Below are 59,658 nucleotides of genomic sequence, written 5' to 3' on the forward strand. Positions count from 1 at the left end.
CTTTAATATTTGTTACATGACATCATAAGTATGTCATGCGTGTATATATCTTCCTTGCAATTACAAAGGAAAACAGCAGGCCTAGTTAACCCTATCCTTAGAATATAATCTAATAGAATAGTTAGCATAGTAAGAAAAATATCAAAATCCTATATCTTTTGTATCTTTTGGTTATTTTTTTTCAAAGTTGACATCAATTTGATAGCCCCTATACCTTTGACATCATCCACTTGCTGTCAGTTTTATGAAATAGAGATTAACATACTTTTGAAATTAGTCTTGAAAAATCAAAGTCTTCACTATGGTTTAGGATTTATTGTCAAACTTGTCAAAATCTTATCGGGGGCGGATCTAGGATTTTAAGAAAGGGGGCACATTTTCCCGATGAAAATTTGACAAGCACAAAAAAGAAAGGTTTTCACCTTAAATTTAAGGTCATTTCGTCCGCGGAAAATCCCCCCCCCCCCCAGATCTGCAACTAAATCTTATGTACACGAATTAATATATGTCCTTATACTTTCAAAGTTCTGAAGACATTTCAAATTTCTTAACATTGGTCGGATTTATTATTTTATCAATTCATGCATGTTCACAATGTCACAATATGAATACACTGTATGAGATTACATGACTTTTGTAAAAGTAAAGCGCGCTAAGTCATTTTTTGCGGGAAGCAGACGATATAAAATATGAAAAGTATACCAGAATGAACATAATGTGCGACAACATAAGCCTGGAGATTGATTGATTATTGATTGATTGGTTGATTGATTTATTGATTGATTGATTGATTTTAATCTTCATAACCAACACAGTCATGGTTAAAATTCACTGACCCTAAATAAACTTTGACCTTGATTATGTGACCTGAAACCAATGCAAGATGATCAGTGATACCTGATTACCCTTATAGAGCGGCGATCCGGGGGGGCCAGGGGCACAGTGCCCCCCCCCCCCACTTTTTGAAGCACTTAAAATCGATCGCCTTTTTACGCAAGAAAATGCCCCCTCACGAATGTGCACTGTGCCCCTTTCATCGGAAGAGGACCCGTTTTAGGTGTTACCAATAATATTGTGCCCTTTCACGTATAGGCCTATAATTCCAATTCTCCCCCTAAAAATGCCCCTCACGGAAGTGTTCTGTGCCCTTTTCACCTGAGGACTTGAGAAGGACCTGTTTTATGTGTTAACGAGTGCCCCTTTGCCTTTTCATATAGGTGCCTGTTCTTCATATTAGATAAGTTGTCCTGAAAAACCACTCTTTTTGTGCCCGAGGAGCGTCCGGTTTCTATTTAGCACAAAAGTTCTGCTTCCTTCTGCAAGTGCACTAAATGAAAAAAACTTGTGAAAATAATCATACGTGCCTTAGATTATCATGAGTCATGACTGTGAGTGGGGTAGGGTCAATTTTTCTTTGTTTAAAGGTCACGGTCGAATTTCAGACGGGGGGGGGGAGCACCGTCCCAATTAAGATTTCCTTGGGGCCGGGTGCTGCGTACGTGTCTTATTCTACATATATAGGCATAGGCCCAATTACTCTGGAAGTTGTGTAAAAATGGAATGTAACAAAAATACCTTGTTGTGAAACCTCTTTTTTTTCGCATGCCTTACACTAAAAATATCTTGGGAACAACTTGACCTCGATCCACTTTGTGTTGAAAATCTTTTTTTTTACTTATAGTTTATTAGGTTTTTTTTTTTTTTTTTGCTTTTCAAATTTCTCGGGAACAATATGACATCCGTTCCCATATTTCTGGAAATTACCTGCCCCCAAAAAATCCAATAAATCTGGATTTTTTTTTTTTTTGGGGGGGGGGGTTATTGTTGATGTGGATCTAACATATAGATCTAACTTGGGGCGGATCCAGGATTTTCCAAAGGGAGGGGCTCATTTTCCCGAGGAAAGTTTTAAAAAAATAAAAAAAATTTCGTCCACGAAAAAAATGTCCTCACTTTCAAAATGGGGCACACTTGTGTTTTAACGACATACATGTATTTACATTACAAATGTTAATTGTGCCTCTCAAAAGGGGGGCATGGGCCGGCTGTGCCCCCCCCCCCCCCTCCCCCTGGATCCGCCAGTAAACATCTAACATTTCTATAAAAGTCCGGGATGTGTGCCGAAATCTCATTTTAAAAAATGAAAGAACAAGTTGGTGAACGGGAACATTTTGTTGGCGCAGACTCGAATTTGGCCAGGGGGGTGAAACTCCGCTTCTGCATCCGGTCAGAATTGAAGAAAATTTTGGAGGGTCAAAAGTGCACACTGCTCCCATTTTTCGTATACAAGCCTATGGACACCGCCACTGTTTTGGTACACCAGCGAAATGAAGGCGTGGTCACGGAACGTCCTTCGCGCATAGCGTAAAAATATGTAAATTAGTATTTTGTCCCTAATTAGCATAATGCGCGACCTGATTAATATCGTTTATGGTGTCTTTTAGTGATTACATCATGTCAGATCATTCGTTTTTTTCCTCCTCAGAGTTTTATTATTCATCTATTTTAATGATCTATTTGTTATTGCTTGTTACGATTATTACTGCATCTTTGCTTTGTTTTAGCTGCAAATGGCCAGGATCTTTGCTAAAAAATATTACAGAGGAGGTTCCCAAAGAAAATGTTACCATATACGATGACATCTCTTTAGGTTTCTGGAGCCCTTTTTTCTTTTTATTGCAGAAAACGAAATGAACCTCTTTTCATAATATAAACAAAGATAATAACAAATCAAATTCTTTTCCATAATTGTAGTCTCCAATATAAGTCCTATTATGAATAGCATTCATCGGAGCACTTAATTTTAAATGGCGACTTCTATGAGTCAAACATCAATAATCATGACCTAGGTATATACCATATTTTAGGGGGGAGGGGGTTCTCAAAATTAAATAGGCAAGAGAGCAAACCGATCGTAGGCTATTTCTTTTTAATTTTCAACTGAAAATGAATCTGGTGTAATTTTCATTTGGAAAGAAAAAATACATTTTATATGTAGGTTTAAAAAATTTGGAGAAATAATTAGCCCAATCATGACCTAGGTATATACCATATTTTAGGGGGGGGAGGGGGTTCTCAAAATTAAATAGGCAAGAGTGTAATTTTCATTTGGAAAGAAAAAATACATTTTATATGTAGGTTTAAAAAATTTGGAGAAATAATTAGCCCAATCATGACCTAGGTATATACCATATTTTAGGGGGGGGAGGGGGTTCTCAAAATTAAATAGACAAGAGAGCAAACCGATCGTAGGCTATTTCTTTTTTATTTTCAACTGAAAATGAATCTGGTGTAATTTTCATTTGGAAAGAAAAAATACATTTTATATGTAGGTTTCAAAAATTTGGAGAAATAATTAGCCCCCCCCCCCCCCCCCGTTACCCGTCATGAACAGTAAGGTGTTATAATTGCTTCTTTCAAAACAAACTGAACTTTCACCCCCATCTCTCTCTCTTTCTGTCTGTCTGTCTCTCTCTCAGAAACTGACATAACTATATGCATACAAGCAAATAATTCTCCTGTCATTTTACTTTCTTTCCCACTCTTATCCTTATTTTTCTTGAATAATATTTTAATTGACTGCTGTTTGATCTCATGTAACAGTGGCATCATCACATTTCAGTACAGTGCAACATCTTGTGCCATTTGTGCATAACAGCTCAGAAGCAATATATCATCACAATTAATTGATAAATGAAAATTACCAAGATCAAAAAATTCAATTAAAAATTAACATGTTTATTAAGGAATCCATTTTCTAAAACATTGACATTAACATAAAAATAATAATTAGCATCTACCAAGCATTAAATTGTATTTTTAAAAATGAAGGCTATGCATAGCTAAAGAGGGCTGTTACTGGGTAGGGGTAGTATGGGGTGGGTATATAAAACAAAAATAGGATTAAGTACATTTTTCTACATTGTACAATGTTTGTTAAAATTTCATTCAAAGGATCTCGATGAGCCTTTAGTTAATATTCCATAAAAGAGCATAAAAACCTTTGATATTCGTTTATTTTCTTCCACAAAAGTTTGTCACTCAAAAAAATTGGTAAATTCCTTTCAAATTTTATTATTTGCTGACAAGAAATAGTCTACTGATGTGAGAGCACTCCTCATAGGGGGGGGGGGGGGTGGGACACAATGCCAGAATCCTAAAGAGTGCCTTCCCCAATCAATACATTAGCGAATCATTAACAAAATTTGATTTGTCTACTGTCACTGTGGTTAGAATTAAATCTATTTTTGAAATATAGTCTATTTATATATTATTGCAGTGGTAGCCCATTTCACATTTGTTTTAAATGAAGATAACAATAAATGCAACTTAATAACCCTACATAATTTATGAAGACTTGCAGTGGCGTACCGTGGGTCACGGCATCGGGGGGGCACCAGCAAAAATTTTGAGACCGTTTCATATCTCTTCTTGGCACTTATGTTGTGATACCAGTACTTAAACAGCTTAGGAAGTGGGAAACCTGCATGGTAAAAAAGAGAAAAGAACAAAATAAGCTGTAAATTATTTTTACTCATCTAGTCCAGTTTAGTAAAAAAAAGATGTAAACCCTATTTTATATCTTCAGTGATAAAACAAGTTTAGCACATGCAGTCACTTTCGTCCCACATCCAGATAAATTCATATATCAATATAACTATCTACAGTATGTTTTGAAAATAAAGAGTGCAAATTAATTCAAATATTTATCAGAATTTTGTGATAACTGTTAATATCTTGGGTTTTTTATGCAAATGCATGTATAGACAGGAGATATGGATAATTAGTATGCATTGTTAAAAATGGAAATACTGGTGAATCTGAATTCAAACAAATATTAACTCACAATGGAACTTTAACATTACATATCGCATCATGTTTCAGCACAATTGGCCATAGCCCACCCCCTCCCAAAAAAGGGGAAATATTTATTTATTTATTTCATTTTTTTTTTGGGGGGGAGGGGTGATGAGCTTAGATACAGCCTGTATATTATCAAAACAGTAAGCATACCTTGCAATTTTTCCATTCAGATATCCTGTTCCTCATTAGATTGTAACTAACACTTGCTGATCGGCATGGTCCTCAATTTTGTACTTCTGACTAGGTGTGAACTGCTGAGAACTTGGTCCCATTGGATCTGCAATTGACAATTTAAATTTGAGAGTTTTAGAGATAATAAAATTACTCTTCTTAAACAATATTTTTGAAATTTCCAGCTGCCCATATCCCAGGACAGGTCTATGTATGAATATTCCAAACTAGAACAAAAAAAGTTATCTGGACCCGAAACTTCATTCTCTATCGATCACATAGAGGCATAGGCCTACCTCACTCTGTTTATAAAAGTAAAATGATTCCAACCACATATTTCTACAGCTGTATATAGCTGGATCTGGTCTATGCTGGGCCTGTATAACTTAATAATCACATCACATTTGAATGAAGTAAACACTAAAAACGTTTTCAAATTACCACCCCAGCCCAGGCCGTGCCCAGGGTATCCTGTTCAAATAGACTTGATTTAGGTATAGGGTAGGCTACGCCATTTCATTCAAATCTAAGACTAAGACAAGTATTAACACTTAACTAATATAACAGACATTAATGCTAAGTCAATCGTATTTCAACACTGATTATTCTGAAGTAAAACGTTCCTGAATAAAAGAAACTGCTGAGAATTATACTTATTCATATGAAGATGAAATAGCGGGGACATCCTAGGCCTAAACTTCAACTTTCGAGCTTGAAGTTTGGGCCTAGTCCGTCCCCGCTATTTTCATACCCCATGACTACATCGACAATCTCGCTAGCCGGCTAGCACCGGCGATATCAAAGGCCGGATCCCGCTCTGACCATATCCCTACATTGACCTAAATTTGAATAGGCCTAAAATCGACAGTTTGTCGTTACTAAAAAACAGGAGGTCGGAAACAAGTCCACATCTACCCCTGATAATTGTCTAATCACAATAAAACTGAAATAAAGGTTTACTTTGGACCTACATGAAGCTTTCCGATGAATGTCTAGATCTACGACAAACTATAGACCCCTAGTCCTAGATATAGGCCCTAGTATTTTTGAGAAACTCAATGATCACACTTATTTGGAAGTCAGGCAAAAGAAATATTGAAATTGAGGTTTACATAGTAGTACGGTACGTAATACAGGATGAGCCCCGAACCCCGGCAAACACATTACAATTTGCAAGTGAGATCAAAACATGAAAATGAGCGTAACTTACTTTTATTCCTATGGAATGTCATTAGAATAGTATTGATGTTCCCTCCAAGATTTTCCGCTCCAATGAAGTTCACTCAGAAACCATGATTTCGAACATCAATTCTATAAACAGATAATTAGTCTAGCTATTTCGTTTCAGAAACTTGAAATTCGCAGATTCCAAAAGAACGACACTTCGCACAGATATCGTAGGGAATTGTGGGACGGAAAAAAATGTTTAATGCATGAGTACATGAATAAAACATTAGCGTTTAATCCAATCATACAAGTGCATTATGCGTATTTTGACGTCATTCTCATGAATAAAACATTGACCCTCCAAAATCATCCTTCAAATTGTCCGCCGGCAGCCATGTTGGCTATGTACAAAACCTATGGGAAATAAAAACGCGCGGAAAGAGTTCCCTCTCTAGCTCCCTTCGGGAGCTTATACGTAAGATCGTATCTCTGTGAATTTGGCCACAGAGATACGATCTTACGTATAAGCTCCCGAAGGGAGCTAGAGAGGGAACTCTTTCCGCGCGTTTTTATTTCCCATAGGTTTTGTACATAGCCAACATGGCTGCCGGCGGACAATTTGAAGGATGATTTTGGAGGGTCAATGTTTTATTCATGAGAATGACGTCAAAATACGCATAATGCACTTGTATGATTGGATTAAACGCTAATGTTTTATTCATGTACTCATGCATTAAACATTTTTTTCCGTCCCACAATTCCCTACGATATCTGTGCGAAGTGTCGTTCTTTTGGACTCTGCGAATTTCAAGTTTCTGAAACGAAATAGCTAGACTAATTATCTGTTTATAGAATTGATGTTCGAAATCATGGTTTCTGAGTGAACTTCATTGGAGCGGAAAATCTTGGAGGGAACATCAATACTATTCTAATGACATTCCATAGGAATAAAAGTAAGTTACGCTCATTTTCATGTTTTGATCTCACTTGCAAATTGTAATGTGTTTGCCGGGGTTCGGGGCTCATCCTGTATTACGCACTATGTAAACCTCAATTTCAATATTTCTTTTGCCTGACTTCCAAATAAGTGTACGTGTGATCATTGAGTTTCTCAAAAATACTATATCTAGGACTAGGGGTCTATAGACTATAGTTTGTCGTAGATCTAGACATTCATCGGAATGCTTCATGTAGGTCCAAAGTAAACCATTATTTCAGTTTTATTGTGATTAGACAATTATCAGGGGTAGATGTGGACTTGTTTCCGACCTCCTGTTTTTTAGTAACGACAAACTGTCGATTTTAGGCCTATTCAAATTTAGGTCAATGTAGGGATATGGTCAGAGCGGGATCCGGCCTTTGATATCGCCGGTGCTAGCCGGCTAGCGAGATTGTCGATGTAGTCATGGGGTATGAAAATAGCGGGGACGGACTAGGCCCAAACTTCAAGCTTGAAAGTTGAAGTTTAGGCCTAGTCCGTCCCCTCTATTTCATCTTCATATGAATAAGTATAATTCTCAGCAGTTTCTTTTATTCAGGAACGCTTTACTTCAGAATAATCAGTGTTGAAATACGATTGACTTAGCATTAATGTCTGTTATGTTAAGTGTTACTTGTCTTAGTCTTAGATTTGAATGAAATGGCATAGCCTACCCTAGACCTAAATCAAGTCTATTTGAACAGGATACCCTGGGCCCGGCCTGGGGTGGTAATTTGAAAACGTTCTTAGTGTTTACTTCATTCAAATGTGATGTGATTCTTTAGTTATACAGGCCCAGCATAGACCAGATTCAGCTATATACAGCTGTAGAAATATGTGGTTGGAATCATTTTACTTTTATAAACAGAGTGAGGTAAGCCTATGCCTCTATGTGATAGAGAATGAAGTTTCGGGTCCAGATAACTTTTTTGTTCTAGTTTGGAATATTCATTCATAGACCTGGGATATGGGCAGCTAGAAATTTTTAAAAATATTGTTTAAGAAGAGTAATTTTATTTATCTCTAAAACTCTCAAATCTAAATTGTCAATTGCAGATCCAATGGGACCAAGTTCTTAGCAGCTCACACCTAGTCAGAAGTACAAAATTGAGAACCATGCCGATCAGCAAGTGTTAGTTACAATCTAATGAGGAACAGGATATCTGAATGGAAAAATTGCAAGGTATGCTTACTGTTTTGATAATATACAGGCTGTATCTAAGCTCATCACCCCCCCCCCAAAAAAAAAAAAATAAATAAATAAAACCAAATAAATGAATATTTCCCCTTTTTTGGGAGGGGGTGGGCTATGGCCAATTGTGCTGAAACATGATGCGATATCATGTAATGTTAAAGTTCCATTGTGAGTTAATATTTGTTTGAATTCAGATTCACCAGTATTTCCATTTCTAACACTGCATACTAATTATCCATATCTCCTGTCTATACATGCATTTGCATAAAAAACCCAAGATATTAACAGTTATCACAAAATTCTGATAAATATTTGAATTAATTTGCACTCTTTATTTTCAAAACATACTGTAGATAGTTATATTGATATATGAATTTATCTGGATGTGGGACGAAAGTGACTGCATGTGCTAAACTTGTTTTATCACTGAAGATATAAAATAGAGTTTACATCTTTTTTTTTACTAAACTGGACTAGATGAGTAAAAATAATTTACAGCTTATTATGTTCTTTTCTCTTTTTTACCATGCAGGTTTCCCACTTCCTAAGCTGTTTAAGTACTGGTATCACAACATAAGTGCCAAGAAGAGATATGAAACGGTCTCAAAATTTTTGCTGGTGCCCCCCTCGATGCCGTGACCCATGGTACGCCACTGCAAGTCTTCATAAATTATGTAGGGTTATTAAGTTGCATTTATTGTTATCTTCATTTTAAAAAAATGTGAAATGGGTTACCACTGCAATAATATATAAATAGACTATATTTCAAAAATAGATTGAATTCTAACCACAGTGACAGTAGACAAATCAAATTTTGTTAATGATTCGCTAATGTATTGATTGGGGAAGGCACTCTTTAGGATTCTGGCATTGTGTCCCACCCCCCCCCCCCCCCCCTTATGAGGAGTGCTCTCACATCAGTAGACTATTTCTTGTCAGCAAATTTGAAAGGAATTTACCAATTTTTTTGAGTGGCAAACTTTTGTGGAAGAAAATAAACGAATATCAAAGGTTTTTATGCTCTTTTATGGAATATTAACTATAGGCTCATCGAGATCCTTTGAATGAAATTTTAACAAACATTGTGCACTGTAGAAAAATGTACTTAATCCTATTTTTGTACATTTATATACCCACCCCATACTACCCTTACCCAGTAACAGCCATTTTTAGCTATGCATTGCCTTCACTTTTTAAAATACAATTTAATGCTTGGTAGATGCTAATTATTATTTTTATGTTAATGTCAATGTTTTAGAAAATGGATTCCTTAATAAACATGTTAATTTTGAATTGAATTTTTTTATCTTGGTAATTTTCATTTATCAATTAATTGTGATGATGTATTGCTTCTGAGCTGTTATGCACAAATGGCACAAGATGTTGCACTGTACTGAAATGTGATGATGCCACTGTTACATGAGATCAAACAGCAGTCAATTAAAATATTATTCAAGAAAAATAAGGATAAGAGTGGGAAAGAAAGTAAATGACAGGAGAATTATTTGCTTGTATGCATATAGTTATGTCAGTTTCTGAGAGAGAGAGAGACAGACAGAAAGAGAGAGAGATGGGGGGGGGGGGGTGAAAGTTCAGTTTGTTTTGAAAGAAGCAATTATAAGACCTTACTGTTCATAACGGGGGGGGGGGGCTAATTATTTCTCCAAATTTTTTAAACCTGCATATAAAATTCATTTTTTCTTTCCAAATGAAAATTACACCAGATTCATTTTCAGTTGAAAATAAAAAAAGAAATAGCCTACGATCGGTTTGCTCTCTTGCCTATTTAATTTTGAGAACCCCCTCCCCCATAAAATATGGTATATACCTAGGTCATGATTATTGATGTTTGACATAGAAGTCGCCATTTAAAATTAAGTGCTCCGAGGACTGCTATTCATAATAGGACTTATATTGGAGACTACAATTATGGAAAAGAATTTGATTTGTTATTATCTTTCTTTATATTATGAAAAGAGGTTCATTTCGTTTTCTGCAATAAAAAGAAAAAAGGGTTCCAGAAACTTAAAGAGATGTCATCGTAAATGGCAACATTTTCTTTGGGAACCTCCTCTGTAATATTTTTTAGCAAAGATCCTGGCCATTTGCAGCTAAAACAAAGCAAAGATACAGTAATAATCGTAACAAGCAATAACAAATAGATCATTAAAATAGATGAATAATAAAACTCTGAGGAGGAAAAAAACGAATGATCTGACATGATGTAATCACTGACAAACACCATAAACGATATTAATCAGGTCGCGCATTATGCTAATTAGTGACAAAATACTAATTTACATATTTTTACGCTATGCGCGAAGGACGTTCCGTGACCACGCCTTCATTTCGCTGGTGTACCAAAACAGTGGCGGTGTCCATAGGCTTGTATACGAAAAATGGGAGCAGTGTGCACTTTTGACCCTCCGAAATTTTCTTCAATTCTGACCGGATGCAGAAGCGGAGTTTCACCCCCCTGAATTTGGCTTGCTGCTGCGCCATCTAGTGACAAATTTATGCACACAATCGTAATGGATTTTAAGTCACGTGATCATGGTTTGGCCAATCAATTTTTGTAGCGGGCCGTTCGAAAAGGTGATTTTGTGCATTTAACTTTGGGATCGTCGGATGTATTGAACGTGGACTAGAAGATTCTAAAGTTAGCAGAATTATTCCCTTAAATATACATTTCTTTGTCTTATCTTCCATCTTTCGATCAGCTTTACAACCATGGGTACCAAGAACATTTACTACTCTGACAAATACTTCGCTGGAGATTATGAATATAGGTGAGAAATTTATAGTAACATTTAATTAGACGTGTTCTGTTGACGTGCGAGTACCCGGTAGAGTCGGAGTGCAATGGCAATGCAATTGCAACAGTGCATGCATGAATAGAAAAAGTTGAGAGCCGTGCCGTGAGTGACTGAGTGAGAGTAGCCAGGCCCAGGAGGCTCCTAGAGTAGAGAGTAAAAACCATTTTTATAGTCATGTATTGTATTACCGACACTATCATGATTCCGGACGCGCATGTTATGATGGGGTGAGTCGGGTGACCATAATTTGCGCACATTTTATTTAAAACTTATCTTGAACTTGAAGTTGATTGATTTTCATTTTAATCAATCAAATTTCAAAAATTTCTCACATAAAGTCACAAGTCACAGTTCACAAAAAATTAATAAAAATCATAAATACCAGACGGAAGGCAAGATCCTAAAGTAAACTAAAGTCAAATTCGCTTGACGGAATTATAAAGTTGGTCAAGGGTTTCGCTCGTATCGCGATCTCAAAATTCCATGGCGAACGACTAGTGCGCGCTTAGGCTTAGCTGAAAAAGTGTCATAAAAGAGTGTGACCTTAAAAGGCTTAATTTGCGCACGATCGTTTTGCAAAGCTTTAGAACAGATATCAAGCAGACAAAGGTAAAATAATTATATCAGATGGAGGTTAATAAAATGCCATAAATTCGGTTGGTATCACTTATTACGTACTTAATAATAATACTTATTTTGAGACCGCTGGCTCTGCTTGCAAACTGGCGATTTCTTGATGCTTGTTGAGAAGATCGGATTTTCTGCATTCTGGGAGCGGACGCAAAAGGTAACAAAATTTGCCGATGTTTTGCCAATATTCTCACCATTTGAGACCTTACCTTCAAGAAAATTACCATACTGAGTAATTTTGGGTCCCTTTTTCTGTTGGTGATATCAGATTTTCTAGATATTAATTAGATAAAGAGATATTCGACTGCTCAAAATTTGGTAACACGCGAATTAAGGTCACACCACCATATATGATGGGGTGTCCAAACTTCGCAGACTTTTCAAAATTATTCTTCAGGCTTTAATTTGCTCACAAAATATTCACAATTTATACAAAATCAATTCAAGAAATAGTTACCACCTTGACGGCAAGATCGTAAACTATGAAATCATTGATGAAAATGTGAAGTAGGTCAAGTGGTTTCGCCGGTAAAGCGATCTCAAAATTCTATTCCGATCGACGAATGCGTGCTGTGCTGGAAAAACGTTCTGAAAAAGTGTGACCTAACTTCGCTGACCAAAGTTTTTGAGGAACTTTAAACAAAAAATTCAAGCTCAAAAGGTGAGATATTTATATCAAATTGACGGCAAAATGCTATAGAATCAGTCAGTACCACATTGAACTCACATTTTTGATGATATCTGCTTGCAAAATGATGATATCGTGATGCTTGTTGAGAATAACAAATTTATTCGGAATTGGCGCTAACGGTGACAAATTTGCTGATCTTTTGTCAATATTTTCATGAATACTGAACTCATCCTGAAGAAACTTACGCCAAAGGGTAATTTTAGGTCGCTCTTCACGTTGATGATGTCAGATTTAAAGGATATTGGCCAGTATTTGAGATAATGACCGTCCGCGAAGTATGGACACACGCGAAGTTTGGACTCACGCCCATACTGCATACGAAAACAATTTTGTATCGTAAAACTTCCGCAGTTCAATTTCACAGAGCAATACATAGAACAAGATTGTAAAATCAAGGCGAAAAAATCTACTTTTTTTTTGGTGTATTCAGATTGTTCATATTATTGCTCAGATTCGATATGAAAAAAGCAAGCGAAAATTTAGAATTTACTCATGATATGATATATGAAGACAAAACCACCCCAATTCTTAATTACATCATTAATAATAAAAAATATCTTCACCCGTCCGGCACGCATCCGGAATCATGATGTAATTTGTCACACACGAAAATAATGGTTTTTCGCGGAGGGGTATGCGGCAAGCGCGATGCAAAGAAAACGGTTGGTTAATAGAAAATAATTTTACCATATTCATAATTTTCATAATATTTGGAATAGCAGTTTTTCTTGATTGTATTTCCTCTAATTGTCATTTTTAAAGCAATGAAATAAAGGCGTCCAGCAATAGGATACACTGCCATACTAACTAAGCTAATACTAACGTGTGCTTACTCTCCACGGAGCAAGGAACTGTGTCCCATTCATGTGCGTGACTGCGTGTAGATCTACAGCAAAAAACTGAAACTTTCGCCCTCAAGATTTCTACTTCTAAAACTAAGGCTAGACTAAATCATGTAAATGGGATACAACTTAATTTCTGATATAACTACGAATCACGATATTGATTTCATTATTTAAACAAGAATTCATTAAAAAAACTAGAAAAATATGAAGAGACGGCGTTACAGACAGACGCATACATGTATCCTCGATATGCGTCTAACTTTGGCGAAGAACAAAAACAGAAAATGTGATGTCTACTTTGTAGTCCTGAATGATACATGGTTTTGTCACAGATTTTTAAAGGTAAATGCTAGTTTTGGTAACGATATCAAAATGAGTTCGTACAGAATCAAATGAAATGACCACCAAAGTGTCTGTTTGTATAAATAAAACGCATGTGCCAAAGGATTCTGGAAGAAATTGTGTAATTGCTGAGAAATCAACAAATAAGCACAGGATTCGGGTAGCGTCGGGCCCGACGCTCAAAGCAATAATTATACACAGTCCCACGTGCGTTTATCTGTGTTGGAGAAGTTCAGTCTGAACATTTTTCAGCGTAGATTTCAAGATTTCACAAAGTTCAGTTTATGTAACTGTACCAGATCTAGATCCTCGATGATATACTGACAATTAAGCCTGGTTTTACAGACTTTCTCATGAAATCAGTATTTACTGCAACTACTGGAATTTCTCTTTAAGGTAAAATGACATACATGTACATGTAGATCTAGATCTACACACATGTACATGTACATGTGACGACATTCAGACCAATAGTATGTGAAGAATCTTAAATAAAAGCATTATTTTAAACTTTAATGCTAATCATTTCTTTTAAATTATTTTATACCTTTTATCAGATGAACACAGCAGACACCCACTAAGTATATAAGGTAGTCTAATTCTGGCAAAAATAACAATACTAGTAAATATAGATCTATTCATTTTTTCGAAAAAAAGAATTTGCATAAGTTCGAGTTAATTTCTTTACCATTATTATTTAACCCAATAAAAAAAAAAAATTTTGTCATAGGGGGACTATACAAATTATTATGATCACAAATAGATTAAATTTTTTTTTAATTCAACACAGCATTACAGTTATGCCTTACACTTGGGACTTAGTGAGATACTTGTAAAGACTTCCTAAAGTTAAAATTTTGAGGCAAAAATTTAATGTAATGCAAAACTAGTAGGCAACCTCGTGATACATGACCACAGTCATTGTCTGTGTGTATGTGTACATGTGTGTGATTCTACTATACTATGTCACTCAATAGCCACAAACAGTACATAGGCATATATATATATTAACTGAGTCAAAAATCAAAATGGTGAAATAAGGTGTAAATTGTAATATTGAATTTCACTACACTTGTTTCATGTAAGTGATGTAATATTAATAATAACTGGATTTATATAGCGATTTTGCCTGAGGATACAAAGCGCATGTTATTATTACCGGCGCTCAGTGCATGCATGGAGCTATATATAACTCTATGGTACATGCAAGGAACCAACTAATGGCCTTGAAAGTGCAGCCATTCTCTTAAAGGACAAGTCCACCCCAACAAAAAGTTGATTTGAATAAAAAGAGAAAAATTCAACAAACATAACACTGAAAATTTCATCAAAATCGGATGTAAAATAAGAAAGTTATGATATTTTAAAGTTTCGCTTAATTTCACAAAACAGTTATATGCACATCCTGGTCGGTATGCAAATGAGGAGACTGATGACGTCATCCACTCACTATTTCTTTTGTATTTTATTATGTGAAATATGAAATATTATAATTTTCTCCCCATTGTCAAGTGAAAAAACGATTAATTCCGCCCTGAACATGTGGAATTAACAGTGTTTAATACTATATGGCTCATTCAAGTTGGTCCTTATTGTTGAATCTGTAAAAAATGAATATTGTATAATTCAAACAATAAAAAACAAAAGAAATAGTGAGTGAGGGACATCATCGACTGCCTAATTTGCATGCAACTGAGTTGTGCATATCACTGTTTTGTGAAAAATAAGTGGAACTTAAAAATGTCATAACTTTCTTATTTTACATCCAATTTTGATGAAATTTTCACCGTTATGCTAGTTTGATTTTTCTCTTTTTATTCAAATCAACCTTTTTCTGGGGTGGACTTGACAAATCCCTGAATTGTTTGGAAAGTGAATGGGTGTGCAGAGTGCAGACATGAAGCAACAAATTTTTTTTAATCTTTTAAATCTAATCTGGCAGCAATATTTTTGCTCGCCCATAAAAATATATTTTACTCAATGAATCGATTTTTGACAAACTTATGTTCTTAGAAGTTAAAATTTCGTGGAAATTTAATGAAATTCATGTTCAGACCTAATCAATTTCACTTTTAGATAAAAACTTACCATTGCTGATGATACCACAACAGATCTTGTATAGATTCTACATTTATCTACAATACAACAATTTTTTTTTTAAATTTGAATAAACAATGTTGAAATTCTAGCCAGCCATGATTCAGAAGTATGCATTACATGTGACACTTTATGGACTGGTAATTTTTTTTATTTCATTTTTTTGCCATTCACCTGATAATTGTTTTCTGGAAATAACAGCCATTTTACACACAAATGTAAATATTTTATTTGATCATATTGTAATAATAAATTCTCTTGTATTGCACATGCACTGGTCCTGTACTGGCTGTACATACTGCCTGCTGTACTCTATTTGATTAATCTTGTGAATTTTTACTTTCCTATTTATTTTACGTGTAGGCATGTGATGCTGCCCAAAGACATTGCAAAACAAGTACCAAATCATTTAATGACCGAAAAGGAATGGAGGGGGATCGGTGTTCAGCAGAGCCAAGGATGGGTACACTATATGGTTCATGCACCAGGTAACCAATAACACATCATTAACGTACATGTACAAGGGTCCAGATATAGCTTTAAAGTTAGCTATCTTGCTCGCTGTAAACTGGAATTGATTGACCGTTAGATGATAAAGGGATATTCTTGCCAGATAATTTGAAAAGGCCTAGTAAAATTATGCAGAAAATGTTTTTTTTTTTTAATTGACACATTAAAAGTAAGATAAAATTTAAAACAAGACAAGTTTACTTTTTTGGTCTTATTCATCATGATAAATTTATGTTAAATTGTAAATTAAAAAAACAAACAAAACAACCAGTAATCAATTGGTCATTTTATTGGGGGTGGGGATCAACCTCATTAATTGTCATTTATATTTAACAATGAAGTTTAGTATATGAATTTGGGTTGCAGGGTCTTGATGCAATTAAATATTTCACATCTAGATACATTGTAGAGTAATGTACTTGACTAGTTTTATGAAGGAGTTTATGTTATAAACATTTTATATCAATCATTTGATAAATTTTGAACATAAAACTTTTGTTTAAAAAATTGCATATATGAGAAGAATCAGAAGATGATTAACATTTTAAAATTGACCATTTCATCTGTCCATTTTGTTTTCTGAATAAATGTCTACAGATAGAAAATACTAAAAGTCTAAAGGGTGTAATGTACATGTACATGTATGTTACTTTGGATTGATCAAAACATTGCTCATAAATTCTCAATTTTTATTTCTTGTGTACATTCCCTGCAAAATATTGCCCTAAACTACATGTATTAATCAATAGTTGTGGACTTATTTATATGACATTTGTGCTTTACTATTAAAAAAATGTTTAATTAACCCAAAGTCCCACTTTCCTCTTTTGTTTATTATTTTGCAATGGAACAGAACCTCACATCTTGCTGTTCAGAAGACCAATCACAAAGCCACTTGGAGATCACAATCATTGACCTGTCATCTTCTGAGAGGATTATCATCAACCAGTGTTATAATGTAGCCATGAGAGCAATATATAATGAACTGGATAACAAATATATTTTGTCAGCTTTCAAGTCTACACCACAAATACTGCTCTAACTATGGATTCAGCTCAGTCAGATGCAGGCTTGAAGAATGCAAGGAATCATTTCTCACTATTCATTTGTAACTGATATATGTGTATTCTATTTCTGTATCTAATCAATAGATTTATTGTGAATTATGATCTCATGCTGGGTGGAAAAGTTGAAAACTAGAGAAGACTTATACATGTGTGTCTTGTGTTTGTTCCCTTATCAAATAGATATTAATGTAAAACTTGCTTTGCTAAATTCAGTAGTTGATAGTTACTTTGTGTGCATTGATTCAAAGATAAAATGTGACTACCGGTATGTTTTATTCTTTCTTTGTTTGGTTGGGGGGATGTTCCATTACATTTCATTCTAAATTTGCGTGTTTGTCAAGCAAGCAGATCATATTTTGCACACCCTTTGAACTTTTTTCCCCTCTCTCTCTACTTTAATTGTTCATCTGTCAGGAATCAGAATGGCATTGACTGCAAAACTTTGCTTGTTCTATTGGCTAATGTATTTCACATTGTGTCAATAGAAGAAGGAAAAAAAATTGCTTTCGTCATTCACTTCCAAACATCTTGTATGAAATATAACTGTGCATTGAATTTTTCACGTACCTTTTATAGTAAAATGCCACCTGTGTTTATTTAGTTTACTTGATTTTTTAATAAGATTGTAGTATTGCTGCCTATTTTGAAGTTATTTGGTAGTTTAATATACTGCAGTACAAATATGATCATGAAATTTATTTGTTTTTACCACGTAAAAAAAAAGAAGAAACAGACAGTTGCCAAATTCGTCATTTCTTTATTTGCTTATTTTTCATTTTATCTCTGGTAAAATAAAGTTAATATATTTGTGCATTGACATGTACAGTACATTATGTGGTCACAGTTTGTGTAGTGGCGTAGGAAACTGCTGGTATTTCCCACCAGTTGATTATTTACAGACAATCTTGAAACTAATGTACAATAAAAGGCCACCTTACAAAGATACAAAAAAATATATACATTCTTGGAATATACTATGTATACTCCATAAATTTCAACACTATCTCTTTAATTTGGTCTTTAATGCACATGTATAAAAGTTGTTTGTAGATAGAATAACAAAACTAAGGTTGGATTTTATTTATCAAGTTGTCAAATGATTTTACCAGCCAGGCTTAGAATGATAATGGGTACTGATAGATACTTGTCAAGTTGTCACTCTTTTGGTATTACATTGAATACATGGGCGGAAATCCCAGGGGGGACATGTCACAATATCAAATGTCCCCCCTACTATTTTTGGTCTTTTATGATGGTAAGAAATACATCATTCAAAATCGAAATAAAACATGTATTTTAGGACGAGATGACATCCTATTGGGGTGATACCCTTTTTTTTTTTTTTTTTGCTTTTCAAATTTTCCAGCCCCTTGTCCCCCTACCTTTTGGGAGAGATTTCCGCCCCTGATTGAATAGATACGTTCTATCCCTTCAAATTTTTTTTCAGTTGACAAAGTTAACTAGTAAAATTTCCTGTGTACTGTAAATCAATTCTTTTCATTTCACTATGGTTTTATTTTTATTTGTATCAACCTGATGCATTTCTCCATGGAATGGATATGAACTACAGAAATTGGACCACATTATGTCTTTGTCAAACATGAATAAATCATATGTGATGTCTCATGTCTGATTCAGATATTATTCTTATTTCAGTAGGTTTCTTTCAGAGCAGAAAAAGGAGAAATATAGAGACCAATTGAGTATTGAGAACTTAGTCTGTTGGTGTAAAGAAGTTGTCCATCTCTTTAAGCTTTTATTTGGTGCCTTCTTAACAAATGCATTATCATATTGTCTTGTTTATATCAGCAGCAACAGGTTGCTCATTATTTGTACATACAATGTGTATATTGAGTCATGAAGAGGGCCATTAAAACCTCATTTATTTTCAATGTCGAAAAAGGATACTGAGTTTGCAAAGTATTTTCTTTCCAGTGTCTATGACATTTGCTTTTGCGATAATTGCTCCTACTGAAAATGTGCACATTAAGCCAAACGTAAACCAAAGCTTTAAACCTTACCTAAACTGCACGATCCGAAAACCCTGTCACAACCCTAACCCTAAACTTGTTATCTTCATAGAAATTAGCATAGGGGTAATTGTCATAAGAGCAAATGTCGCATTACCAATTCACTTACATGATTAGAAAACTGGATATTTGCAAAATTTTATTCAAAGGGGTACTCGAGACTAAAAATAATTATAAATATCTAATAAAATCAAAGTAAAATTCACTAGGCAAAACACTGAATATTCATCAGAATCTGATAACAAATACCAGATAATTGAATTTGAAGCTGAGCAATATTTTTTAAAAGTGGTTTTTATGCACCCCATCATGAATATTCATTAGGTTGGCTGATGATGTTGTGTCCCAACTTTGCTTTTCTCATGTTATTCATAGTTTCATACATGTGTGCTTGTGTCTTCCTTTCAATCTGGTCGAGTACCCCTTTAAACACAATAATACAATTGCTATCATCTGATCCCTATTTCATAATTTGTCTATGTTACAGACAGTGTAGCACGTTTTTGCCAATCAATAAACCCAAGAATTTATTGATTTTCCATTGAATTGTTTCCATAAATTTGGCCCATTTTCATGAAGTGCTTTCATTGACAAGTATGCATATGATGTTTTACAGCCAACCAAAAGTTTTGTCCTTGATTTACCTCCAGGGCCCATGAAGGCTGTTTTTCACTCATTCAATCATTGTAATATACAAATAAATCAGTGAAAATCACTATTTGCTTTGTGAATCACTCCCCTGTTCTCATCCTCTTGTGGGCCTGCATTGCATAAGCCCCTCCCTAAAAGTATTCCCATGTTAAAACAGCAGGGGTGTGAGAGTTCAGATTTGTATGATTTCAGATTTTTTCGTTTTGATTTTCAGCTTATTTTTGGCCTTCCTCTGTACGAAAAGTATGGGAGCTCTTTCTATTTCAGACTTTTTCAACACTTCAGCTTTTTCAGATCTTTTAATTTGTGATCGACCACTCACATCCCTGAAACAGTCAATTAAAAAAAATCAGAGATAATCAACAGATAATCCTATCTCTAAGCCTCCCTGCTTCAGTTAGCCAAGTCTTCAACCTCTGCTCATCCCCTCATCCTTGCCACTAATATCTTATTACCCTCCTCGCACCTATCTGTCACTCTTGCTGCCAATGTCATGACCCACTGCCTCAGATACATTCTTAAAATTCATCATATTCGCCTAGAGAAATTACTTTAACACAACAACCAACCTGCGGATAGCCGCTGATCCTCGAATACCGGGGGAAGAACAACAAAGAAGAAGAAGAAGGTGCTCAAAAGATAGTTAACTCCACCAGAATATGAACATAAAAAAAGTTCAAGTTCTGCCATGTCTTAAAAAATATTACATTCAATGAAGTTTGTTTCTCTGGGCTTGCCGAACACCGAAGTGTTGTTGTCTACATTCAACACTCGGCAGGAGAGTGCATTTTGTGGTGGGGTTCAGTAACTTGAGAGCACAACTGTATATCTGCTGGTTCATATTTTCCATATGGACCAGTAAACACAACTTTACTAAATCAAATGGATATGATTTGGAAATTGAATAGATCGGATGCCTTGTCTTGGTAATAATCACACGCACATGAACATCAACAAACATGAGTACGTACGCAAAACATGAAAGCATGTCCATACAATTTCATTGCTTTTTTGTTTTTTTTATTATTAAATGTCATATATACATATATATAGATAATGCAGTAAATGATATGAAACCTCAACTTTATAAATACATTTTATTGCAAAATACTTATCAGTCACATGATTGCAATGGAAAATTGAATATAATTTTGCATAGCGTACATAATTCATTATGAAATTACAATCTCATTGAAAAAAAGTTGTGGTACACACTTTAACGCCCATTCACTAATAGAGTGAACGTCAGCTTCACTGCAACTTTTGTGTTATTGGTACAGACTGGTACCGCAATGTAAAGATTTTATGATCGATTGTTTCATAGCCGATATACTGATCAAAGTACATGTCGAACCATGATCTTGGCTGGCCATCACTATTCTAGGAATGATTTCAAACCTTTGTGTTACCACCCCTGACATAGTTTAACAAGGAGATATCACTCTTTTACGTGCTAGGAATGATGCAGTTCTATATAATTCATTGTACTTTTCATGATGTAACAGTGTTCATCCAGAATAACTTTAAATTCTCATTTGGCAAGTATTTTTCAAAGTGCAAAAGGCAATCGTGAATGAGAACTGTAGTCAACATGGAGTGAACATACTAAACTCAAACTATTCTAAAGTCCTACCTAGTATGGAAATCGTGTCTGATACAAATACTGTTAGTCACAAGACTTGCATAGAATATGGAAAAAAAAGTCCATACTGCACATGATATGGTGGGAAGCATGAAAAGCACCAAATCATCCAAGACTTATCATTGACATGTAAGAACCTAAAATAAGATGTTACATTATATAAAAATTTAATGAAATTGGTGTTAATACTGGAAAAAATGCAACATGGTTTGTGTGATGATATCTGTCACGATCACCTTAATGATTTATAGAAAAATTCTTCAAAGTTTAATATGGGTTCATAAAAACAATCTCAATTAGGATAATGAACACAATTTCTTTCAGAGAATTAATTTGCATTATTTTGGTAGTTTTTGTTGTAATTCAACATGCATATTTACATATTGCTCATTGATTTTTATTCTCCATTATTCACGAAGCAGTGTCCCTTGCCATTCCAGCCAGTGGAATGTTCACTTCATTCATCCTTGCATAATAGGAGAAATCACCAATCCTCATGACCGCACAAATTCATATCTCAAGTCCTTTCCTTGATTCTAAAGTTACATGTACATGCTATTTTAATCTTTGACTACGACGATCAACGGACACACAAACTCTGAATGCCTGATCCCAAGAGAGTGACTTGGGTATTTCCTCTTGGTAACAGTCACCTTCTCTGGACTATGTGCTCCTGGGCCTGGTTTGGTTGCAGAGTCATTTGATAATTCATGGCGCCCAAGCATAGAGTAACTAGGCTTCTTGTACTTTGTGATATCGGGGTGAACTGCATTGTGACTGCCTGGTCCTGGACACTTGGCATGGTCTTCTAAATAACTCCCCACATGAGGGCGCCCTGTCATGGAGTGACTGGCGCTTGAATTCTTGTTAGGAACTTCACTGCCGAGAAGTGAGGGTAAATTGTAACCGTTTGGAGCCGGTGCTTGATCGCGTTTCCTGAAGCGTGTTCGGGCCCCCATGGAGTAAACTGGAGCATGCCTTTCACCCTGTGGGTGAACTTTCTCAGGAGAATATGCATAGGGCGATGGTGTGACAAAGGTATCTGGAAAAGGTTTAAATATGAAAAAGGAAACTTCATGAAAATTGAGAATTTATACTTCAAAAGTTCAAGATTATAGATTTCTACATGTAAACTTCATGCACAATAAGCACATAACCAGTATCTAGTATAATTCATAATTCACATATTTTTTTACTTACAACAATTCAACAATCTTTTTTTCATATCAAAGACTGAGTGAATGTACCTTATATTCAAACAATTGATATTTATAATACATGTACCAAATGTATTTCTCTCTTTTGATGTTTTTATACTTTTATGTTTCCTAATTTGATAAAAACAGCAAATGAAAATACAGAATGTTTACCAAACACACATGCATTAGATTTGAAAATTCCATCAAGTTTGTTAAAATGCTTATCAAAGCGATCTCTTTGAAAAATGAATTAAAACTTTAGTAACTTTTTTTTTGGGGGGGGGAAGAAATTAGTACCATGGGGTTTTTAATAAAATTCTGAGTGGGCTTCCTTCTAGTAATTTACAAAAGAAAGGAATTAAAAAAAAGAATATCCACACAAGAAGAAATGGGATGTACTTACTTGGATCTTTTTGCCTTGCAAGCATCGAGTAAGCTGGAGTACCATCCTTTCCAACCCTTGTGATTTCTGAATTTATCATGTAACCAGGTCCAGGACTGCAATCTTTGCGAAACACTGTATAGAAGAACAAAGTAATTCATGAATTATTCAAAAGGCAATGATAAAGACCAATATAAAAAAGTATTAGTTTATAACTTTACAATAATGATTGTAGGGATGATGACAACAAAATAAAAGTTAGATAAAAACGCATTCAAATGAATTCAAACAAATCAATTAGGGCTTCACAAATAATTTTTCAATTCTATCAGTCATAAGACCCTATGTCTAATATAATTTCAATTACAAATTTAAATAATTTAAATACAATGAAAGAGTTAAAATACAACCTCCAGTTAAAACACAACCTCCAGTTAAAATTCCATCAGGAGTATTTTGGAGGAACTACAACCAAGTACCAAGAATAACAAATGGAAATTGTAAACAAAATAAGTGAAGAAAAAAAAACTTTTAAAAGGTCATATTGTTTTAAGTTGAAAAATTAAAAATCTAAATTGACAGGACACTTACTTGAATTTTCTAGACGATGGCCAAACGAATATGCTGGTTTCATGTGTTTGGAGAAGTCATGAGCAACAAACCCACTTGTTGAGGGAAGTCCATACCTTCCTGGTCCAGGACCTAAACATGTCAAATAACAAAACAAGAATTTAATAAAAGAATTAGGTTTAGGGAAAGTGTCATAGATGTAGACCTTTTCCAAAAGTATAAAAAGAAAAAAAATATAGATCTATCTAGGCCTACTTGTACTTCTAGACCTTACCGGTAGGATGGGGGGTCGGGTGTCCGGACACTTTATATTTTTGAAGCTTTCTTTTTTGTCTTTGGATTACACTAAAAATATGAATTCAATAGTTGTAATCATCTTCCATTTTGTTCTTTATAATATTTCCTTACATTTTGTACGAAAAATTGATGAAACTTCGCTTGTAAATTTTTCCAAATGACTTTCTGAAATTGATCGTCCGGACACACAACCTGTCCGGACACACAACAACTGGGTATACATCTATATTTTTAATACTTTAAGAAAAAAGTTCACTAATTGTCAACATTTCCAATTCAAGCATTTTGCAAGCAAAATAATGATGGGATGGGCATTAATTAAACAAACATTTTTTAAATCTTTGCTTTTTTGGTTTTAGATTTAAAAAGTGGTGAAATTTTTACAAAATTCAACAGAAAAGAGGTAGGCCTAGGCCTAGGAGTTAGGCTTAATCTTAATCGCTTTGAGAATCTGGATCCTCATCCAACAGACTCAGTTAAAAAAATCTGCTGCATGCTGCTAACCGTGGAATGGATAGGTTCTGAACTTATGATTCTGACAGTGACATGATCTGATGATGAAGATGATGTGTCAGAAACTCAGTGCAAGAGCTTGAAAAATGTCCCATCAACTTACCCCGCTCGCGAGCAGCAATGATAGGTTTCTCGGCTGATTTCTTTGACTTTGCTGACATCGGTTGGGCGTATGGAGAATCATTCGTGTCTCCTTTGGCTTTGCCTTTCTTTTGCTTGGTCTTTTCTTTTTGCTGAGACATGATTTGGATAGTTCGATTGACGTCGAGATAAAAAATTTACAACGTCCGATACAGGGGGTAACTTCCTGAATACTGATGGTATCTCTAGTGATATGCTTTAGCCCGAGACACGCGGCACACGAGTTTACTAGATACCGTCGTGAACAACGTCCCAAATCCACAACAAACAATGTAAACAAAGACTGGTGCGTGGCATCAGCTGTTCGTTGCTAGGACGCAGCATGTTCATCAATGGCCAACGAGGGCGACAAAAATTATAGCGCCACCCCCCGAAAAATTTGAACAGCTGTCTCGAATTCGACTACAGATGGCGCTAAAGCAATTAATTGGCAAGTTTTTACATGGAATGCTGACCGGCCGAATGTCGCTTGACTGATTGGATACCAATAATTTATCAGGAAACAAACAAGATGTCTGACGGCGAGGACGATTTTATGGCTGACAATGATAGTGATGATTATAATCTAGTGAGTAAATTTGTTATTGAATGTTTTGCGATACTATAATCTTGACGTTTTAACACACGTGGGTAGACTTTCTTGTTCTGAATCGCCCCAGGAAGCCATTCTGATACCATCGTATTAAATTTCTTATGCACGTAAGTTAATAGGTGTTAATCACGATTCCATGATACTTGTGTTCAAATAGCACAGGAGCGAAATCGCAGTTTAGACATATGGTATATTTGTTCTGAGGTTAATATGTCTACCAAATCTTCTATGTATTTTTCCTCAGGCCAGGGCTTGTAGATCTACAAGTACTTTGTAATCTGTGCTGTATTTATTAATGTTCCCGGGCTAACATTAAGAGTACTAGTACTATTAGTAGGCACTTCAGAGTTCAGTTAATTGCGCGAGCGATCGTGCGGACCACAGATCAGCTGGACGTAGATTTTTGCATTGCAGTGAATGGAGAGCGCATATCTAACACACACAGTTCGCTCCGCTTGCTCTCGTCACTTTGGCCGAGTGCTGGAGTGGCATTCGGAATGGCTTGAAAATACAGAGTCATTTTCTTCCTTTATTCCGCTGATTTTGTTTGGTGAAAAATTCTCGTGGTTGCTTTAAATTGTAATAATTGGGACAACAATAATGATAATGAGACAACAATGATATTAATAATATTATTGAGACAGCAATAACAATAATGAGACAATGAGATAATCATAATAGACAATCGAAATCAATCTGTCTTTATTTTTTTATTTTTTTAAATCCTAAGATTATTATTTTAATTATCTTTCTTTGATTTTGAGTTATATTCATTAAGAATTTAATTTCTAATATTCAAGCAAAAGAAATCCATATCAAGTCATGTTTACCATTAACCCAGAGAGCTCCAGCCCGCGTAGCGGGCTGGAGCCCAGACGCTCAGTGTGCAAACGGGCATTCAGGTGAGAGTACCGTGAAGTTTGGTCAAAATAATTTTGATAATACATAATTAAAACAGAAATTAAGCACTTACCACGATTGTATGGATGATAGTCTAACGAGTGGCAGTTTCCTGACATCGAGGCACAGACTGGAACCTCAAAAAACGATCAGTTCTGTCGCGGTGGCTCTCCTTCTTTCAAAATTCATAGCAAAATGGCCGTTCGAGAGGGTGTAGGGCGCATGCGCGAATTTGACAAAGTCTATATGCGCTAGTGCTATACTAGCCTCGGTCTCGATCGGCCATTTTGTGTTGAATTCTGAAAGAGGAGAGCTACCGCGACAGAACTGATCGTTTTTTGAGGTTCCAGTCTGTGCCTCGATGTCAGGAAACTGCCACTCGTTAGACTATCATCCATACAATCGTGGTAAGTGCTTAATTTCTGTTTTAATTATGTATTATCAAAATTATTTTGACCAAACTTCACGGTACTCTCACCTGAATGCCCGTTTGCACACTGAGCGTCTGGGCTCCAGCCCGCTACGCGGGCTGGAGCTCTCTGGGTTAGTTTACCATGTGCATAAACCTACCACAGGACAATTAACCCCGAAATAGGGTTAGGTGTAGATTTTTGGATAGGGATACAGTGTAGTTGTTGGGGGGGGGGGGGTTATTGTCGAGGGGTAGTTGCTCTTGTAGTGAACCAAAGAAATCATATTCTAATTCAATCTGATTAATTTAAACCCCCCATTTTTCTTAATTCTCCCATTAAATTTGATAAAGTACTGTACATCAAAAGGCCATTTCTTAATTATGTCTTTTGTCTTAATTAATAATTATGAATCTTAAAAATTTGTAGACAATTATAACTATGATGAACAATGACTAGGTAGACCATTAATATGTCGAAATCATTGCACGAAAAGCTTTTAAAAGATTAAATGAAAAGCATGTATATTCCCCATAAGCTATGTATTATAAGTGTGCCATGCCGAAAACAAAGAGAATAATAAGATTACGCAATCGTCTTTTGTCCACAAAAGCCTTGTTTTTTTATAACAAAGATGACAATAACTCGACTTCTGGGGCCCGTTGCATAAAACTTCTGCCATAAAAACAGAGTTTTTTATTGTGCAATTTTCAATGGCATGATTTTGTTAGCCAGAGTTTATGTTCATTTGCCAGAGTTTTTTTATGGCAAAAGTTTTATACACTGGGCTCCTGGATGTCGGAATTTGAAAATTAAAACAGTTTTGTAAATCGTAGATATTGAGCCTCATTGTGAGCATATAAAACATGCTAGAAAAGCCTTTCTTAATTTTCACCTGAAGTGCCTAAGAGTAGTCTTTTTCTGCTGAATTATTTTTTCCACCAACGTGAGCAAGCCAAGGGCAAGGACCAAGGTCATGAATGATGAAGGTCCAGGACTCCAGGTAGCCAGGGCAGGGGGTTTCTTAACCCAGAGAGCTCTGGTCCGCGAAGCCGGCTGGAGCCCAGAAGGTAACCATAGGCTGCCACACATGGGTACCTCACGAGGTTGGGGTACCAAAAATTAAAGAAGAAAAAAGAAATCATGCACCCACCTCAATTCTATGGATAAAGATCTAACTGACAGCAGAATACTGACATCAAGCCAAGGCAGAAGTCAGACCCTCAAAAAGGGGGAAAAAGGCTGTGTTCGTTTGCTCGCTTTCAAAAAAATAAAACAAAACTGGACGATCGATATACCGAGGGCACATGCGCGAATTTGACTGAATCTATCCGAATCTATTCAAAATGTCAATATCAATTGATAAAGGGATGTCCCAGGCTGGAGATATTTATATCTCAATAAATAGAGTAAAATTCACAGAGAAAAATGCTGAAAATTTGATTAAAATCGGATAACAAATAACAAGGTTATTTAATTTTAAAGATTTGCATTATTCAGATGAAACAGTTCTAGGCATGTATTCAAGAATATTCATTAGATGGGCTGATGATGGCATATCCCCATTTTTTGGGGTATTTTATTATATAAAATTAGGTTAATTCAAAATTTTTCTACCAAGAACTGAAACAATATGAATTAACAACTGATTAAGTGCATTAGTTATTTATTGCCGCAACTTATTTCATCATAAAGGAGACACATCATTTACACATAAAAAAATGAATCAATTATGATTTCATGTAATAACATAAGAAAAAGGAAAGTGGGGATATGACATCATCAGCCCACCTAATGAATATTTGTGCATATAACTATTTTCACAAAATAATGATAAACTTTAAAATTCAATGAACGAATAAGATCAATGAAAGTTCAAGTAATATTGGACAATGAAAAAGAAAGTTATGAGCATTTGGATGTTGAGAACAATGATGCTATAGAGATTCTCCTATTGGCAATGCGAACAACATCTGTGATGTCACGCATGTACAAATTTCCATTCAGACAGTAAAATGCTCCCCCCAAATTTTCTTTTTGCTCATTTTCAGGATAGGATGAATAATTCATCCATTATACATAATTATAATGTTGTTTCATAAAGCTGTTTGTAACTTATGATTGACTTTACACACGACTGGTGACCTTTCCTTGTGCTAAATGATATATCCCTACATCATGTTTACTGTGTGAGTAAAAAAAAAACTTGACACCTCACAAATCTCAAATTTAAGGAAATAATTTTTCATGAACATATAATTATTATGTATCACCTGAAAGAGTAACTTCTCCCAAATAATTTGATACCATATTTATGTGGTATATGTTAATGCTTGGATAATCAGGAGGTATCTCAAATTTAAGGAAATAATGTTTCATGAACATATAATTATTATGTATCACCTAAAAAAGTAACTTCTCCCAAATAATTTGATACCATATTTATGTGGTATATGTTAATGCTTGGATAATCAGGAGGTAACTCAAATTTAAGGAAATAATATTTCATGAACATATAATTATTATGTATCACCTGAAAGAGTAACTTCTCCCAAATAATTTGATACCATACTTATGTGATATATGTTAACGCTTGGATAATCTGGAGGTATTTTTTTTTACTGTGATGTAAAGTTCAATTTGCACCAAAGTAAGGCATGGCTGCAATGAATGAATCCAGATGCCAATGATGTCATAATCCCACATGAGTTAGTAAACATATTTGCAAACCCCTTTTCAATGAAATTAACTTAAGAATTGATACTAAAAAGTGTTTATTTAACCATTCAGTTTTCAGTTTCAGTTTTATTTTTTCTCATTTCCAACAAAACAGTATACAAAATCCATCATAAATACATTTATAACAATTGAAATGTATAAAGAAACATGTAACACAATATATATATTTATCTAAATTATACATTTGAAACTTAATATGGATCATTAAATATTTGTGGCTGAAAATAACATGCTGGAAATGGAGAGGTCCACTGTGAAGCTGTGCTTGTAAATCGTGGACCCCTCAAAACAAATTATTCATTAATATTAAATTACATTATTAAAATAATTATAGTGGCCAAAAGAGGGGAAGAAAAATGTGAAATAAACAATAACATGATGCATAAAATGAGTAATTTACGAAGAATAACCACAAGGAGAGACGATGAGAAGAACATATCTGCATGTGGACTAAAATAAGAGAATGTTTCACAGGTGATGTATAACGAGTATGAAGTAGACGCGCAAAAGAAACGGATCAAAGTGTATGCCTGGTTGAGCAATGGTGACGAGTTCTTCGATATCAACAATAATAACAATGATAGTGATAATAGAGATAATAATAATGTTGATGATATTGATAATCACAATAATAATAGTAATCATGATACTTGTAACAAAAATAATCATGATAATAGTGATAATCAATAAAAGAAGGGACAATCTACGTACAACAGGGAGAGCTAGGTTTTGTACGTAGCCAATAAAAATGTCTTAAGTTTTCTTTTGAAGACTGCGAGTGAAGGGGAGTTTTTCAAATCTATGCGCAAAGTATTCCAAAATTTAGGACCTTCAAAAATGAATGTATTTTGTGCTGAAAGTGTTTTTAGTAAAGGTAAATGAAATTCTTCAGACTGTCTAGTGGGATATTTATGAATAGTTTGATTCTTTATAAACATATCATGAAAAACTAAGGGAAGGGTACCAGAATTGAATTTATACATAAATTCTCCAAGATGAAACAAGTAGAGATCGTTTACTTTGAGAATATTATGTTCAAGGAAAAGTGGATCTGAGTGGGCACGAAACGGAGCATTGCAGATTATACGAATTACTTTTTTTTGTAACAATATAATTTTTTCTAACAGAGTTTGATGAGTGTTTCCCCAAAGCAAAAGTCCATAATTTAGGTAGGGTAAAACAAGAGAATAATAAAGAGTAAGCAAAGATCGTTGTGGAAGATGTGATTTTAGTCTGTTAATAATACCAATATTTCGAGAGATTGTTTTGCAAATATTTTCGATATGTAATTTCCAGGAGAGCTTGCTATCAACCAAAACACCTAAGAATTTTGTATGAGAAACCTGCTTAATTGGGGTATTGTCAAACATAATTTGAGTCGGTAATGAAGCTAAGGAGTTACTAAATAATATGTAATTCGTCTTCAAAAGGTTTAATGACAGTTTATTTGTTCTTATCCATGCAAATAAAATGAATGACAGTGAATTGGACGATTTATGAAAATCATTTATATAAAGAATAAACAACAAAGGGCCTAAAAGACTCCCTTGCGGAACACCACAAGTAATATTTTTAAAATCAGATTCGTGCTCATTTAAATATACAAATTGTTTCCTGTTAGAAAGGTAACTCCTGAACCACTCCAAGGCCTTTCCACGGACACCGATATGATTGAGTTTATAAAGTAAAATGTCATGATTTATCGTATCGAAGGCCTTGGAGAAGTCCAGGAATATACCAACTGTGTGAGAAGAAGAGTCAATTGAATGAGCAACCTTTTCTACAAAAGTCATTAAAGCATGAACAGTACTATGTTTCTCCCTAAAACCAAATTGGAATTTAGAAAATATATTATTTTTCTTCAAGAAAGTTATCATTCGAGTGAACACTATTTTTTCTAAAATTTTGGAAAAAGAAGACAATAACGAGATTGGCCGATAGTTACCTACTTCAAGTGTGTCACCTTTCTTAAACAATGGTATGATTTTACCAAGTTTCATGGAATTAGGAAATTCACCATGCAGCAGTGATAAATTAAAGATATGGACCAATGGATCTACAATGTACGGAATAATGGCCTTTAAAATAACGTTACTGATTTTGTCAAAGCCGGAACTTTTTTTATTTTGTAAGTTGGAAACAATGTTTGTGACTTCATGTCTATTCGTAGGAAAAAGGAAAATAGAACTTGGATTAGCAGGACCTAAAAAGTCAGTAAAACACCTGTCAGAAGGGGGGATATTTTTAGCCAGATCGTTACCAATTGAGGAAAAGTAATTATTGAAAATATTCGCTATATATTTTGGATCTTCAAAAATTTCATTATTATTCCTGATTCTATTTATTTCAGAAACTCCTTTAGTTAAGTTCATCGCCTGTTTGATGATTTTCCATGTGTTTTGGGTATCGTGTTTGAACATTTCCAAACGATTTACAAAATATTTTCTTTTTTCTAAACGAATGATATTGATTAATGTGTTTTTATAGGACGTATACTTTAATTTTGCTTTCTCAGTACCTTTTAATTTGTATTTATAAAAAAGATTATTTTTTCGATTAATTGAGCGTAGAATAGATTTTGAAATCCAAGGAAGTTTTGGTGTTTTTTTATAATTTGTTTTGATTTTTTGTTTCGGCATAACTATGTCCAGCTGATTGCTTAATATTTGGGAAAAAGCTTCATATGAATTATTTATGTTTTCATTTATGTAAACACTCGACCAATCATAATTTTCCAAATTAATACCAAGACGTGCCAATCTTTCGGCGTTAACTTTACGTCTGAATAGTGAGGAACTATTGGTATTTATAGGTTGTCTCAGTGGATAGTGCATTGCAATAGGGTAGTGATCAGTAATGTCCGAAATTATTATATAAGAATCAGGATGTGGGATTACATTTGAAAATATATTATCAATTAAAGTGGCAGATGTATTCGAAATGCGCGTTGGTTTGGAAACTAGTGGCAGACAAGAGGCCGATAAAATCAACTCAAGAAATTCTTGGGAAACGTTGTTGAGTTCATGGTTCAATAAGTCTATGTTAAAATCTCCCATCAGAAAAAAATCTTTATTGTCAAAATTAATATTTCTTAATAAATCTGAAAAATATTGTAAAAATTCTTTAGTACTAGAGCTAGGGGATCTATAAATAACACCGGCGATGATATTCTTATTTCCAGGAATCAAAATTTCAATGAAGAGGGATTCAATAATGTTGTTGCAAACAGAGATTTCATTCAAAATAGTATAATTAAGTGATTTGCGAACGTAGAGAGCAACACCACCACCAACTTTATTTTTTCTATTTTTATTGATGAACTCATAATCCTTTATATGAAATGGGTGGTTTAAATCGTGATTTAACCAAGTTTCCGTAAGGCCGATCAGAGAAAGTGGGTTTGACATGGGCTTATCTATAAGTGAAAGAAGGTCATCAAAATGTCGATTCAAACTTCTGATATTTAGGTGAAGTAAGGAAAATGTATTTAATTCAAATTCTTTCAAGACACGGGAAAACTGATTGACGGTTAAATAATTAGTAATTCCTCGTTGGGCTGGGTCATCGAAATCAAAATCAAACTCCAAATTTACAGATGAAGAATTCATGCTATCTCTGATAAGATTGTCGTATAAATTAGCAGAGGTAAGAAAGTCATCCTTAAATTGAATAGGTCGATGTAACTCGAAGAAATCGTCATCACTAAGCCTATGGAAAGGCAATGATTGTCTATCAAACGAATCAGACATCGTCATAGATTAAAAAGTATTTTCTCATTACAGATATTTGGCGATTAAAAGAAATCATGTCTAAAATAGCGCTATCAGTAAGATATAGAGGATGTGGGGAATGAACAACGTCCACATGAAGTAAGGTTGGAGACGAGTAGATGGATAACAAATGCAAATGGAAGAAAGTGGTGATAAAGAACAAAAAACGATTGGAGAAATGAACACACGATGATGATGATGATGATGATGATGATGAATAAGAAAGGAGATACAAACACAGAGTCTCTGATGGCACAACAAACTTAGGGCAATCTAAAGGCTGGAACATCATAGGAAAGAATAATCAGCATTAGAGCAAATAACAAGAACTTGTATAATGAGGGATTTTGATAGAATAGAGGTATAAATCATCAAATATACTTGTAACAAAATTCATTCTAATGAGGGAAAAAATTGCAACATTTTCTACAAAGTATCAAATACTACTATACTGATAAAACAACCCTTATTTAGATAACTTGGAAGATATTTCATTCGCACCACTAAGGACAAACGAAAAAGGATAAACGTATAGATTGAGGATGTATTCTTTCAAATAGATAAGTTTACGCATACGAGAACGTAAGTCAGTATCAAAAGCCACATAGATACACGCCGCCCCCCCCAAAAAAAAAAAAGAACATATAAGGCTATCCGCACAGAAAATATAGAAGTATTACTTACAATACGTATACTGTAACCTTAAGGCTTATAGAAAGAAACAATCATTTTGAAATGAACGAGTGCCAGAATAATCCAACATTTAATCGTGGCAAGTATTTTGATTTGTGGGATAAACATGACTGTATAAACAATATGATTACGTTCTGGAATATGAACGAAGTTAGCATTTTGTAATATAAGAAGACATGCGCTACTCAGTTATCATGACAATGGATCAATGATAATCATTGCATATACAATAAATCATTGTTCAGAATAAACGAATGAAAAGAATTTGACGGCATTTGTGTTTGACCGAACTAAGAACTGTCCATCTGACTAAGCTGTTAAAATACATCTTCTCGATTCTAATCGTTAAAAAAAGAAGAAAATTGACTAAAAACAAATCAGCGTGACATAACTGCTTTACTAATGTTTTATACACATCAAGATAAAATTGGGTTTACTAAGAGTAGCCTGGGCCAGGTATGTTTACCAGGCCAGTAGACGATTTTACATTTTGTAGGCACATCTGCTTTAAAATAATAAATAAAAACTTCAGCAATAGGAATCTAATGAACCACTTTCACAATGTGTTGATTTTCTTTTCTTTTCTTTTTTTTTACAAAACCCTTCCAAAATCCAAACGGTCCAAATGCAAACGCGGGCACAAACACTAGGTCGGGCAAACATTAAGATTCACTCAACCCAGCAACACACGGTGCTTGCAATGTGTATCATGAATACGTATAACAAAAAATGGCAGATGTAAAGGATCTGAATATAACGAAGAAGAATGTAGAAAAAAAAATTAAAAAGAAGAACCGATCACAAGTACGAAAAGGTTCATTATCCATGTTCATTACCAGTTAATGTATGCAGGAATTCAGCATGTGCATTAATAAAAAGTCAGCAGGAAAAATACTGCGATGACCAGATAACACTGATGAAAAAAGCTATTATTTGATTGTAAAAAGTATGTAAGACCCATAAACAGGTAAGTATGTTGTGCTAATACAGCTCAAATGAAAATGATTTGAAGCTACCATACTGGATAATCCTTATCTTAAACTGCACCATAAACTTAGTATAAAGATAATTGGTGGAAGCTTAATGCCCGGAAAACAAAATATACATTCGGAGCATATACTATTTTTGTATAGAGACGTATTAAAGACAATATAATAAATGTGAACAATACTGATATAATGCAGAAATCTTATCATCAATGATAAAGGTTTTGTGACATCTGCATTATGCGTACTATTGAAACATCAGGTCAAACGAGATCATATCAATTGATGATCCTCAAGTGCAATATCACTTGCTTTATTCTAAAGAATAAAACAAGTAATAATTCTGTGTTACATATTTCCAATTTTAAGTAAACATGAACAAGCATTAAACATGTTTTTGCTATAGCATGTATAGTAGGAACCAATTTACTATTATTAAAGCATGCAAGTGGAAAAATCTTATTAAGATGGATGTATTATGGTCACTTTCCAAGTTATCTATAGTTTTTATGCAATATTTTGAGTTGTCAAAAACCTTGTGAAAAAAAGAATGCTTGCGAAATACAAAATATGTTTGCGATAAATATCACAACACATACAGCTAGTGTTCTAATGTTAATTATTGAAAAGGAGTTTTGCAATGGATTGCAACCCATAGGATTATGACATCATTGACATCTGGATTCATTAATTGGAGTCATGCCTTACTTTGGTGCAAGTCAAAATTACATCACTGCAAAGAATACCTACCGATTATTCAAGCGTGAAGACATGCTACATATGGTATCAAATTATTCAGGAGAAGATACTCTTTCCTGTCATTTATAATGATTATGTGCTCATGTTATATTTTTTCCTTAAATTGGGGATTTATGAGGTGTCAAGTTTTTCTTGACTCACACGGTACAGGTATAGTGAATTTGGTACCTAAGAACGTGATCCAGTCGTGAATAAATTATACACCCACCAGGTCTGACTGATGACACCAATGATCTTCTTTCAACGCGCACATTCAAATGAGACTTGATATTTTCATGATTTGATGTCTCTCCTACATGTACATGTATGGAAGTCGTTAAGGGCATTTTTATCCAGTCACTTCACTTCCATACATGTTCAGTCCAAGTAGCATAACAAAGTTTTAGGTACGTCTTCCAGGCTTCCAAGCGGCAGCCAATCAGAAAATTATTCAAATTTTTTCCAGTTGGGGGGAACTGATAAAAATGCCACAAATTATCAAGGAAGACATCAGGGAATTCTGAATGGCCCCAAAATCAAAAGTAGTCAGACTGTTGTATTTTGTAATTTTTGTTGCATTAAAACAACATCCATTGGATGACTAGCTAGTAGCTATGTTGTTTTTTTTTTTTTTTTTTTTTTTTTTTTTTTTTTTTTTTTTTAGTGTAGCTTCTTAGACTGCAGTACATATCCTAATAATGCCTCAAACTTTGAACATGATTCTGTTTCTGTACATTAAAATGCCAAAATGGAGTAGCACCCTTTGCTTTGAGTTGAAATAGTAATCATGGAATTTTGAGATTTCTTCAGGGGAAAATCAGGGACTTTGGTTTCTTCAAATGCTAGAAGCCTTGGCTTCCTCCATTTACATTAAAATTGCATGTCAGTAACTTGAGGTAATCTTTAAACTTTATTTTTACAGGAATATTCAGAAGATACCAACTCTGAGCCAGATGTAGACCTCGAGAACCAGTACTACAACTCCAAGGCATTGAAGGAAGATGATCCAAAGTCAGCACTAGAAAGTTTTCAAAAGGTAAGTCTCCTAAGTTGATTATCAGAGCTTTCCTTTTTTATGTTATTAAAAATATGTCCTGAAACATCTAACAGCTTCTACTTCAGAAACCTTGATTTTTCATTGATTAGCTGTGATAAGCGAAATGGGTTCAAATTACAGAAGGACATGAAGAATTATAGCACAAACATCCTCTTTGAGTGCAGACCTTACCAAGGATAAAGGATGAATGAGGGTGCATCTAAATAAATCCAAGTAAATCGTAGTAATTCTGCTCTTGATGAAGCCCATTTTGTTTTAAAGGAAGTTAGTAACTTTGTCTAAAATTTAAGATCGATATCACCTTTCGAGCTACTGTGCTGAACTTGTGGACTTTTAGATCAGACAGGAAGCACCTGAGTGTTACAGACTCTACTGCCATTCATACATCATGATATTTACAATAGAAAATTCATGTCTCAAAAGTGAACCACCATACCAATTACCATCAAGACTTCTTCCTTTAGGCATACGATCTCTAAAAGTGTATCTGACACATACATACTCCACCTGCTTGGAATTCAGAGGAAGATGGAGTTTTAGGTTGAGTGAACTCTTGCTTAATATCTGCAATGCCCTACAACTACATCTGATATCCATTTAGATTTTCTTCTTCAATTTAACAAAAGGGGTTCTAAAACATCTAGGATTCCAACAATTATTATTGGACTATCCACAGGCATAAGAAATATAAAATGGAATGCCAGATTGTGATCTTGCCCCTATATACGTACCGTATGTTTAAAATCAACTCAATTTTCCAGAAATCATTCTGTCAAGGTCAAGAAAGAGGAGAATGTAATGAATTTCTGTGGGATTTTTCAACCAATTCAGTATACATGTACTTTCAAGGAAATATGGATAATATATCTTGGATGTCAAGATGTGAAATGTGAATTTTAAGCAACTTTTGGGGAAATATTTGTATCATTTTCTCTTTTGTAACATATGATTTTAATTATCTTGATGTTTTTTTCTCATTCAATGTTTTAATATTTTGTTTTAGGTGTTGGACCTTGAAGATGAGAAAGGAGATTGGGGATTCAAGGCACTTAAACAGATGATCAAGATTAATTTTCAGCTGGTGAGGAAACTCAAGATCTATATTAATTTGAAATACTTTTAATAATTGTAAACCTATTCTATTTCATCAAGGTGCCAAGACAATCTTTTATTGCATGAAGATAGTTATAGGGGCAAGGGCCATGACTTTTTCCCTTAACCTGCATAGTATGTTAAGTCACATTTATCTTCACTGCCGAAACTGTGATAAAATCTGAACATTATATTGTTGGTGTTCTCTTACGTACTGTGATGTGTTTTTTTCATGTTATTTGTGTCTTTTTAATGTCTGAAGCTCAAAATGGGCAGGTTCTGTTTTTTTTTTCATGTTGATTAGTGCCACTTTGTAGCTACATGTACACAATGTAGCAAAAGCTTATTGTTTGTACTCATTATTTTTTGTATGAATATGATCTAATGTTTTTCATATCAGTTCTTTCTCTTTTTTTCTAGACAACTATTAAGCTTAAGGTCTGGTTTGTCCTATCGATGATACATCCAGACTGTAGCAATCAACATGCATACATTTTATAGTCAAGCTTTCACTCAACAAGGCTGTATTATCAATCAAGAATGACACTCCTTTTGGTCAATATATTTTTTTATCAGTGACTCTGCTGTTTATGATGTATATATGTTCTCTTTATTGCTGTTACAGGGAAACTATGATGAAATGATGACAAAATACAAGCTACTATTAACATACATCAAGGTAATAAAAAAAACTATTCTATTCTTCATAACTCCATATGGCATTTGGATTTTTTTTAATATCTCTCCCAGCAGGCTAAAGATGTAAAATTTGTGTAGATATCCTTTTGAAAGATTCTCATCCTAAACTGACATGTTTGATCTCTGGGTAAGGTCCAAATCTGTTCAGTGAACATTGTCTACTAGTCCGGGGAAGTGTAAAACAAATGTCTGCTTACAGGAACAAGGTTAGCTCAGGAAATTATTCATATTAAAATTATAACAAGTATCAGTTCGTTAACTAATGCTCCATGGATTTTGATGCTATATTTCCTTGTACAATGAGCATGTTACACGATTATTCCTATAACGACTGTTTGATATCCTTAACATTTATGAGTCAAAACCTGACTGCAGACACCAATACCTATGTGATACATAAGCGACCTAAGGGTTCCTGCAAAAAGTTCAATTTTGTGTAAATTTATCTTTGGCGTGCACCCAGTAAGTATTTAAATGGCAAACGGTTCCTGTTACTTCATACATTGTATCACATTGCAATTGAGTGACCATTGTCCTGTACGTGTAGATATCATAACAGATGCAACCAATTTTACAATTGATTTTAATTTGATATTCTATTCTTGATTATGAATATAAATTACAATTAATGGTAAATATTGTGTATATCTATTTATTAACAGTGCCTAAGAGTAGGGGTGAACTTAGACTAAAACTGACTGAATTTTCCTCATAACATAGACTGTATTTCATTTGAACTGTTGCTGTTACCATAAATCTTTTCAAATGAATTAATTTCTTCAACAAGTACTTCCATTGAAAGATCAGTGCTAGGATTGGGGAATGATCATACCAAACTATGGTGTGACATGCCTGCCATAGTTAAGTTTAAATTCATATCAAAACTTTGTGAAAAATATATCATCCTTTCCATCTTATGAGAAGAAGTTGTGATCAATTACAATTAATCCAATTTCTCATTCCTCCAAAATTAGTTTATAGAATACTAGGCTAAAAATCCAGAGATTCAATTTCTTTTTCTGGTTTCATGTATGATATACACCAGGATGTGATTCACTAAGAGCTAAAATGAATTGTTAGAAACTTTATACGGTAATCATACCAATCAAATTTCAGAGAATTAACATTATCTCTGCATAATATTTATTTTACCTGATAGTGAATCACTCCCTGACAAAATGTATTACACTTTCACCACCTCTGCATTACCACAGAGTGCAGTAACGAGAAACTACTCCGAGAAGTCTATTAATAGCATCTTAGACTACATCTCTACTTCCAAGAACATGCAACTGCTTCAAGAATTCTACGAGACGACCCTCATGGCCCTTAAGGATGCCAAGAATGACAGGTTATGGTTCAAAACAAATACAAAGGTAATTCAGCTCTTCCGAATTCAAACTAAGTAGACTAGTCTATAATTGTTATTTACCAGTATTCAAATATATATTTTTTTTTTTTTTTTAATTTGTTAATTTTTTTATTTCAGCAGTGTAGCCCCATTAGTAATAAATCATATATTCATTACTGCCATTGGATGAGATAAATAAAAAAAAACATTTCCGAAATTTAATCTTTGCATTAATGTTTCTGAAAAGTGAACATGAAATTTCAAATTTTCACTTGATGATGCCCAATACAAACTCATTTGAACATTCAGAGTTTTTTATATTAGAAGCTCAATAGGAGCATGAAACATGTTTCTTTTATATTACTACTTCTAGAAAGTGATATTTATGTTAAGCTTTGATCACATTCATTGCTGTTTCAATTTTGTATTATTTCTCTAACGTCTTCCTTAGTCTTCTGATCAATGAAATTTTCATGGAATGGTAAATATACCTCATCATCAACATACTTTCTTTCTTTTGTAGCTTGGAAAACTGTACTATGACAGAGAAGAATTCAACAAGCTAGCAAAGATCTTAAAACAGTTACACCAGTCATGTAAAGTGAGTACCCCTTTTTTTTCTAGCCATATATGTTTACCATGTATATTCATTCCCGATTGTAGGGCATTTCCCGAAACTTTTTTTGTTGTTTTTTTGTCCCTCAAATTAAGGTACCTATGGTTGAATCTGTATAGAAAACTGTAAATGTAAAGATGTCTCCAATGCACCAGAGAATTTTTGGACACCAAATGTCTTCTGGGAGAATCTGAACCATTCAAGAAATTACATGTAATTAGAAAACAGGGACTACACACAAACTTTTTACACTTTAGCAGAAATATTTTTTTTGTTTTTCATATACTTATATGAAAGCCATTATGTAACACCTTGTTAGAATGATATTAAAAAATTGAAAAGATGGAAAATCTTGAAGTGTAGTGCTGCGTAAAGAAACCGTTACGTGAATAATGTTATTGTTTCAGTCAGATTTTTAAATCAAATTTTCGATGATCAGATATTATTATATCATATAGCCCCACCGCATTAAAGTAATGTAATTTCATAGGGCAGGAGGTAATGAATAATTTTATCTCATGTTCACTAAAATATAAATATTTCTTGTTAATGAATGATGTATAGAACCAAGATGGCACAGACGATCTCAAAAAGGGTACCCAACTTTTAGAAATCTACGCACTTGAGATTCAGATGTACACATCACAGAAGAACAACAAGAAACTGAAAGCTTTGTATGAGCAATCTCTACAAATCAAGTCTGCAATACCTCATCCACTTATCATGGGTGTTATCAGAGGTAGGTTCATTGTGGTTTCTTTTCATGATTATGTTTCTGAAACTCAGGAATTAAAACATGTAAAAAAAGAAATAAATAGTATCTCGTAAAGCATCAATGTCATCCTTTACCACAGATACACCGATACAATGGAAATATACCGATACAATGGAAATATGAGTTTCCTCATTTTAAATTTAGTGTTGATATCTGTACATTTTATTAATTTCATTTGTTCCATTTATTTCATCCATACATTACAAGTAAATATCTGAATTCATTTTGATTATAATCACAACATAGTAAATGGGGAATTGGAAAAGAGCTTATAAAAAAAGCTAAGAGCCTACTGGCGTGGCCACCGTTAAAGAGTTAACATGAACCAAAATAATTAAAAAAAAACATTTTAAAGTAAAATTAAAGCTTAAACATGATGACAAAAGTAGACTATCATCAATTCGCTGTGTCACTGATCATCTGACATCTTGGCATGATTAGCCATAGTCAGTAGTTATCGTGTATAGCTTTTGTAAGGTCTAATTCATAGAACTGTTTCTACCAGTTTATGCCAAACACCTATGGGTGTTGGTATGTATAGCCATATATTTTCACCAGCCAGACCAGACACAATTCAATAATATCAGCCTGTTCTGATGACAATTAGAACATTTGTAAGAAAATATTCTTGTCATTCCAAGATTCATGGATAAATTTACAATTTGCAAGGAGCTTTGATGACTTGTATACAAAATGCACTGCTTTATGCTGAGTGGTGAATGTAGACAACAACACTACAATGTTCGGCAAGCCCAGAGAAACAAACTTTATTGAATGCAACCTTTTATCACCTGACTTCACATGAAGTTCACAATTCAATATCTAAAAGATGGCAGAACTTGGAACACTTTAAATATGTTCATTTTCTGGTGGGGTTCACTAACTTTTGAGCACCACTGTAGGTCAAGAGATGATGGTTAGAATCAGGGGCCGCGGAACGGTTTTCAAAGGGGGGGGGCTGACCATGCAAAAAATCACAATCCTATGGTCATTTTTACGTTTTTGTACACGGTTTTGGAAAAAAGTGGGGGGGGCTTCAGCCCCCCCCCCCCTGAGAATGAACACCAGAGTATGACGGATTTGTTTTCTCCCTTATGTTTTGATATATAAACCATTGAACCTACAGAATGTGGCGGTAAGATGCATCTGCGTGAGTGTGAATACGAAAAGGCACATACAGACTTCTTTGAGGCTTTCAAGAACTATGATGAATCAGGTAGTCCTAGGAGAACAACATGTCTCAAGTACTTGGTCTTAGCAAACATGCTCATGAAATCAGATATCAACCCGTTTGAATCACAAGAGGTGTGTACATATGCTTCTTTTTTTAATCTTGGGGTGAAGGGTAATTCAACCCGTGAATGGATGGACGGACGGACGGAACATTTTGAAGCATATCTTTGTAGAATGAAATAAATTACGATAGAAAATTAAAAAGTTTAAAGCATTTGAACTGTGAGATAATTGATTACTGTAGAGTACGGAAGTGATGACGTGAGTTGCCATGGTGTCATGACGGCCTGGTTCTTAACAAATGAACCCGCCGAACGAGAGCGTGTTTCTCATAGGAGAAAATGGCTGCTATTGGAATTTAATTGCTTGCAACCTATTTTTCAGACAAGCCAAAGTCATACAAATGTGTACAGACGATCGTCAGCTTCGACTCTGTTTAGAACCAGCCCACCATGGCAACTGACTTTGTTTCTCTATACTAATGCAGATTTTGGATTGACTACAAGCCAACATTTTAGCTTTTTAAGCAAAGTTTATCTTGATTGTACACAGAGCGTGTTTCTCATAGGAGAAAATGGCTGCTATTGGAATTCAATTGCTTGCAACCTATTTTTCAGACAAGCCAAAGTCATACAAATGTGTACAGACGATCGTCAGCTTCGACTCTGTTTAGAACCAGCCCACCATGGCAACTGACTTTGGTTCTCTATACTAATGCAGATTTTTGATTGACTACAAGCCAACATTTTAGCTTTTTAAGCAAAGTTTATCTTGATTGTACACATATTCAAAATATTCATGATTGTGTTCACAATTTTTATTTTGCGTTTGTGTCCAACATTGAATTTTAGATGTGTAAATAGTGATTATGATAGACTTTGAAAAAAAAAAATCGATATATAGATGGAAGATCAGTCCAGAATTAAGTACGGTATTGCTTAGGATTACTGAGATTTACATTTTACAATATTGTCAACCAAATCAGAAAGATGTTGTTATTGGTGTGATTATTTTATTTTGAACAATAATAACTGCTCACTGTCTTCGTTGTTCTATGTAAATGGAGTCATTCATGTTAAAACATTTTTTTTTTCTGTTGCCAGGCTAAACCGTACAAGAATGATCCTGAGATCCTAGCAATGACGAATCTAGTCAGTGCCTATCAGAATAACGATATCAATGAGTTTGAGAAGATCTTAAAGAATAACAGACGGAACATCATGGATGATCCCTTTATAAGAGAGCACATAGAAGGTAAATTATAGTTCAGACTTTATTGATAGTGTTTGAATGCTTGTTAACCCCCCCCCCCATTTGCTATCCAATTATCCATGAAGGAATTGTCATTTGATAACAGTGCCTGTCCAGTGGAGATGTTCCCCATGGTTTTTTTTTAATGCAAGAATAGCATCCTGGGAGATTAGTCTTCTAGGGAATCCAGTCCCGACTTGGTATCAATACAGTGCGTCCCAGAAAAAACGAAACCGAGATTTAGCGATGATTTATCATAACTTAATCATAAATAAAATAGACAAATGACCTACCAATGTAAAGCTTAGAATCTCCTCTTTCATCTGGTATTAGATTATTCCTCATTCACGCATGATTGAGCAAAAACAATTCGAAGAAAGGATGCCAAAAACTCATTTGGCGGGGGGTATCTGAATTTCAAAAAGAAAATCACATGCCTAAAAAGTTCAATATCTGCTCTTTTATTTGATACCTTAATCACAAAAAATGGTCAAGAAGTAAAAAAGTTATGTTCCCTCGAAACAATGCTTGTATTTCCATAATTTCATTAAATAAACGTGTTTTCACCGGTATCCCACAGAAGCTATCACACGGCTAGCAAAAGACTAAATGCATGGCTGATCGTTAACAAAACGGAGTGTCGAGTGAGTTTGAACGCTCGCCTGTAAAACCTCTTCATTTTATGAAATTATTGAAATTCAAGCCTTATTTCAAATAACCAGAACTGTGTTATTTCTTGACCATTTTCTGTAATTGAGGTATCAAATTAAAGAGCAGATATTGAACTTTTTAAAAATGTGGTTTTCTTTTTGAAACCCAGATACAGCCCGCCAAATGACTTTTTGGTATCCCCTCTTCAAATTGTTTTTGCCCACTCATGCGTGAATGAGAAATAATTTAAGTAATTTCAGATGAAAGAGGAGATTCTAAGCTTTAAAATGATAGGTCATTTGTTTATTGTATTTGCGATTAAGTTATGATAAATCATCGATAAATCTCGGTTTCGTTTATTGTGGGACGCACTGTATATTGATAATAGGGAGTTTCACACATCGATGTATGGTGAATTCAAGAACATAGGAAATGTATTGTCAAATGCCCTTGATGAAAATGAATAACCAAGAAGTCTCTGTCAAAAATTGGTGAACCAAAACGGCAGTTTAATCCTTGACTGGACTTATGACATAATTGCAAGTTTTCTACAGCTTTGAAACTTAAAGGTCAAGTCCATCTGAGAAAAATGTTGATTTGAATAAATAGAGAAAATTGAAAGAAAGCATTATGCTGAAAATTTCATCAAAATCGGATGTAAAATAAGAAAGTTATGACATTTTAAAGTTTCCCTTATTTTTCACGAAACAGTGATATGCACAACTCAATGACATGCAAATGAGACGGTCGATGATGTCCCTCACTCACTATTTCTTTTGTGTTTTATAGTTTGAGTTAAACAATATTTCATTTTTTTTTACAGATTTGACAATAATGACCAACTTGATGGAACCATATGATATTAAATAATGCTAATTGCACATGTTCAGGGAGGAATATTTCATATTATAAAATACAAAAGAAATAGTGAGTGAGTGATGTCATCAGTCTCCTCATTTGCATACCGACAAGGACCTGAATATAATTGTTTTGTGAAATTAAGCAAAATTTAAAATGTCATAACTTTCTTATTTTACATCCGATTTTGATAACATTTTCAGTGTTATGCTTGTTGGATTTTTCTCTTTTTATTGGAATCAACTTTTTATTGGGGTGGACTTGTCCTTTATTATGAACTGCTGCACTGGTTCAGTACTTTCGACAAAGACCTCAAAGCTTTTAAGTGTCCGATTTGTTTTTATTACACTATGACTAATTGAAAGTCTTATTTATTGCTTTGGTAAATCCCCCCATAAGGGTGTGTCACTTTTTTTATTATTTCATTTGCGATTCATATCCTATTAATGATTTCACAATAAATCAACTGTTGGAAATAATTTCAGTGGTCAATGCTAGATGATACCCAAGTATAATCCACATTGTTTGTGTTTATAAAAAAAACTTTACATATAGACTCTAAATTATACCAATAAAGTTATTTTGGCTTTTTTTCAATGCTGAAAGTTTGTCCATGTTTTCCACTGTAAAGTTAAAGGATTACTTTTTCTCAGAAAATCAAATAAAACTACGTATTTTACCGAGTCTTCCTTATTTTTCTACATTACTAGAGAAAGTAAGAGACAAAATTGTTGCTATTTTAGAAATGTACCAAGCAAAATATTGCTGCAATTCTATTTTACATTGATGACTTAACATTACTTGTATGTGGGGACATTTCATGAAGGGCCTTGTCTGGGATTTTTCACTTGCAACTGTTATACCCTACTGAAATCCTGGCATCTGATTGGCTAGAGCAGTCTTGTCAATCACAGACAAGGTCTTCATGGAATGTTTTTCAGTTGTTAGTTTCATATACTTATTAAATATTTCTTACTTTTATCTGTTGTATTTAGATCTACTGAGGAATATCAGGACACAAGTCTTAATCAAACTCATCAAACCTTACACAAGAATCCATATTCCTTTCATTTCAAGAGTAAGTCCTCAATAAAAGTAGAAAGATGATGATTTTTGTCTTAATCTTGTCATTACTTCTTTTATCTCTCTCGCTTCCCTCCCTTTCTTTGTCACTACATTTCTCTCTTTCTCTTATTCCTTACTTTATCTCTATCTGCATCTCTCTCAATCTATCTGTCTCTACAAAATGAACTGACATTTATATGAATTGTTTTCATTATCAAACTCATTATTCCTTATGAATTGGTGTTGGATGTATTATGTTGCCCCTCTATTTGTCGTTATTGTCATAGGCCTACTTATCCTTGTGTTTCATTGGAAAATATTTTTGCTTCTTTTTACTCACTGTTACAATTGGCTTTCTAGCAAAAGGCAAGCCTCTACAATTTACAGTAAATATGTAACCAAAATATTGAGAGAAATGCCAATGTATTACCTAAGTTCAGTTTCCCCAACCCTCAACCCCACCCCCTCCCCTCCTGAAAAAAATATATTGAATGAATGTGAGCACAATAAATGTTGCATATTCATCTGTTATAGATATTCTGTTTCAATTCATTGATGGTATTTTAACGCTACTCGTACTATATATCCTTTCCTCACTCTTATATTTTGTACAGGAACTTAACATAGATGTAGCAGAAGTTGAAAGCTTACTAGTTCAGTGTATATTAGATAAGTAAGTACTGATACATGACACAATTATCTATTTTATGTTATTTTTGCATAATTGATGATGAATCTCAGTTTTCTAATAATCGCTACATGAGTCCTAAAATAATCAAACAGAGTCATAAGTTCATGATAAGACTTTATGAATGTACAAAATGTGAGATAGGTATGTCACAAAAGAAGAGTTTGGTCAGATGTGAAAGTTTTTTCTGCATATTTCTATTTTTACAAAAATCAAATACAAATTTTCAGGTGTGGTTTGCAAAAAAAAAGTGTGTGCAGAGAGCTATATACATTTAACACAAAAAGTAAAATTACCATAAATCAAAATGTAACTTTTCAGTGATTTAGATTTTTTTTTTTCATTTGAAATCATCATTTTATGAATCCAGTTGTAATATATACATATCTTGTAACCTTTGACCTTTCAGTACAATATGCGGGAGGATAGACCAGGTCAACCAACTATTGGAATTAGATCAAAAATCAAAAGACACAGCACGCTACCATGCACTAGACAGGTGGACGGTACAACTAGCATCTCTACAACAGTCAGTGGGCAACAAGATGGCTTGAATTACAACAATCTTGCCTCAATTGAACTCTTGCGCTACAACTGTTGTACACAGTAGGACATGAGACATTGTATTTTTATGACTACATATGTTCTGTGATATTCTGGGAAGGTAGATTGGGTTGTCGGAAAGGCCCCATCGACTGATCTCTTCTCATCAAACCACCCAGGATCGAAACCCCTCATTCTTTGTTAGGATTGCCGTCTCCTGACATCAACAGTAATGTATTCCTGTCATCAGTCTAACATCATTATAGGAAAAATCTTTCCCCCGATAGAATCAATAGGCTTTTCTATTTTGGACCTAGATGATGAATAACTTGAGACATTATTGGGGTGATGAAGCGCAGAGCATGTGGCTAAAGTGCTACCAGCCTCGATGGAAGATGCACCAAGTTATTAATTTAAGTCTCTAAACCATTGATATGGATAGAATTGTGCATAGTTATGGTCATGCTATTTTATTATAAGAATTTGTTATTAACAAAGTGAAGATACACCATGATAAATCGTAACCAACATGTTTCTCTCCCATAAAGTCCCCTTTTTCTTGTTCTTTTGAATATATGAATATTTCTCTTACCTTATATTTGACTTTATTTTTGTTGTATTTTTTTTCTTATTGACAGTGCCTATTTTGATTTTAGCCCTGTTATCTTTCATTCAATGTTGGCTTTCTTATCATTGATTGGAAGTATGTTTGTTTCATGGCTTAATTTATGTTGCATATGTAATGTTAATAGTAATAATGATAATGAGTTCTTATAAACCACACTTGTCTGTGAGATATGACAGTCCTAGCTGACTGACTTAGGTGCATAGAACGGTGTGTCCCTTCGCTCTCCTACGGATGATCCTTTTCCATTCAGTTCTACCCTGGGCTAGGTCTTCAGCATCCAGTAGAGGGAGATCCACATCTTGTCTGACTTGGTCCCTCCATCTGGAAGGGGGACGTCCTGGTGGTCTCCCCTTGTCAAAGTCATTTCTGTACGCCTGAACTGGAAAGCGGTTTTGTGACATACGGCATATGTGCCCGTACCACCTCGGGCATTTTTTTGTAGCTTCCTCTTGTGTTTGATAATACAACAGAAAAACATAATAATTTGGTAGATTCCCAATACGGCCCCGCCCACTTTGCAGGGGACGGGCCAATTTCTAACTGTGGGGAGGACATCGCAGGCAACGCATAGCGATGGTGTACTGTAATCTGACTGTGTCAAATGAGAACCTTGGCAAGAGCAGAGGAAGAATTCACGGAAAACAGTCTAAATTTCGCAAAGAATGACGCGGACATGCATGCAGCGCGCATCACAGCTACAGAGATTAATGTCATTATTAAATGTCAATGTCATTTTTTCCCATGAGGCATTGCAAATTTCAGCCTGACCTCTGCAACCAAATGGTGGCACACCATATTGTGAATCCACCAAATTGGATTCTCACTGTTGAGAAATAATCAAATTCACAAGAATTTGTGAAATTTGATATGAAAATTTACAGAATTAATATTTGTTAATGCCATTTGTTAATGGACCAGTAGCACAATATGGGGTAATAAATTAATGAAAAATTTGAAATTAAAAGATATATATAAAAATTCAGTGGAAACCTGTTGACAAAATATTGTTTGTATCGATATAAACAAATTATTATATTCAGGTTGAAAATGTGAAAACCATAATAAACAGCTATTCTATGGGACAGGTCATTTAACAATATTTCAAAATGTTCTAATGGCTGTGGTTTTTCCACATCTGAGTTTTGATACCAATCAAAATTTTGATTAAAATTAGTACACAAAATTTGTGGCAATCTGGTAATCTTTTTAGAATAAAACATGAGATGTTTCACTTTTTAAGGGCTATATTTCCAAACTTATATGATTTGAGTCTGCAAACTATAAACTCCCTTGCCTAAGAATATGAATTGCATAGCTTTTCAATGAATTAAAAAAAAAAAACAGTATTCACATATAACCCATAGATGAGAATATAAATCCTCTATGTAATGGAAATGGCAAAAGCTGAAAATAAAGTACAGTTTTATCCTGTTTGAAAGCTCGTAGATATAAAGCAAATAATACAGGCTCAGCTGCAGTGATTAATTAGCCATTTGTCTTCCTATGAAGTTATAATAATAATAATAACTAATGTAAAGTGCTTTGATTGTGCTTTTGCCCCACAATACTTCATCTCTTTCTCATAGCTTTATCTCCCTCTCTCATTCACTTTTGTTGGAAAACAAGGTGCTTGATTTGATCATTAGCATATTTTGAATGACTTCCTGTTTTCAGAAAGTCCTATTTGTGATATTTTGACGATTCCATAAAGTAAGAATAGAGAAATAAAGTGGTTAGCAAATGAAATAGTTGATATAATTGCCTGTTTTATAACTGTTTATCAAATTTCCTTTAATGAAAAATATGCTCATTATACAATTTTCTTTATTGCACATACCTTACATTGAAATTTTGAGGCTAACATATTGAAATCAAACTAAGAATCTCTGATAAAGGTTTCTCAAGTAAATATCTGAAAATTGATTTATACTGGAGAAGTTGGAAAACTACTTGGATAAGAAGATTGTTAAGAGTATTTGTAAATAGTGTGAAAAACTTATATTGTTCTTTTGATACTTCATTATGTGTGTGATTAAATCACCAATGTTGAACTCACTCGTATGGAAGAGATTAATAATATACAGGTTTGAAGGAGATGTTTTCCCGTTTAAAATGTGTTTAAGGTTAAACAAAAAAAATCAGAAATTGATGTAGAGTCTAGTTATGGGCCTTTTGCGTCAATCTTATATCCTTTGGTAGAGGGAAGAGATCTGATAATCATTTAAACACATAATCCCAATTGGGAATATGGCCATTGGTATTATTAGTTTGAAGGATCTTGTGCTGTCTCCCTTCTTCCTTCCTCATTGTCTGTATCTCTGTCTGTCTCTTTCTCTTGTTCTCTTATTCTTTCTCTGGCTTTCTCCCCCCCCCCCCCCTCTCTCTTGATGGTATGACTACTATTCAGAATTTTGGCCATTTAAATCCTAACCAGTTGCTATTAACAGGAATACCATGCTATACAAATCTTTCAAACAATTAAAAACTTTGCGGATTCTACCTTTGCAGTTAACTGAATTTATGCATTTTGTTTTGAAATATGTAGTAAAGACTGGCACTTTATTATATATATAAGCGGATACTTATGTGGTTAATTTAATCAGAAATTTTCCAAGTACATCATGACAATATTTTTTGTATTTGCCCATGCTGATACCAATATTGCACAGCCAAATCGTAATTGTAACAACTTCTGAATGCTGAATAAGTTGAAATTTGTAATCTACATCAGATTTGCTCACTAAGTTAATGGTGCAAACAATATATTATTATGTTATAGTAAAGACAGGCTCATCCCTAGAAAAAGGATGGGAAGTATCTGCTTTTTTCATCAGATTACTTTGATAAATTCTGAGAGAAAAAATGAAATAATCCTCAAAGATGATGTTACATCATTGGAAAATCTGAAATATATCCAACATAAACCATTTGAAAGCCCTTGTAATCCATATTGATAGGGAAATGACATTACCTATGCAAGATATGCTGAAAACCAAGGGCACTAATAGGTTCAATTGCTTATCATTTTTGCAAATAAATATGTTCTCCATGCTCCTCAACTACCAGAAATATTCACTCATGGTGATGTGGTGAGTTAGAGACATGTCTAGCATAGGCAGTAATCTTGGGAGGGGGAAGATGTGTTAGATTTGTTCCATCCTGAAATTTATGATTTTATCCAGCAGCCAGTTGGAGATTTTCACTTTCCACCTTGCCGTGATAAAAATATTAAGAAATCGCTCCATAACATTTGTATGCAATCTAGGCAATGCCTATTGTTGGAGAAAAAAAAAAGTTAACTAGACTCCTCTTGATTAAATGTTTGATAACAAATTCATTATTAAAAATACATCATACCCTGGCCTTTATTATCTCATTAAATTGTTGATTAAATATATGTTGACATAGATTTCATTTGTCATTTTATTTCTAAAATGGATGGCAACATTTGTAACTCTTGAAATCAGGTGTCATCATGTTGTCAAGCTCCCTCTCTTGTTCATACTGTGCTTGAATGTCGCACACACCCATGAAACCAACATGCATATGCATATGACCATATAAGGAGTGTTCATGAATAATGCATTGGTTTCTATGTTTATTAGGCAAATGACATGCATGTACAAATGAATCGTAACAAGGCCAACTTTTCCCTCTATTTTTATTATTTTTGTTTGTTCTAAAAATACTGGATGCAGTATATCTCCACCCCTTTAGAATTCTGTAATTCCTCTAGATAATTATCAAACGTTAAAAGCAAAGTAATTTGTTTTTTGAGGAATGGGAAATGAAATTACTTGGGTGTATTGATGCTTGTTGACTGGTGTATATTGGTGTTACACCTGTCTTCTCGGATTAAATAAATAATATGACATGAAACTACTGAGAAATTAAACACTAATGTATGCCAAGTGAAGTCCAGTTTTGTGTTGATTTATTAATTAATGCGAATAAAGATTGGTTTATGTACAAATAGATTGTTTAGATGAATGGAAGGGTGGATTAATAGATTATTGGATGGATTAATGAGGTGCTGGATACTTGAATTAATGAATAAGTGATGGATAGATTGGTGGATGAATGAAATATAAGATGAGGAAGAAAAGATCATTAAAAGGATGGATGTATTGATAGATTGATTAATACACGGACTAATGGGTTGATGAATAAAATAGATAAAAGGATTGACAGATAGATGGATGAATGAATTAGTGAATGCATGGATGGATTGGTCTCTATGTAGAGCTTGGTTGCATGAAGAATAAATATATGATGGATAAATGAACGAATTATACAATGATGGAAGTGTAGATATATCAATGAACTGAACGCATTGATGAATTATTAATGATAAAACAATAGATTGGTTGATTGATAGATTTATTAATGGAAGAGTGGGCTGATAGATAGTGATAGACAGATCAATTAATTTGAAGGGTGCATGAATTAATTTTTTTTTCCAGTTTCAGTTTTAGTTTAGTTTATTTCACTTCCATTTTCTGATAATAAACATAACAAACATATATACATATGTATGAATGTACATAACAGAATAAGTGTCATAAGAATACTTCAATAATCAATTAACAAATTCGTAGGAAATAGTCGGAGTATATATAATTCTTTTTGTTCCAAACACATTTTAATAATTAGACAAATTATAGATTACAGTTAGCATGTGAAAATGAAAGTGAGGGACTTATTAAAAAGCAAAGCTTGTAATGGTAAGTCCCTTGGGACAAATTTATAGTAATCTTAAACGTATGTAATTAAAAGTAAAGTAGGTCAATCTTGACCATATATGAAGAACGGCAAAATAGGTTTGAATAACAAGGAAAAGATGGATTGATCGATATATTTATTGGGATATACATGTAGCGTGATTGATTAAATGATGGATTGATCGATATATTTATTGGGATATACATGTAGCGTGATTGATTAAATAAAAATGATTAATTTATCCATGTATAAATGTATGAATGGATGATTGATGAAAGGATTGATTGATTAATGAATAGATTGATGGATTGACAGTAAAGAGGTGGATTGATGAATGAATTTATAGGTAGATGGATAACATGATGGATGGAGTGATGAATGAATGAATGCCTAGTTGAATTGTTTGATGACTGAATTAATCATTGATCGGTAGATGCAGATCGCGGATGGACAATCAAATCAAATCAAAATAAGAATCATTAATATTATATTTAGTTATTTATGTCTGGTCTAATAAAAAATTGAAGATTTTAAAAGTCATGTTCGCTTGAACTTTAAGAGTGATATTGTATTGCTAAAAACCCTACACATTATACTGACATTCAATTCTATTTGGTAACCTTACTATATGTCACTGCTCGTTATCTAGATCTCTCTTTGTCCGTAGGCAGAATTCGAGATACTACATCACATTCATTTCCAAAATCATCCCCTTTCCATCTCGCCCACTCTTCAACTCTTTGTCAAACTGCCCATATTGCATGGTAAGTATCAATCAAACAGACGAAATGGGCCATATATTTCGCATTCCAAGTAAACTCTTTTTCTAAACCACCCATTGTAGGTTTGCATTTTTCAATATTAAAACAAGTACAAAAAATGAAGAAAAAAAATACACGAGTACCTGTTTTTATTTCATTTCACTTGTAATTAGAAATATACACATTTTTCTCATTTTAAAGAGTTCAAGCTCATGAATAAAACTTTTTTTTCAAAGTCACGAAGATTCTAAAAAAGTACAAATGATGGCCCTTTTTACTTAAAGATTGCGGAGCAATAAGGATTGGAAGGGATGCAAATAATATTCTGGAACGTGCATTTTCTTATCTTAGCATGACCAGGGGGGCAGACTGGTTCTTGTTGCCTCTAAAACAGATGGGTTTATCCCCACCTCAACCACCTTGATCCACATGGGGTGGGGGTAGCTGTTTTCACGCATTGTCGCTGGCGTACAGATTGGGGGGCTTAGGGTCATAGACCCCCCCCTCTTTTTCAAGACCAAGAAAAAACAGATAAAAGGAAAGAAAAGCAAAAATAATGGGGTGCAGATGATATCTTTTCCTAAATATTTTGTAAAATCAGGTTTTGTATTGGAAAAAAATGTCAAGAAGAATTTGATCACTCGATCGATCGCTTCGCTCTTGAGCAACTTTTAGACATTTTATACTCCAAATGCCATTTCTGGCCCCCTCCAAAAGTTTGGTTCATTACACTAATGCATTAATTGGCATTGGGTATGGCAATGACATGTCCCATCTTATGCTGTCTCTCCTGATATTTCCCTTAAAATTCCCGAGTATCCCCTGTGGATGACATTTTACTTTCCAACTTTCTCCGTGCTATGTTTACATTCCAATCCGTTCTTGTTGGAGCAGACGACAGTGCCATGTTCAAATTCAGAACATACCAGGCTAATTTGGGCGGGAAAGCACGTCTCATCTGTCAACCCTTATACCGTGTGATAATGGTCGTCACTACCTCTTAACTGTCTCTGTCACCCTACGCATTTAGCTTGTAGATGATAATTTATATATGATGATAATGTTAGCGCATATTCATTTATCGGTTTTTGATGTTTTTTTTGGGGGAGCATTGATTTTATTGAGGGAACGTCCACGTCCTCAGACCTGCAATCTTACCAGACTTTTGCAGTATACTTCTTACCATATTGTCGCCCCCCCCCCCTTTAAAAGAAAAGACCGATATAAAAAAAGACGAAGAATAGGAACAAAACGGTTACAATATTAAATTGTTTTCTAGAGTGTTAAAATCTGTCTCATTATTTTCTTTTTATTTGAAGAAGGTCACATGTTTTGTCCGCTCTCTTGCGACTATTCCGATATTTTCCCTCTTATGCCATGGTCTAACCCCCCCCCCAAAAAAAAAGATGTCTCATTATGCCACTACTCCCCACCTCTCCCGATTGTGAGATAATTCAAGATCCACCACCATACTAATGATCTTTAGACCTACCACTTTCTTATCTCTGTGTTTTATCCTTTTCTCTTTCTTTTTCATTTCTTCTTCTTTTTTTTTTATAATAATAAATGAAATCGGATGCTGAGTATACCTTAGCACATCAAATCATCTTCTTCTTTGCCATCTCGCCTTCAAAAGGTGTGGAGAAATGAATATCGGATGCTATCTTAATAACAGCTAGTCCTGGGAATCGTAAACAAAGACTCAGATCGGGTTTCTAATGAGACACAGGACGAGCCAAGACTCGGTGCACTGACGCACATAATTAACAGAGAATCTTAAGATCTCATCATCCAGAGAAGACCAGAATGAGGTTCGAGAAGGGATGTTAATCACTGCAGGCATAAGCCTTAGAATTACATAATTCATCAATTATTGATACAACAAAATAGTATGTGAAACAAAAGTCATTCAAACACTTGCAAATCAAATTTGTTTTGTTTTATTTCATCTCCAACAGAACAAAATAACATGGTCGTATATAATTACATTGACATTTTCAAATAAAACTTATACAAACAATATAAATTGAGGTAAGTATACATATTCTATAAGTAAAATTAAGTATTATATAAGAGCAAATTATCATAAACATTAGAAAGATCTATAAGAAAATGGCCCAGTCCCCGCCCAAATATTAAAACATTAACATTGTATAAAAGAAAAAAATACGGATGAGTTTAAAGGGTAAAAACAATATCCGCATAAACAAGATTAGTAAAATGGTTACAGATATATAAGTATAGACTCATACCTTAATATATATTGAGGGGAAATATTACCTGTTGCTCATTCGAATTTTACACACAATAATCTCTTCTTTTCATCGTGTTTTTACCTATTTCATTTTTATTGGATCTGTATTTCGCTTTTCCATTAAGAAAAAGGTCAGCAAAATCTTCACATTCAATATTTTTTCTTCGCCGGGAAAACCAGACATTTGAAACTTCATCGATTTCTTTAAAAGTGATGTATTCACGGTGGTATTTATAATGGATGGAATTCTCTGCTCTGCTATTTTATGTAAAAACTAATGAATGTGGAGGGGGTGTCTGATGAAACTGTGCATGGTGACTTTAAATGACTGAAAGACAGAACTTAAACGTGAAAATGCAACGTAAAACTTTTGTATGGACGAATTTAATATTATATGTTCCCCATTGCATGATATGTGCACTGAATCCTGAAAAATTACAGCATACCCAATTAAACCGAATATGTATGCACTGGGATTACTATACGGTGTTAACATAACACCAGTCTGTATTGTGAAAGAAACACACCATCGGGTGTCTAATGACACCATAGAGTTAAAACATATTAACAAACAGAATGTGTTATAATAAGACAAATGGGTCCTGAACGAAACACCAATAGTGTTGAATATAACACCAAATCCCAGAACCAAATAGTGTCTACATTACAAACAGAATGTGTGGGGACGTCGGGGTCTATAGTGGTTAAGACTCCCGTCTTTCAATCTGTGGGACGTGGGTTCGATTCCCAGCCATGCATGGCGTGTTTTTCTTCAGCAAGAAACTTACCCACATTGTGCTGCACTCAATTCAGGTGAGGTGAATGGGTACCCGGCAGGAAGAAATTCTTCGAATGCTCGAGCGCCCGATCAAGGTAGCCGTGCTAAAGCGGGGATAATAATTGATTTGATTTGATTTATTGTTTCACATTCCACAAAAACATACATCTTGAACATAATTATGAGAAGATGATGACAAAAAAACATAATGGTAGTGTTTTACAAAGAAATACAATATCGTGAAATATGAGGAACCTATTAAAAAGCAAAGCTTGTAGACATATAGGTTCCCAGAAGAAAATAATCAAGGATTAAAAACTCCTAACGCAATGAAGCGAGATAAATCACATGAAGAAAAATAATCGATACATTATAAATGATATGCGTGATAAGTTCTACATGATAGTTACTTGAGCAAGGCGCTTACCCACTAGCGTACGATTGTAAAAGAAATATTTTCAGCATACACTCTAAAAAATGTTGGGCAACATACGGTCCACACAACAATTGGTTAAAACTTTATCCAATTCTGGGTAGTTTTACACCAATAATATGTGCTTTGGGTGAAAACTACACAGTATTGGTTGAAAACTACCCAGAGTTGGATAAATTTTTTAACCAATTGTTGTGTGGACCGTATGTTGCCCAACATTTTTTAGAGTGTATACATTTAAAAGAATATGAAGAGGGCGCCTGAATTATATGGGTGTCTAAATTATTCCAAAAGGAAGGCCCTGTAAAAGTAAATGATTTAAGGGCAAGAACAGTGCGCACTGGGGAAAGGTGGAAACTGTGTACTTGTCGAGTTGGGTAGGAATGGATTTCTTGATTTTGAACATGCAAATCAGAGAATACACTCGGTAATTCCTGTTTATTTTAAGTTGATACATAAATATACCAACAAAATAATAATATAAATCGGTTACTTTCAATAACTTGTTTGAATAAAATAACGGATTAGTATGAGCCAGAAAGTCAGGAGAAGACATTATCCTCACGGCTCTTTTTTTAATTTTAAGTATGGATTCAAGTTTTGTCTTAGAGGCATTTCCCCAGGCTAAAATTCCATTATTCAGATATATAATAATAACATGCATAATCATGTTAAACAGGGCCCGCTGGGTGAACGCTTTTCGGAACTGAAGTGGCTACCCTGCATGGGTAAAATATGACGTTATTATTATCAATATTGTTATAAGACAAATGGGTGCTGAACGAATCAACAATGGTGTTCAATAAAACAAAAATGGATGCAAACTAATATGAATCTAAAACTGGTATAAAAATGATTGGTGTATAGTTCTCTCACAACACTGTACAGCACCTCTGATCCTGCAGTGTGCCTTGACAGAATGTATAAGAGATGATAACAGTATGGCATAATGACACATGCCAACTTTGAGATCCTTTTCAACATTCAAATGTTCTTTCTGTATATAGGAAACAATTACCTTTAAATTGTATCTTTATATTTGATAGCAGCAAGAACTTTGCATTTCGCGGAAGTGGTTTACGGTACACCATGAACACCATGCAGTGTTTGGTAATTATTTTATAATCACAAAACTTAACAATCAATCGTGAAAAAAAATGAACAATAGACGTCATTGTTGCATGCGTGTTTAAGTTACAGCGACTGATGAAAACAAAACGAGAACAATACTGTTTGTTAAATTTGTAGTTGATCGCAACCTTCGTGTTACGCGGGCTATATAGCACGATCTATGGTAGATGTTGACATAGCTATAAAAGGTCCGGGGATAGATAACACAGTGTCTGTGTGATTGACGGAGTCCGTTTAAAATTGTTATTTCTATATGCCTGAGTAAAACCAGACATGATCATCACTGGTAGATCCAGGGGGGAGCCGGTCCGTGCCCACCCCTTTGAGAAGCAAAATAAAAATTTGTAATGTAAAAAATGCTGTTAAAAAAGACTGTATATGATATTCAAGCTTGAGTAGACCGTTTTAAACAGCGTAGTTTATTTTTTTTAATGCTTTATCTAAAAATTATATATCCAAACTTGAAGGTATAAAATCGGCTAATTTTCAGTAAAGAATACGGTCGAACACGGGGAATCAGAATGATAAATGTGATATTTAACAAGTTTTATTTTTACAAACAAATAAACAAACAAACAAGAAAACATATGACACACAATAATTTCTTTATCTGTTAATGTTTCATCTTGCCCCATCACGAAATGCAAAATTCTTACCACGTAATAAACGCTTACCGCTTCCGTTTCCTCTATAAAATTATAAGGTTCGTAAAAAGCTGAGGGACAGAGGGGTAAAAGTATAAGGAGAGTGGGGTGGCAGAGAGAGGGAAGGGGAGGGAGGGGGCTTGGGGCAGGAGGTGGGTGAGTGTGAGAGAGAAATGGGGGAAGAGTACCAGTTTATAACTTATTTTAAGTGCATTTCAAGCGGCAGTGTTGACATCTACTTGATGTTACCAGAGGTGCACCAGACATTGCAACGTGTACAATGTACGTGAGCGGATTTATTTAAATGCAAGTGTATTCTGTTTTAGACCTTTTCAACATGGGGGAAAAAAACCTTCCACAGTAAATCTGTATAGCATAATGTAATCACCAATATATGTTCAGTATCAATAGAGGAATAGAGAGCATGCATGTTATACCATAATCACATGCATGACAATTCAATTATCTACTCCTTGGAGATTATCTTTGTTTGCATTTCAATTATGGAGACCCTTCATGCGTGCCTTTCTTGATTGCCATATAGACGTAAAATGACGATAGAAAAATAATGCTCCCTTGAAATAAGGCTGTCGCAATTGGGGGTAGTAATGGGATTCGCACTGGCGTAGAGATTGGGGGAGGGTGCCTCGGAGGCATGGATTTCCAAAACTTTCACGAAGAAAATAAAACGGAGAAAAAGAAAAAGAATGAAAGGAAAAATGCGAAATGTGTTATTATTTGCTTAATTTTATATCAAAATAGATAAGATTTTTTTGCATAAAAAGATGAAAGCTTTTGTTCG

The 59,658-nt window shown here is 34.3% G+C and overlaps 2 protein-coding genes and 2 long non-coding RNA genes across 5 annotated transcripts; 2 read left to right on the plus strand and 2 right to left on the minus strand.

Annotated features, from left to right (window-relative positions):
• Window positions 1-3,717: 3,717 nt before the first annotated feature.
• Window positions 3,718-6,619, minus strand: LOC135154266 (uncharacterized). The gene is made up of 3 exons (XR_010293704.1): window positions 6,245-6,619; window positions 5,014-5,140; window positions 3,718-4,483 (listed from the first exon to the last, which is right to left on the minus strand). It is a non-coding gene; the product is annotated as an uncharacterized LOC135154266 (long non-coding RNA).
• Window positions 6,620-6,717: 98 nt separating this feature from the next.
• LOC129283116 (uncharacterized) lies at window positions 6,718-9,848 on the plus strand. The gene is made up of 3 exons (XR_010293705.1): window positions 6,718-7,154; window positions 8,237-8,363; window positions 8,908-9,848. It is a non-coding gene; the product is annotated as an uncharacterized LOC129283116 (long non-coding RNA).
• An 11,490-nt stretch (window positions 9,849-21,338) lies between these two features.
• Window positions 21,339-25,148, minus strand: LOC129262228 (ciliary microtubule associated protein 1A-like). Its single transcript, XM_054900312.2, has 4 exons — window positions 24,761-25,148; window positions 23,869-23,979; window positions 23,299-23,412; window positions 21,339-22,738 (listed from the first exon to the last, which is right to left on the minus strand). The coding sequence occupies exons 1-4, from the start codon at window positions 24,897-24,899 to the stop codon at window positions 22,257-22,259; spliced, it is 846 nt and encodes a 281-aa protein (XP_054756287.2). The 5' UTR covers window positions 24,900-25,148; the 3' UTR covers window positions 21,339-22,256.
• An 11,404-nt stretch (window positions 25,149-36,552) lies between these two features.
• On the plus strand, window positions 36,553-52,049 carry LOC129262226 (COP9 signalosome complex subunit 2). Of its 2 annotated transcripts, XR_010293706.1 has the most exons (12): window positions 36,553-36,662; window positions 37,687-37,764; window positions 38,401-38,454; window positions 39,689-39,850; window positions 40,349-40,426; window positions 41,006-41,180; window positions 42,343-42,521; window positions 43,553-43,703; window positions 46,205-46,287; window positions 46,889-46,947; window positions 47,372-49,810; window positions 50,709-52,049. XR_010293706.1 is itself a non-coding variant. In XM_054900311.2 (11 exons), the coding sequence occupies exons 2-11, from the start codon at window positions 37,741-37,743 to the stop codon at window positions 47,514-47,516; spliced, it is 1,110 nt and encodes a 369-aa protein (XP_054756286.1). In that variant the 5' UTR covers window positions 36,553-36,662; window positions 37,687-37,740; the 3' UTR covers window positions 47,517-52,049. The 2 variants fall into 2 exon arrangements, 1 of the variants encoding a protein (XP_054756286.1); XM_054900311.2 differs by having other exon boundaries at window positions 47,372-52,049.
• Window positions 52,050-59,658: the final 7,609 nt, after the last annotated feature.

Source organism: Lytechinus pictus, chromosome 5 (assembly GCF_037042905.1).
Source record: "Lytechinus pictus isolate F3 Inbred chromosome 5, Lp3.0, whole genome shotgun sequence".
NCBI lineage: Eukaryota > Metazoa > Echinodermata > Echinoidea > Temnopleuroida > Toxopneustidae > Lytechinus > Lytechinus pictus.

Coding starts and splice junctions, on each gene's coding strand:
- LOC129262228 (XM_054900312.2), bottom strand. CDS start 24,899: ATGTCTCAGCAAAAAGAAAAGACCAAGCAAAAGAAAGGCAAAGCCAAA. Junction 23,980..24,760: donor CATTGCTGCTCGCGAGCGGG/GTAAGTTGATGG, acceptor TGACATGTTTAG/GTCCTGGACCAGGAAGGTAT. Junction 22,739..23,298: donor TGCAAGGCAAAAAGATCCAA/GTAAGTACATCC, acceptor AACCTTTTCCAG/ATACCTTTGTCACACCATCG.
- LOC129262226 (XM_054900311.2), top strand. CDS start 37,741: ATGATCAAGATTAATTTTCAGCTG. Junction 39,851..40,348: donor GGTTCAAAACAAATACAAAG/GTAATTCAGCTC, acceptor TTTCTTTTGTAG/CTTGGAAAACTGTACTATGA. Junction 46,948..47,371: donor GTTCAGTGTATATTAGATAA/GTAAGTACTGAT, acceptor TTGACCTTTCAG/TACAATATGCGGGAGGATAG.